The 72,089-nt window shown below is 34.8% G+C and overlaps 2 protein-coding genes and 1 long non-coding RNA gene across 3 annotated transcripts; 1 reads left to right on the top strand and 2 right to left on the bottom strand.

Annotated features, from left to right (window-relative positions):
* Window positions 1–27,268: 27,268 nt before the first annotated feature.
* Window positions 27,269–30,469, bottom strand: LOC137404205 (uncharacterized). The gene is made up of 7 exons (XM_068090365.1): window positions 30,410–30,469; window positions 30,036–30,209; window positions 29,401–29,788; window positions 28,869–29,130; window positions 28,423–28,619; window positions 27,951–28,040; window positions 27,269–27,833 (listed from the first exon to the last, which is right to left on the bottom strand). The coding sequence occupies exons 2-7, from the start codon at window positions 30,120–30,122 to the stop codon at window positions 27,532–27,534; spliced, it is 1,326 nt and encodes a 441-aa protein (XP_067946466.1). The 5' UTR covers window positions 30,123–30,209; window positions 30,410–30,469; the 3' UTR covers window positions 27,269–27,531.
* Window positions 30,470–30,475: 6 nt separating this feature from the next.
* Window positions 30,476–31,180, bottom strand: LOC137404204 (uncharacterized). The gene is made up of 3 exons (XR_010979657.1): window positions 31,035–31,180; window positions 30,676–30,715; window positions 30,476–30,567 (listed from the first exon to the last, which is right to left on the bottom strand). It is a non-coding gene; the product is annotated as an uncharacterized lncRNA (long non-coding RNA).
* A 4,030-nt stretch (window positions 31,181–35,210) lies between these two features.
* LOC137404258 (uncharacterized) lies at window positions 35,211–40,883 on the top strand. The gene is made up of 7 exons (XM_068090435.1): window positions 35,211–35,492; window positions 35,863–35,953; window positions 36,695–36,814; window positions 38,680–38,785; window positions 39,113–39,201; window positions 39,896–40,138; window positions 40,444–40,883. Exons 3-7 carry the CDS (start codon window positions 36,710–36,712, stop codon window positions 40,465–40,467), a joined length of 567 nt encoding a protein of 188 aa, XP_067946536.1. The 5' UTR covers window positions 35,211–35,492; window positions 35,863–35,953; window positions 36,695–36,709; the 3' UTR covers window positions 40,468–40,883.
* The last annotated feature ends 31,206 nt before the right edge of the window (window positions 40,884–72,089 follow it).

The following is a 72,089-nucleotide window of genomic DNA, read 5'->3' as shown; positions in this document are numbered from 1 at the left end:
AAAATTAACATTATCGCATTGTTTTCGAGTTTAAGAAATTTTTTGGAGTAACTTACTAACTCTTGACAACGATTACATGATTTGATCAGGGAAGCTGTGACAAGTTGTGTTAGGTTCTGTTGTAGATATCTATTACCATCTGTTGTAGATATCTATTACCATTGTGAGTGATGTTATCTTTCTACCCATTAAATCACTAGTTTTACCATTTACAATAAAAATATGCACTCAACTGATTTTACACTTGTTGTTGGAAATGTTAAACACTTTATAACTCTGTGGGTAACACGCAACACTCATAGAATTGTAACAAATTTTTAACATTTGACTTGATTTCAAGCTAATTATATAGACTGAATTGATATAAATTAACAATTTTTTTCCATAAATACTTTAGTAAACTTTCAAGCTTTCTGTTAACAAAGGAGCTGACAACAATAATTGTATCGCTTCGTTAATCTACATTTACAATCAGTAATGTGAATCATATCAATACCATTTGCTGTTTGTACCTAAAGGGGAATAAAATATAATGAAGGTGAAATGACTAACTAATGCCACTAAACTATTACTAGTCTATACTCCAAATCTACAGTACTACTTTGGGCATTCTAGCATAAGCTTAGATGTCAACAGTATTGTGAACCATTTCCATGACTCTAGCTAGTATCAACTCTATTTTCTAGCTACGTATTGTTGCACATATTACATACTTTATAAAGAACCAGTTTAGCAATGCCTGAGGTCTAGCTACATACCAGTGCACAAGGTGTATACTGTCTTCTTGTTGGAGTATCCCCATCCTGCAGTGTTCTTAGCTCTAAGTTGACACTCTGTAGAGGTATATGGTTGATATCCACATATGGGTATTTGGTTAGTGTCTCCAACATCTATCCAGCTACCACTGTACACTTATACTGTCAGGACATAATAATAATTTTATACTATAATAATTATCCTATACTAATGGAGAGCTATCAAATCAATTGCAAAAAGAGTATGAGGGCAATCCTAGTTTACGTGATGTTTTTAACCTAAATTTCCACAGCACGCTCTAGATGCATAAGATGTTTGCATTATATCTTTTGGTAGTTTTGGACAAAATCCGACTTTCTAGACCAACAAAGAACTGAATACTGTTTATTACTAGAGAGATCTTTTAGTATTGTACTTAAAATGATATTGTAACGACAATTTTTACATCTCGAACCAAAGATGTGAAGATCTGAAGTAACAGAAAATATTCTGCTAGCAAGGTTGCCAGTAATGAAAAAGTGGTAGTGATATTTTATAACAAATTACATATGATATTGCAGATTTTACACCTCCAAACAAGCACAATAATGGCTTTAGTAACGTCAAATACCTTGGTAGCAGCCAGTTAAAAATGTGAAGACTAATCTTTCTAGTTGAGTCTAATCTCTGCTTTGCATTAAGAGTGATAGATTTCAATGTCAGCTTATTGATGACCTTATTCATAGGTTAAAGCTATAGGAAATTCTTCACACACAGTTCGAGGAATAGTTTAAATAACATCCTGATAGTTTGAATAGTTTGTTTTTAAGAACATATTAGCATTGCTATAATAATAGTGGTTGTGTACTCTGAGAAAGAGCTAAACAAATGTAATATCTTTAGTTGCTGTAGCTAGGAAAAGCTGCCATTCATGAGGACAGTATGTTTTAAAAAGATTTTTGTGAACAGGATTTCACAATAACTTTGCAAAAAAAACCTACTTTTTGTAAACATGATTTTAAAAACAATGTATTCACGTTTTGCCTTAGCAGTTCAAAATAAAAAAAACACTTTGTTATTCTATGATACCTGAAATTCTTCTTATTAAATTTTTTATATACATTTTGAGACAACAAAGTATACCTGTGATGAACGTTGTAAATGATCCGTTAATGATCCAAATGAAAGAACTCAGTACAATGTTGACAGATTTATTGAATAATCCAATAGACAACATTTTTACCTGATACTGAGTAATGGTGCCTCCAGGAAACTCTGGTGATGTTCTGGAAAAATTTACGCTGTAGGGACTTTATGCTGTTAGTGTTGGCTGATTAGATTTAAACTGAGGATCTGCATACAAAAGTAGAAAACTTTGAGTCCAGGATATCATTTTTATACTGCATCAACAAAAAACCTAAGGAAGAACTGAAACGAATTTCATAACATTTTAATAACTAATTCAATTACTAAATTAGGTCTTCTTCAACCAAAAAAATGTTATGTACATAGATATCTCAGTTTAAACTGACCAGTAGATAATAAGCTTACTAAGAGGTCCTGATGTTCCACTTTTGTTTCTAAATTCAGATGAACCAGCAGAGTTGAAGGCTCTAACGCTGAACTCAAACCTTTCATTTCCATCCAAATAGAACACTGCAGTTCTATAACTCTGTTTAGCTGATAAGGAACCTCCATTTATTTTGTATCGGTAATCCAAGACGTTGTAACAGTTGGTTTTACTGGCAGCCTAAATAGCAGCATAGAAAATGAAACAAACTATTTGAAAAATTTACCCAGCAACAACATCACTGGTTTATAACAAAGCTGTCCAAAAACATACCAATCTCTGTTGAACTTAAGGTACATTGGTCTGCCAAAAAATGCCACGTTTGATAGAGATTTGTACTCTATTAACCCTTTGCATAAGTTGATAACTTAGCAATGCTAAAATACTCTGAGATGGTTCAATAGGTGGAAACCTATTTTTGGTATACCATAATAAATACCAGATTACAATTTATGGGTTTGATATTTTACAGTCAACTATTGATCTACCTTTGGTGTGTTTGCGAGAAAACTAAAATATGAGAAACTCATATTTTAAACTACAGTACATAAAACCATAGTTATAAGCAATACCAAAAAATATAAAATGTACAACCAAAGCTTCTACATTTGCCATGATTTTCAAATGGTTATTAAATAGATTCGATGAATATTATCTCTTACTTCCCATGATGCAGTATATTTCCATCTCTGCTGAATTGTGATGAATAGGAATGAAATTGTCCCAGGAGTTTCAGGTGCTAAAACCTAGAAAATGACTTCAAATTATATGATAGATCTAACTTTGATTAAAACACATTTGTTTGTATTAGTAAAAGCAAGCCCGCTAAAGAGCACAATTCAAAATAAGATTTAAAATAAAGTTGTTTCTAAGGTTTGTACTATATATTTTTTTTATCTCAAGTTTTTAAAATTGCAATAATTTGACCAGTTGATGTTTCCTTTATGCTATAACTAGCTGTGCTATCCGCATTGACCGAGTATTGAAAAACAGCTTATAAATAATGAAATTTAATGAGAGTTGCCTGCCACTTGCTATTAGCCTGGCACATTGCCAATTGACAATATGAGTAAGCATACTAATAAGAGCTACCAGTTCTCATGACTAGACACCATAACTTTGTGACGCATTGGAAAACGGTATCGCATTTGCTCCAATATAGCGACATATAATGAATTCATTAAGTTTGTGTGACTGACGACTAGTAAGGCGCCAGTCTGGTGAACCAGAGGGTTTCAGTTCAAATCTTCCGCGACGCAGATTTTTTTAATTCCAAATTTCTAATACCTATTGCTGGATTGACACAACAACATTGAGAAATATATATAAATCAATTTTTAACTCAAAACGCAAAACAATTTAAATAGTGAAATATGTTTAAAGATAATTTTGGGTTTTAGGCTTATTCGATGACCAGATAATAGTAGGTGTGAATACATTAGCATAAATAGAACAATAAATGATTTTAAACTATTTTGCCAAATTTTATTGTAAGATATTATAAGTTATGAGTTATGTGATTATATTTTGATGACATCAAATAAAATAACCATAATCATAGGACAACCATAAACAAAATATTAGTCTCATAGCAAGCAGTCTCCAGTCATGTGATTTGAACGTATTGTTGTACGTTTGGTTTAAAAGTAATGACAACTAGGTTATCTCTGAGAATATTCTCAGTCTCCTGGTACTATAAAGTCATATATTCCTAGTTCTATCACTTTAACTAACCTATGCAGGCTGTATGAACAGAAATAGGGAGGGAATCTCCAGGACATTTGTCTCCTTGTACATAACATGAGATGGTGAATGTGTATAAATTTCCAGGTTGTAGTCCATTGAATGTCACGATCAGCGTCTGTGGGTCTTCAGTATGAGTGACAGTTTGACTGTCACCGGAATCACTTACTTCTACAGTATATCTGAAATTTTACGAAAAAACAGTTACTGGCATAACAGAATTTTTTACTAGGCTTACTAAAGAGACCTAAGCAAAAGCTAGAGTATCCTTAGTATGCCGACTTGACCTACATGTACATGTCATTAATTAAATATTATATTTACTGAATTCATATGAAAAAAAAACCATGGACCATTGGACCATGTTACTAGTCTACTTTTTTCTTTAAAGTGATCAAAGTTTGATCAAGTTTGTTGATCAAACTGTTTAAACTTTAAGTATTAAAAACTTCCAATAAAATTATAGCCATGTTTTCAGGCTATTAAAGCATCTGTAATAACTATACCGATGCTATCATTTAGTAGCAAACAGTCTCAACATTTATGGATACCTACAGGATAAATCAATAAAATGTTTGGAGAATTTGAAAAAAAAGTTGGAAATTACTTATGAGTTTCACACACTAGTTACATATTGCTAGATAAGATGAAAACTCACTGATCAGGCGGTAAACTTCCAGTGATGATTTGATTCCATGGTAAGAAAGAAATTACAATTGAGGTAGATGTTGTCTCATCTGCTTTCAAATTGTCCAGCTGTGGAAGTTCTGCAATAATATAATTATGACTTATCTGGTTACTAATAAAAAGTTACCATAAATTGAGAAACTAAAACCATGTTTACTAATGTACAATTAAAACAGGAGAACCAGAGAAAAATGCTCATTGTTAGCGGAATAGTTTTAGTGGGCTAGTATATTAAACAAGTATAACTCTTTGTACACATACACTAAGATATAAAGTACACTAGGATACACAGACACGCACACATGCACACACGCACACATGCATACAGGCACACACGCACACATGCACATGCATACTATGATATAAATTATTTGAAAAGCAGCTATGAATATAGCAATAATGAAAGTCAGCAGAGAGTTATATAGTTTCGCACTCTGCTTAAAAATATATCTCTACAACTAAATCTAATTATTTTGCTTGTAAATTTAGTACATCGATAGTACAAGTCATAGACAGCAATTCGAGTCATCACTCAACTTAAAGATACTTCTATAAAAGATCATTGAGCTATCAAACCACTCAATTCCCTCATTGTTATCAGGAACTGCTGAAAAATCTCATAGTATCAGTTTTTAATTCAGTCTTCAGTCTCCATCACATGGGCTTCTACGTCAGCTCGGACTAGAATTCCAAGCCACAAATCTTTTTAAAAAGATGAACCAGGCATGCGCTAAACCGAAGACACTCTATGGTGCCTGCTTTTCATTATAACTGTAGTACCCTGGAAGCTACTCTTGTGTTATGAGAGATTGGGAGGAGCACACACAAAGCACAGAAAGTCTGCATATCAAAGTCAACACAACTATTCTGCTGTTTTGAAAAGTTGATGATTAGCTGAAGTGAGAGAGTTTTGGCTGGTAAGTTGAATATCCTGAGTTTGGAACCGGAATTGTGGAATCTTTTTTTTTGAACCTCCAACATTCACTCTTTGCTGATTGGTTTATTGTTAAAAACCACAAATTGCTTACTAATCCACTTCCCTAGAATTAGAAAGCCATTATTCATACAACAATTACAAATGCCACATGTAATACAAATTCAGTAATTTACTTATAATTAATTTTTGTACCATCTTCTAATGTAGCTAGACTACTGACTCAACATTTGTTCTGACTGAAAAACAATTTATTCAACGTTTAAATATTGTGAATAAAGTTTTATAGTAGTCTTTTCAGTGGTTCTTTAGCTGTGGCAATTACTGTACATGTTTTTCTATGCGATGTTTGGCTCTGAGCTATCTTCACTCTCAATTGTACCAAATTATCATTTTATAATAAGAAAAGAATGTGCAATCCAGGTTCATTTGAACTTTCAGCATGAGTAGCTGTGTACCTGCACTGATGTGATGACATCATTAGCAAAGACTAGTAAATACTGTTACAATACAAGTTTATTTGATTCCCAGTCCAAACTTTTTTCCAAAATGCCCCCACAACCTTTACATTCAATGTATCCCTTGCAAAATAATTTCTGCCTGGAAGAGTACCTGACCACCTACTCTTAGACTCAGGCTATATGAATTGTAGTATTATCTACATAATCTTTGTGCACTATTACTGGAACCAACAAAACATAACAAGAACAATGAAGCAATACAGTGCTTGTATTTTATAGGGACTACGATTGTTGGAAAAGACCACAGTTTTCTTGATTGACTCATTAAACCCTTCCACTGCCGTAAACGCAAAAATGCATTTTTGTGGGACTGCTGCCATAGACGCTTTTTTGCGACATTCCCAGCATTTGCGTATTCATCTAATCTTATTATTCGTAAACAACATAACCTACGGTCTTTAGGACTTTTATGAAATTGACAATGTTGTCCGAAGATTTGTCTTTTAAATTAGCTTAAAATAATGAAGAAATTTCAAACTTTTGCTTGAGAATTTCCTATGTAAAAACGACAATTTTTCTTGTGAGTTCATAAATTACCACACAAGTCAGAAAACAGGTAATTAGGTATTTTGATGACATTATAATCATTTCGGATTCAGATTTTCGTGATTATACAGGTAATTAAAGCCGCAGCACTGTATTTGACAGTGGTGAATGTAATAGTTTTGTGAGTGTAAGGAACATTATGGAGAATCGTTTTAGCTTCGCATCGCTCGTTGCTTCACAAAGCTTTATCATTGCATTAAGTATAGACACAATGAATTTTTGCATCGCAATGTTGGTTAAAAATTTGGCACAATAAAATATGTAACAAAAATATTCTAGATATATATTGAAATTGGAGAAATTACTGTTTACATATCATGAAGCAATATCGGCAATTTTCGGTAACATGCCCGGCACTTGGCAGATAACCAAATTTGTACATGGTTGGCGGAGAAAGGGTTAAAAATTCAAAGCAATGAATGCCTACTCAGTCTTTTTGGCTACCATCTGTATTGTACCACGGTTGGAACAACGACGCAGTTTTCTAGCTAATGAATTCCAAAAAAACTTGACTTTTCAGTATTTTTACTTTTATTAGAATGACGTAAAAATTATTGGTCGACCATAAAACAGAGTGTGTTTCTATGAACTTATCAAACTTCTAACAAGTTTGTATCCATTGATGTTTGTTTATTCTTTTCTAGACAAGCTCAATGGCCATTACAAAACCAATACACTACCATTTTCTGTTTTTCAGTTGAATATTTGTTCACACATTGTTTAGCTTTGCTATCGGTAGCATAAGTGTATTGTTATCTAGTTTATTTTCTAAAAATATGTTTAGAGATAGTTCCATTAAGCCATGTATTATTGTTAATATAGTGTCTAAAATTATTTTAACAACATGTTGCATGTAATTTACATTTAAGTAAAACTTTTTCTACTCTTTTTAGGAGTTGATTTTCCAGTAAATCAGTTATGAACTAAAAACCTCCGACAAAACATGATGCAAATAATCACAAGTGGTTTAAAATTTACTATATAATATACTAAATAGTAGATAGCTTGAAGCCTTGTATGCAAAAACCTAACAATTTTGTACTAACCATGCCCATAGACTTCTATACTTGTCTCAGCTCTATACGAGTGAGAGCAACACTGAATATACTGAACTGTCTTGTGAGAGGATTGATATGATCTCTGTCACATGATCTTGTGTATTTGTCTCCGACTGAATGAGCAGATATTTCAGCCATCTTTACTGTCTCTGTTAGGAGTGGAGTTGGTGTTTGTTGGATTAGTGAGAAAGTAAACAAACTTTAGTCTACTGGCTAAAAGATAATAAAATATTACAGTTAAAGGTTTGGTATGCAGAATAGTAATTTGTCATAATATGAAGTACCAGTGGATCCTTCGTATTTTTGTTATTACGCCATTAGTGGCTACTATTTGAATATTTTCTAAAAAAAACAGTATACAGTTATTTCTCAAAAAAGCTTTTAGCCAGGCCTTATTTTAACTCGTGCATAGTGCATGGGATCTTGACATAATAATAATCAAGTTTGTCAAGCAAAATTACGTACCGCAAAGTTAAAAGAAGTCTCATGTACCTTGTAACTGTGGCATGACTAGACATGGTGGAAAGTATCAAAGCTCTCCCAGTATCTAGATAAACCTGAATTTACCCACATCAATGTAGCCAAAAGTGTTCTCAGGCGCATAAAGCGCACTTTAGGCCATATGAATTCTTACAGCCCCAGTGATAGTGTGTTAAAGGGGTATTTTGACTCTACTGGGTTCTGATCAGAATGGTTGTCACAATCCTAACGCTTATGTCATTATGGTCATCAAAGTCAGCTGGAGATACAAGAAGCAAGCTAGCTTAGCTTTGTCAAATTCCGAAGCATGTTTGATAACTATGACAAAGGTTTGTGGCACCCCAAAACCATGTTCAAAATACATTGCTGCATGTTACCACTACATAAAAAAACTATTGTTGTGTATCAGTACGTGAATAGCGAAGGCAATATTGTGGATGTAATGATGAAGCTACAATAAAAGATTAAACATAGCTTTGTGCTTGAACAGTTATGATTTTGCCATTGAGAGGATGTGTTGAGATCAATTAAATAGTTCTATGTAATTGACCATTGATCTATATACTGCAATTGCATAAGTTGTATTGTGGAAATATCTTACCTTGAGCAATCACTAATAATAATGTGGAGACAAAATCTATGTACTAAAAATCCAAAATTACTGCATAGACTTAGAATCATGTAAGGCACACATTTTTGTGTGAGTTTGTTGTGCCTCTCTGTTTCCTGTTTCTTGTCAAGTAAATTTTTATTTTCCATCAGTGAATAAAGTCATTAATTAAATCTATGGCATCTTCTAGCAGTTCAGCACCTTCTAGATATGGATCATCATTGAGGCAAATTATGCTAATACTAATATTGCGCCGATACAATAATTCATTTTAGGCATTCTTCAAAGCAACACAAAACTTGTCATTCAAGTGTTTAGAATGTCCTTATATTTACAGACTATTTAGGAAAGTCTGAGTTCCTAGTAGCAACATTTTACAGACGCATTAATGTCAATCATAGGCTATTAAAACTAGCTGCCAGTTTTAAACAGATACACATGTTACCTACTTCTTAACAATTGCAAGGGCATCAGTGGACCAAATAATTACATGTAAAAGGGTTTGTTCCGGAATTTGCCAAAACTTGACATATTTCTCTGGTAATAGTTATTGAAACTGCAGTAATCGTCAAATTACTTTTCTTAAATCGTAGCTTAGCAAAGATCCATTCTTGTTTGCTAACAAACAAAATATGGTATAATAATATTAGAGCTAACTAAGGATACACCAATAACGTGTCATTTGGTAAAGTAAATATGTTTTGTAAATCAACTTCATAAATAAGTTTAATATTTGTATATATTCTGCGTATAGCTGCTACAAAAAGAGTTTGACTATGTAAATGAAATGTTATGTCTTGGATCTGTTATACCATAGTCGTTTTATGAAGCAACATAATTTTTTTATAAAATTTGCTATAATATTAAAGGCTTCAGTGGACACAAAGAAATTTTTTTTCATGCAAATACAAATTGTTTGCGGTTTCAGTATCACCCAAAAGTTAGGCTGATATGTGTTTGCAAAGTTTACATCTCTAGCTTAGTAATTTACTAAAGTTGCCCAGCATCTGGATACATAATTATATTAGTACTGATTGTAATGTGACCAGCACAGTTAGCCACTCATAGCTAGCAGTCTCTTGTTCTGCTGATAGTCATGAATTGATTATAGACAGGAAGTAAACAGCTTTCCTTTGTTTAAAAACACGTTGCTGCAAGTAATTTTACGTCTTTCAGGATAGTGCTTGTTACATATTACTAGCCTTTTCCGAGCATCCGTGCCTTATAACAACCCTGATATTGTCTTACCGTGATGGACCTTTTTATAATTTATATACTCTTTAAATATTTATGTATTATTAATCTTTATCCTCTAAATTTGCTGAATTGTAACTCACCATTTGTTAACCTCAAGGCTAATATCTAAACTGGGCTTGAGATGAATATGAGCTCATAACCCAAATCTTATTGAGCATAAAAAGACAGTCTTTGCTGCAAGCTGTAGGAAACATAATGCATCAGTTCAATGAGATTTTATACAATGCTGTCAAATGTACTTGTAAGAGTGAAAATCTATTCAAATTTAGCATATTGATAAGCAATTCAACAAGATGCAATCAGATTATAAGATCTTTAGATGTTATCTGTACGCAAAATTATCGGGTTTCATAGGGGAGACTGGTGAGGGTTGGGTCAGTGGGAGGGTTGGGCCAGGGGCTGTTTACAATGAATGAACAACCACATGGCTTTGTTTACAAAGTATTTTAATAGGTATGATGTCACTTCCTTTCTTCTATGTTGGCCAAGCTTGAATGACAAAGGTAAGCTGTAGAATCAACGAAACTTTAAAATTTCATACTAAAAGTAAATTTAGCAAGTTGAAAAATGTAACAAAATTTCACCAAAAGTTGTATTATTATGTTGTTAACATTCTTATTTGTGGATGCATGTAACAATATTGTATCTTTTCAGATTAAAAAATTAACCATGCTTTGTTCTGAATTCTCAATATTTCATGTCAAAATTTAAAACTGGAAATGGTGAGAGTTGGGTCATCTGAAATGGGAGAGTTGGGCCATTGGCCCAACCCTCACTTTAGTGGCTCAACTCTCACTTTGCACTTTATAAATTATTTTTCTAAGCAACAAACTTTAGTTTTAGATGATTGCTCTTAATTATTTTTTAGTAAATTATGGGCAGACTGTATAAGAGGAAAACCGATAGGGTTGTGGATAAAGAAGGACTATCCAAAGCAGCAGAACAGGTGAAGGATGGTAAAATGTCTGTTCGAGGTGCAGCGGCACACTTTAATGTATCCAGAACAACATTACAGCTGTATATCAATATGACTGCACAAGAACGCTTGACCAGTTGGGGCTACCAACAATGCTGGAATCTCAATCAAAAAACAAAAGAATCTCAAAAAACTCCTCATGTATTATATACTAAAATAAATAATTATCTTTCAAATTTTGGAAACTTTTCAATACCACAATCAGCTTACAATTCTGTTTGTTGTATAAAATACAATACAGCTTTCGCTGTTTAAAAATAATACATAAATTTATGTTAGGCTGCTGAGCATATAAGTGAAATATTGAAAAATTAATTTACAAGCATCTTCCTCAAATGTTGAAAAAATTAGGTTTTCATTGCTTTATCACTGCGGTAAAATAAAAGCTTTGAAGAACAGGTGTACATACCAGAGAAAATAGATCTATTGAATGTTGGTCCGCGTAATTCAAATGAGCTCATAGTTGAATTTAGTAAATTGCTGAAAATAAACTTTGAATTTTTTAATGAGAAACAAAGATTTAAATACTTTATAAACTTAACAACTCATAATTAATCAATGCTGATGCTCTCAAATGCTACTTATTTGTTTCACATGTACAATGCTTACACTAGAGTAATTTGTTTTTCTTTAATTGCTGGCAAAAACAAAAGTTATCAGTTCATAATTATGAATAAAATCATCTAATCCTGTCTATAATACAATCAATTCATACATGTGTTTATTGTTGAGTTACCATATCTTGTACAACCATTTAAATTATTGTGAGGACAACATAACAGAAATATAATTTGTCGATTACTTCATAAACAAAAAGCATGTAACACAATTGTGTGTAAGTTTTTGTGTACTTCTTGGTTTTTCAGTTTCTGGCTTGAGTGACATTTTTATTTTTCTTTTGTGAATGAAGTAATTAACCAAATCAGTGGGTTCCTCTGGCGGTTCAACAGGTTATGGGCTCAGGAGAAGATTACTGCAGTCTGGAATCCTACAGAATTATGCAATTGTGCTTCGCAAATTAGCTTTACACACAAAATACTCAAAAGTCACAAGTAAAAAAGGTGAAGATCTTAAAAAGAAAACATATAGAGAAAATCCGACAAAAATATGATAACAGATAATTTTATAATTCCTATGTTACTCAAAATATTGCCTGACTTGTATAAATCATATGTAGTACTCTGCATGCAGCTAAACAGAATAACAACGCCCTCAGAGTTAAAATCTGCTTTTAACATTTGTGGACTGCTTCAAGCGCAGTTTTGGCAGCACATATCACTCATAGACAACACACAACTCAACCCAACTACCATCATAAACACTGTAGAACAACATACGAAATGCTACAACAGCTCAGCTAAAAGGAGAAAAAAGATATACAAGCAAATCGAAATATGTTTACTTGTCCAAATTGTTTCGTTTGTCTTGATTACACATAAAACCAGAAAGGTTGACACTTGTAATGATTTGTAATGCCAACTATTAGTACATACAGGAGAATTCAAACAGATTGTAAAGTCTACCAATCATTGTTATAACAAACAGTTCACATTTTAAGTTGGCCAATCATGTCATAGAAGTTGTTGATCGGCCCTGCAGCAATCAGCTCATCACTGCTAGGAGTGAAACAGAATTCATTTTTCTCGATAGTTTAGCTAAGTTTCACCAGTTATTCTACAGAGTGTGTTACTGTGTCTAGTTTTCCAATAAATTTATTTTTAGCCACAATCGAAATTGGTGCCACAGCCATATTTTCTAAAACTAGGAGCACAATCCATTTGGGAAACACAGTAATCAATATGACTTAAAAAAAGGACAGCTGTATTTTTTAGAAGATGCCTATAATAGCCATGTACTATCAAAATGATAGAGGCACGACATCAAGCCCTTAGCGCTTGAATAATGATGATGTACAGAAACTCTTCTCAGCTTGCACAAAACATGACTATCCAGAGATCGACAAGTTGGCGTTAAATATGTGCAATGTATGCTAAAAGCAAAGCTACGTAGCAACCCAAATCTGTCGACAATCCACTTCTCTACGCTATCAACCCTCTAGAATGAGTACACACTAACTTCAATGCCCCAAAGATTTTATAGATGAAAACTACAGCATGTTATTGATCTACTTTCTTTGTTGTAGGGACAAAACTCACACAGTGCTGGAGTGATTCTTAACAAACTTAGCTGGCACCAATATGGACAAAAACAAAATCCACAACGACAACAGAGATAATGTACACAAGCAGACAAATTCAAAACATTATTGGCAGCATTCAAATAAAATACACATTCACAGAATTACACACAGCCTATCAAAATTGTAAGGCCGGTGCTCATGTCACAGTACGCTTTTTATAATGCACTGCAGATTAGCCGACTTGAAGCTTCGTAAATTTCTTTGGATTTCTGTGACTCAGCCTGGTGAGCATTTTCATCTATGTAGCTATCGTAATTAATCACTGCTGACACTTTTAAAGGCTACTTATTATTCTCAAATGTACAATGCTTACACTAGAATAACTTTTTGTTTTGATTTCTTGCAAAAACAAGTGTTGTCAGTTCATATTGTTGAATACAATCAACTAATCATGTGTATATTGCCTTCGATTCATACATGAGTTTATTGTTGAGTTATCGTATCTTGTACAACCATTTAAATTATTGGGAAAACAACTTTTAAGAAATATAATTTGTGGATTACTCCATAGACAAAAATCATAAAACACTATCGTGGGTAATTTTTTTGTGTACTCCTCATTTTTCTGTTTTTGGCTTGAGTGACTTTTTTATTTTTCTTTTGTAAATAAAGTAATTAACCAAATCAGCGACTTAATCTGGCAGTAAAACAGGTTATGAGCTCAGGGGTAGATTACTGCAGTCTGGAATCCTACAGAATTATAAAATCGTGCTTCACAAATTTGCTTTACACTTAGAATACTCAAAAGTCACAAGTGAAAAATATGATGAAGATTCTGAAAAAAATACCACCTATGAAAAAACCTCAACAAAAAATAACATGTATTTTCATAAATACCGTGGTACCCAAATAATCACCTGACTCATACAAACTATTTTTTTGACAAGTCGTCCGGCCATGCCATATAATTTGTTGATGGGCACTGCAGCAATCAGCTTATCACTGCTAGGATTGAAGCAGAATTCGTGTTTCTCGATAGTTTAGGTAAGTCTCACCAGTTATTCTGCTGAATGCGTTTCTAGCATCCTGTTTTCAAATAAATTTATTTTTAGCCACAATCGAAATTGGTACCACAGTCATATTTTCCAAAACTAGGAGCACAATCCAATTGGGAGAAACAGTATTCAATACGATTAAAAATGGAAAGCTGTAGTTTTAGATGATGCCTATGATAACGCATTTACTATCAAGACAATAGAGGCATGGCATCAAGCCCATAGAACATGAACAATGATGATGTACAGAAACTCTTCTCAGCTTGCACAAAACATGACTATCCAGAGACCTACAAGTTGGTGTTAAATATGTGCATTGTATGCTTAAAACAAAGATACGTAGCAACCCAAATCTGTCAATAATCCACTTCTCTATGCTATCAACCCTCTAGAATGAGTACACACTAACTTCAACACACCAAAGATTTTATAGATGAAAACTACAGCATGTTATTGATCTACTTTCTTTGTTGTAGGGACAAAGCTCACGCAGTGCCGGCGTGATTCTTAACAAACTTAGCTGGCACCAATATGGACAAAAAACAAAATCCACAACGACAACAGAGATGATGTACACAAGCAGACAAACTCAAAACATTCTTGCCAGCATTCAAATAAAATACACATTCACAGCATTACACACAGCCTATCAAAATTGTAAGGCCGGTGCTCATGGCACAGTACGCTTTTTATAATGCACTGCAGATTAGCCGACTTGAAGCTTCGTAAATTTCTTTGGATTTCTGTGACTCAGCCTGGTGAGCATTTTCATCTATGTAGCTGTCAGCACCACACAAAATCTACTGCTCTGAAATTGTTCATGAACATCAAACCAAATATGAGCAAGGTTTGTGTTTTTGGCTTACTATGTATATATTATGATAAATCAAATGTGTAAAATGTAATGCTTGAGGATTTACCAGATTTTTATCTGGCTCAAACACCAAAAATCACAGCTAATATGTTCTTAATCTAAACCACACTAATGTGATTACATGTTGCAATAATATTACAACATATTATGTTAGTAGACAAGTCAGCAAACTTACAAATTACCACATAGGAAAATCAAAACTTCATCTCACCTAAAGGACGTTATCCTTTTTACTGACATAAAACTGCTTACATAACTTTTTTAATAGAGCTTACTATTATGTTAATCGTAAATAATGATGACATAACCAGTAAACACACTGACCAATGGAAAGCAACCAATAGAAAAAAAGCCTTTGGACTCCGCAACTCTGCCGAAGAAATGGTTTGAGACCAAGCGATAGAGACAAGATCCAGTATAAATATGTTACGTTGAACAAGATTTTTAAAACAATTGCACAGCATTGACTATGAAGAGTCCTTTGCACCCATAAACCGATGTTACTGTTTCTTTCTCGTTATAAAAGGCTACAATAAGAACTTCATTTTGCAGCAGAATTTTCAGAAAATGAGAATATTTTAATGCAGTTATCAATAAAGAAATATAATAGGACAACCAAATTGCTACAAAAAATTAATTATATGATGAAAAATTAACGCGCCAACCAAAATATTGCTATATGGACTGACACAAAGCAGCCGTCTGTCATACAAAATTTTATTCAAATTTCTCGAACCAGACAAATTTAAGGCTAACATCGAAGAGGTATGCATGAGTAGATGATTATGTGATTGCAGTGTTTTAGGTTGGTGGCATTGTCTATGGGTGTTAAACCAGATAAACATATTTTTGTATTCGGCACATGAAAAAAGGTAAATTAAATGTAGGCCAAAGAAGACAACTCAATTATTTTTTTAGGAAGTCACTTCAACGATTAAAGGATAGAAAATACCCAATCAACCAACAAAGAAATGTTGAACAAATACTCTAACAGTATTGGATGATTGAATAAAAAACAACATTACCTGGGTTTGTCTGCATAAAACTTTTGCAAATTGCCACTGAGGAAAATAATAATCAAGTTTGTCAAGCAAAATTACATACCGCAAAGTTAAAAGAAGTCTCATGTACCTTGTAACTGTGGCATGACTAGACATGGTGGAAAGTATCAATGATCTCCCAGTATCTAGATAAACCTGAATTTACCCACATCAATGTAGCCAAAAGTGTTCTCAGGCGCATAAAGCACACTTTAGGCCATATGCATTCTTACAGCCCCAGTGATAGTGTGTTAAAGGGGTATTTTGTCTCTACTGGGTTCTGATCAGAATGGTTGTCACAATCCTAACGCTTATGTCATTATGGTCATCAAAATCAGCTGGAGATACAAGAAGCAAGGTAGCTTAGCTTTGTCAAATTCCGAAGCATGTGTGATAACTATGACAAAGTTTGTGGCACACCAAACCCATGTTCAAAATACATTGCTGGACGTTACCACTACATAATAACTACTGTTGTGTATCAGATCGTGAATAGCGAAGGCAATATTGTGGATGTAATGATAAAGCCACGATAAAAGATTAAGCATAGCTTTGTGTTTGAACAGTTATGATTTTGCCATTGAGAGGATGTGTTGAGATCAATTAAATAGTTCTATGTAATTGACCATTGATCTATATACTGCAATTGCATAAGTTGTATTGTGGAATTATCTTACCTTGAGCAATCACTAATAATAATGTGGAGACAAAATCTATGTACTAAAATTCCAAAATTACTGCATAGACTTAGAATCATGTAAGGCACACATTTTTGTGTGAGTTTGTTGTGCCTCTCTGTTTCCTGTTTCTTGTCAAGTAAATTTTTATTTTCCATCTGTGAGTAAAGTCATTAATTAAATCTATGGCATCTTCTAGCAGTTCAGCACCTTCTAGATATGGATCATCATTGAGGCAAATTATGCTAATATTAATATTGCGCCGATACAATAATTCATCTTAGGCATTCTTCAAAGCAACACACAACTTATCATTCAAGTGTTTAGAATGTCCTTATATTTACTGACTATTTAGGAAAGTCTGAGTTCCTAGTAGCAACATTTTACAGACGCATTAATGTCAATCATAGGCTATTAAAACTAGCTGCCAGTTTTAAACAGTTACACATGTTACCTACTTCTTAAAAATTACAAGCGCATCAGTGGACCAAATAATTACATGTGAAAGGGTTTGTTCCGGAACTTGTCAAAACTTGACATATTTCTCTAGTAATAGTTATTGAAACTGCAGTAATCGTCAAATTACTTTTCTTAAATCGTAGCTTAGCAAAGATCCATTCTTGTTTGCTAACAAACAAAATGTGGTATAATAATATTAGAGCTAACTAAGGGTACACCAATATCGTGTCATTTGGTAAAGTAAATATGTTTTGTAAATCAACTTCATAAATAAGTTTAATATTTGTATATATTCTGTGTATAGCTGCAACAAACAGAGTTTGACTATGTAAATGAAATGTTATGTCTTGGATCTGTTATACCATAGTCGTTTTATGAAGCAACATAATCTTTTTTATAAAATTTGCTATAATATTTAAGGCTTCAGTGAACACAAAGGAAAAATATTTCATGCAAATACAAAGTGTGTGCGGTTTCAGTATCAACCAAAGGTTAGGCTGATATGCGCTGGCAAAAATTAGATCTCTACCTTAGTAAATTACTAAAGTTAGCCAGCATTTAGATACATATACTAGTACCGCTTGTAATGTGAACACCATAGGTAGTAGCTGATAGCTAGCAGTCTGTTGTCTCGCTGATAGGCACACTGTAAAAACTGTCAGACTTAGTGCGTGTGAAAAGTGAGTGATTCAGTGCAGTGACTGCTTGAATAATGCATAATATTAGGCATTGGATGAATATTTTTCTGCAGTCCGAAAAACAATGCACTTTGTTAAAATATCCCCTTCTTTAAAACGCACTGTGATGAACTAAATATTGAATTAAATTCTCAGGCAATGCAATGAAATCGCATTCAGTGTGTATTTTGCCATTACCTATCAGTATATTACAATGCGCTTAATGCTTAAACATTGCACTTTGTATATAAAGCTAATGCGTATGATGCGTTTGTGATCCGCTTAACAGCGCCGAGTGAATTAAATTAAGATAAACACAATGAGTGCATAGAGAGCATTGATAATTATGCATTAACTGTTTATAATTTTTATGCGGTGAGGGTGTAGGCTTCAGGCATTTATGCACTGCTTGTGTTAACTAAATAAAAACTTGATAAGCGATTAAAATTTTGAACAGTAATGCGTCAGCTGCATTAAACTTGCAACACAGCCATTGCATTATTAGCAAAAATTTATGCACTGGTTGAATTGTTTACAAAAAAAACTCACTACATGCTTAATAGTTGACAAATAAATAAGATACAGTAAACAGTCAGCGCATTAAATTTCCACATTTATGCAATGGTTGTGTGATTTTGTACTTGAACTCAATAGGCGTGTATAGTTGAGAATATTAATGCATTGACTAGTTTAAGTATATATATCAAGGTAGTCAGCGTCGTTTGTTTTGAAAGCCTATGAGCTGAATGTATTATTTACACTAAACCTCAACAGATTACCAGATGTTCAAATTCTGACCTGTCAATGTAATAGCTCATCTTAATTTACAATGCGATCAATTCATTAGGTCTGCACTAGCTCAGGCCCTAATCACTTTATCTGAATTGGAGTTGTCCCAATTTGAAATGGTCACGTGACCATTTCGAGTGGGGACAATTCTATTGCGGAATCCTACCTTTTTTCAATTGCTGTTTGCTGGTAATATCTGATGAGCATAGGTCTACATCTAAAGGATTACCAAACTTTGTTTTCATAATTACCGGTTTTCAACATGTCAAAGGAAGACCTTGACAAGCAGACACCAAGTGGTTAAACTTTTAATATGGCCATCCTCTGATCTACAGGTCTGTGTTATTATAGTAAGTGATTATATCTCGTGTGTATAATCTCAATGGCTTTAAGAGTTGGTCATTTTGCGAGATGGTCAAGGGCAGGCAACATTTCCAGCTGAATTACATCCAACATGGAGTAGTTTGAGACATGGAAAACAACACCAATATTTGAGGTGAACTCTGCATATGTGATTCCGTTTGCGACAAACCAAACCCTTGAAATTTTTTCCGCAAAAGAAAATTAACTATTTCCCAAAAAAAAAACCAAGGTATATTCAACTTTACAAAATAAGACTTGACAATTTCTACAGAAAAGTGATACGGTTGATAGGGATGTGGAGAGCGGTAGACATAATTGGAATATTCCAATTGAATTGGAAGTTAATAAAACGGGTTAGTAATTCCTCCAACTATTATTAGTTTTTTAAGGCGACAAAGTTTTTCATTTCCCTAACTCATAAAGCGAACCGATTGGTTGAATAATAAAACCGATCATGTAATGTTTTGGGGGAGTTGCCCCCTCTCGCCTTTCGAGTTTAACTTCCTCCATCGGGAGTTGTTAACCCTTTGGCAGGTGAGCTCTGTTATCACCACCTACTAGTATTACTACCATTACCCTGTGTATACTTCTTCACTATGAAAATCAATTTGGTATTTTCACCATAGCTCCACCATTCTTGAAAAACTTTTATTTAATTCAAAGATGTGAGCTGTGAGCGAACTACTATAAATAAATGCCCCGACTCACACGCCCCTCACAAGTGTTTTATGTCTGCTACGTTAAACAGTTGGTAATTATAAATTGTCACTGCTATTATTATTTTAGAGCCGCAAATTTTCTGCAACCTAAATATAGTATGCAACTATTGATAATTGAACAAAAATATTGTTCTCCTGCTTTGGCGGAATTGTCCTCTCTCGCTTTTGATACTAGTTTAGCGACAGCATGTTTAATATCATTGGCCACTGCAAACAAAGTTGGCCAACTCCCAAGCAGCTTAGCTTGCCCATCACCATCTGTTAGTATATTATTATTACCATTAACACCCTGCGTATACCCAAACTATTCCCACTTCGCAGAGAATAGTGCATTTTACCCTAACTTCAACTTTCTCGCAAAAAATTATCTTCTTCTATTCAATAATGTGAATTGCAAGAAAATTACATACTCATAGTTTTCAATAGACCGCAAAACAGTAAACCAGCTGGTAATAAGTGTTATAGCATTTTAGAGTTGGAAATTTCACACCACTAACATAGAGTGCAGCTATTGATAACTGGTGGAATTGTCCTCTCTCGCTATTGCTACTAATTTAGCTAGTGTGGATCGTTCATTTTAACTTAATTTCACAATTAAAATCTCATTTTTCATTTTATCGACAATGGCTCGGAAAATATGCAATTGTGATAATCGACAAGTCGGCAGTGCAGTGCAGACCAGGACCATTGTGACTTCACCAGCCCATGTATCTTTTTTTCTTTGAAGCATCGTAAACCCGCTTCAATTCTTTTGAAACAATGTGAACAACAGGCATACTGCTCTGCATTAAGATGTCCTAAGATTTTTGAGCCTATCTACTAGTAGAACTAATGTGAAAGTGCAATTATCTCTCGATTAGTGGCGATCATTAGTGGACCTACGTATTCTGCAAAAAGGATGGCTTGCTCCAAAGGTTTGCCATCTACAGAACTAAGTTTTATAGTTGTGCTCACCTGAGAGTGAAATTTTTTTGGCGTATGAGGAGTTCTTCTTGTAGTCTATTTCTGACATCAACTTGACACAACCGAGAACGCGTCTACTGTCTGAAAATACAAATAATATGTTGATTTAATTGACTTATTTAGCCTATGCTACACTTTCACCACACAAGTCTTATTAACCATCAAACTGCCGGATACATTCTATAAAGTGGGTTAATTCAAAGTGCAGAGTAGATGTAGATATTATATTATAAATACTGCCCTGCTACCGCTACCGACATGCCAAGATAACTTCTGGTATATCTCTATTTCCTTGTTATGATTACCATGCTGATCCGAACACACGGGGTTGGGAATCCAAGCGGTGACCTGTCATATCATGAACAAAATTTCCATAACTGGCGTCAATTGATATATTTACGGGCAACGAAAATGCGGCCTCCTTGCACAGAATTGGAGGTTCAATATTATCTACCCTTGTAAAAAGGGGTAAGATACAAGAATATCTAATAAAAATTAAGTTTTTTTTAAAGTTTTTAATCACAACTAGGATATTGCAATGGGAGTGGTCTGCCTAACCAAAGATATTGTTATTTTTAATTTTAAAATATGTCATGAAAATTCATACCGGTATGCCATTTATTGCATTTATCACTAGCAAAGTAAATGTATAAGAATTACCAACAATAATGACCCATGCTCATGATTGGATTGAAGAACATTGACTGCTGTGGAAATGTTTTTTTTTAATTTAAAAATATATATTTGATGTGAGTAAAGATAGCTCAGAGTTTTCATGCAACTCTCATTGAATCGTGAGCGTCATTGAGTACTATGATATTACAATAACGATTGATAAGCCTCAAAGTCAAATCCTAATATAAAGCTAAAATAAAGCTATGTCTTCCCAAACCACAGTTAGAAGCTCAAGTCGTTTCAGTTACATAAAAATATCAATGTAGGCCTAAAGATAATAAATCTATGTTCTTGAGTTAAAAAAAATAGGATTATCTAAGCGCTTACTGTCGGCATCACAGGTTTTCTGTTGGTATCCTTGATCCTCCACTTAGCTTATCTGCCACACATTTCCTGGCGAAATCTGAAAAAATATCACGTCTCATACAATGTGGCTTTAACTAGTATACATATAGTACAGGGTTAATCTCATCGGAACTTCAAGTGAACACTGTGTTTTTTCATGTTCTTCAGAAAGATAGAAAATTTTTAGTCATTATTCGTTTGGAAACAGCAAATAATTCTAAACGGTTGTCGCAGAGCATCTTAGAGAGGGTTATTATATTTGTGCAGTTTGGCGTTGGATTGGATGTTGACAGCTTTTTGCCACTAAGGCTAAATTTATTGCATAGCTTTCTCAACAAAATATTTAAATTATAAAAATCATAAAATTATAATAATAAAGCGGTGCTGTTCACAAACTAAGAGACGCAATGGTATATAGCTTTATCCTTAGTGAAATCAACCTGCATAGAAATTTGTATAATACTGAAAGTATCAAGGAGTTGTCAGCACAACCACATTACTTTCTAGCTTGTAAGATCCAAATGGAGCCAAAACTGACGGTGGCAAGTCAGTCTGGTGAAAACACATTACATATTGCAGCCTTATATCTCTGATGTTGGCATGCGATATTTTTTCTGATACTGTCAGCACCGCAACATTCCCATATTCTCAATGGCAATCAGCTGTCGGCTTACCTACCCAAACTGCAACACTGTTGGTAATGCAAGTCATTTGGAATTAATTAGCCTGGACAAAAATATCGAGTGGTAAATTTAGGAGGTACTCCTAACTGCTTGCTCCAAAAATAGCTAGGTAACTCTGTTTAGAGGGATATAATATGGTTTATAATATAAATAATTAATAACAGAATTGCTATCCCATGAAGAATAACCGGTTAACTGCAACGGGCGTGTAGGCTAACACAAAAGGTTTGTCAAAGTTTTTTGGATCCATCATACCTCCTAGCCTACACTGTGTTGCTTATTCAATAGTACAGACACCTATAATCTTACTGGCCCTGACTATTGGTGTAAAACAAGCTAATACGTTTGTTAAGAAGGGACAAGTCATACCGTTACAAATAGACCCTTTCGCTCTTCGGCTCCATTGACTCTTTAGGGTTCTTGTAAAACTCTGTAGGCTTACGATGTCATAGACAGGTGTTATTTGCCCATTGATCATAAATTTGCTCTCTGATGGTTCACTGAAAAAGTTATAAAACCTGTATTTTTGATGTCTCAAGATTATTTAGCCTTTATTACAGCCGCAGGGGAAAGCAGTTCAGATTAGATTTTTAAAATTACTTAATATTTGGATTTTGGAGTATTACTTTTTAGAAAAATGTTATTTGAATTTCGGTTATATACAGCAGTTGCAGAGATTATTGAAGGCCATTAAATAAAAAGAAAAAATAAGGTGTTTTGGTATAATAAAATAAATTTTAGTGAGACACGATTAGCCAAAAGTGGAGGGTTTTAATGGTCGCCAAGTCTGATTTTTAATTTTCTCTTTGGAATGACGATGTTTAAAGAACACTCCTTCTGACATCAAACTGGCTTTTACCGATGAAAATTTTAATGCTTCTTTGACAATCAACCACTTTCAAAGTGAGTTATTCGCGTCGTCGGGTATTCGAGAACTTCTGAGATTTAACTTTATTTGACGCCAAGGTTGGCTTTATGAACGAAGCTTTCTTAATGGATTTTATATAATGAAATGGTTTGGTGCCGTTTTGCTGAATAACAGTGGTCTGAGGAGATTTCAACTCATAGATCCCACCAAGGCTTATATTAACCAACTCATAATCCTTTTATGGCCAAGCTAGGGTAACAATAGATATAATAACAGTTGAGGGAAATCATAAACTCACAAATGGCTGGGAAACTGTGGGAAACGCACATTGAATGAATGACCTTACAGTGTCAGTAAAGATATTGTCAACAAAATAGGAATGAGCGCCAACCATAGGTGCCAAGTAACCGTGATTTGAAAAAGTGAGGTTTTTAGCTTTTTTGGATTTAAACGACTGAGGTTCATACCCTACACCCTGTAAAACTTTGAATGTGTGTCTAAGGACTTCTCTCATGCCCTCTTTCTGATAGTGTATGACACTCTGTTAATATTATTGAATAAAAAAATAGCTAATCGCGTGTGGAGAGGAAAATTTACCCAAAATATCAGAAATATCCTTCTCAAAAAGGGAGACTTGGCAGCTATGGCGCCAACCAAAGTCCAAAACTGAGTAACCAAAGTTGGGATAGATTATAATCATTAAAACTGCTCCCAACACTTTTCCCGTAATATAAAAAAGCTGCTATGTGGATTACCAATTGGCATAATTTAGAATTAGATGCATGATTAGGACTATTAATTAGTGGTTTAATCCCGCCTCATAATGAGCCTCATATTCTCTTCGATGCAAGATTGTAGAGCAGCTTCCTTGATGAGTCTACGGAGATTCGTTGAGGAAACGAGCAAAGTGATGGGTGCGACAAATTTCATTTTTCGCTTTTCATTCCTCACCATCCACTTTGAGGAAAATTCTAAAGTAATATTTTGTCGAAACAATTATTAATAGCAAAAAGCTGTTTACATAATGCCCCACTTGATTATTGGGAAATATTTTTGTATTTTTCACGGTAGCCTTCATAAAAGCACTGAGACTGGAGTAGGTCTATTAGACTTTGAGCTTTCGGAGAGCCATTTGTGGTTATCAGTAAAATGTGTCTACCAATTGGTAAATTGACTATAATTACATGCGTAATCAGACCTATTAAAAATAAAATTCAAGTAAAGCATAAATAGGCTACTTAGTTTTTGTGTAACCTGTAAAATTTAAACCTTTGCTCGAACTTCAAGGTGCTGGGTTAGCCTCTCAAACAAAACGGTGCAGCATTGGCATGCACAACTGATGTCACAACTTTCAAAGTTATTTTATTCAATTAAAAATCCTATTCATAAGTCTTCATTCAAAGGATTATTTTAATTGTCCTAAGCTAAGGTAGAGCTCTATACCTCCATCTCTTCTATTATACTAGCCATATTGAGTGGCAACAAAATTTAGAGTGAGTAATAGGATTATCATTATGGCTAACCTGGCACCACATTTAAAGTGAGTTATTTATGAGTTATTCGCGTTGTCGGGTATTCGAGAACTTCTGAGACATAACTTTATTTGAAGCCAAGGTTGGAGTTATTGACGAAGCTTTCTTAAAGGCGAGAGACATGGAAAGTATTTCGGCACGGTTTTGCTGAATAAATGGTCCACAAAACACTTAGCCTGTATTAACCAACTAATAATTTGTTTATGGCCTAGCTAGGTTAACAATAGATATAATAATAACAGTTGAGAGAAATTATAAACTCTCCAATGGCTGTAGTTTAAGTGACATAAACTGTTGGCAGTTGGCTGTAGTGGCATTCCATTGGGTGGGTGGTTGATAATGGAATGCCACTACCACCAAGTGCCAACAGTTTATGTCACTTAAAGTTAAACTACAATGACTTAGCCTGGGTAGGCTCTTCTGTTGAAGAGCCTACCCAGGCTAACAATGACTGGGAAACATATTGAATAGGATTTTGAGTTAGCTAAAAAGCCGCTAGTCTGTAAGGCATTGCTTTGCTGGAAAAGATATTTTCAACCAAATAGTAGTTGATGAATGTCATCCAAAAACGACTTAAATTTAAATAATCAAGATTGGAATACATCAGTGATAAATATAATTATAACCAGTGTTAGAAACAGATTTACTTTTTTGGGGAAACACTGCGAGGCGGAGGGGTACACGTCCAACACTGTGGGAAAATCCACTTCGACACGCGTACAAAAAAGCTCAAATTACAATTTTTACAAGAATTTTTCAGCAAAATAATGAACTGTACATGTATATCAATAAAAATAGATAGAAAACATCACTGTATGATCCAGATCTCTTTGTCGTAAAATGTTTTGTGAAAGATCTAATAGCAACAAAAAGGAACAACACAAATAACTGATTACAAATCAGGGCCAGGGAATGCACCTATGCCGAGTTTATCTCCTTTGAAAATATCTCGGGGTATTGATGTTGCTGTGTATTGCTGTGTATTGCCTCATGCCTAACCCTGCTGATTAAACTATTAACCACTCAGTCATGACCCTTTCTAAAGGTATATATAAAAGACCATAAAATTATGTTAAACCAAAACAGTTCAATCTTGGTCATAGAATTTCCTTCACTCACAGCAGCCGCTGCTGACATTTTCCATTGCGGACATTTTCTACATAGCTTTGACACAATCGCAATATAGCTAGACCATCGGCTATTTCTTAGATACCTTTTAGGCCATGGGTCATAATACAAAAAGTATCATTCAAATATGGACAAGAAGTCGCCCATGAAAATAGGAATCTAAAGCAGGCTGTGCTGTGAATCAACCATCAGGTCGTAATCGACTACTCTATATGATGGGTTGTTATTAGCACAGCAGTACGGATGATGGAAAAGTCACACAGCTAGGGTGTTAGTAGGATAGGCTATAGTATGAAGCAAACTTGATTTGTTGACAGTGAATACAATAAGTTGCACAGAAGGGGTGGGTGGGGGGGGGAGAAAAATAAAAATGACTCATTTCGAATCGCTTGGTTGTGAAGTGAGAGTGTGTGATTTCACAATGGGCCAGAATGTTCACTAAGTCGGCATAAATACTTGTGACATGGGTATCCCACAGAAAGGGGTCTTACCCATTATCTACGAAATGACCATGCAAATTTTAGCCACACCACAGCCCAATTTAAAGAACCTTTCTTAAAATCTTCAATCCTCTGCTAATATAAAACAACTGCGGCCCGCTACAGCAGAGTAAGTGTACCGAATTTGATTCAGGATGTTTAGAAAAAAAGAGCGCCAAAAGTTTTGTGAACTCAATAGCAAGCTGAAAAGTAAAGGGCAAAATGTATTTTAGAGGGCATTAGGCAACATTGGCTAAGACCTAAGGGAGAAATATGCCTTGCCCTTGCCTTGCCTACTAAACAAAGAGGGTTCCTTTGTTCTCCCACAATGGGAATTTTGGAACTTATTGTGTTCATTGTTAGAAATTCAAATACCCTGTCCTGTTATGAGGTGCACACACTACATTCAGCCTACTTGCACTGCCCAATCATGTACCCTAGATAGTTACTTTTAAAGATGCCTCAAGATTGTTAAAACAGGGTCTGAAAATATGTAGTGTTTGAGCTGGTCTTTTGTTAGATCTTTTGTGGTCAGTATTTTTCGCTTCAACATGTTTCCTCAAGCATGGTGAGAGCGTCTTTCTTTGACAATAAGTATCAGAATGGGGTAGGCATACAAGTTTTCCGTACGTTGAACTGAACCTTTCAACATAGAAACATGAAAATCTCTGGGAAGTAAAGTGAATGACAAGGTCAATATAATATATTTCAAGCTGAACCAAAACCTAGACAATACTCTCATGCCCACTAGGTAAAATAAAAATATAAAGCTACGACATCTGGCTTTAAAACAGTAGGCCTCCCTACCAGAATCGACGGAAATTAATTACAAAAGATTTTTATAACACTAATCAAAATGTATAAAAACTTAAAAGCATTCAACAAGACAATTTACCACAGCTCAAAGTATTATCCGTCTCTACAGGAAAAGGGGCGCTCAAAACCGGATCATACGGTATCAACAAATTCAGGATCAGAAAAATACCTTGGCTGAATATAACAAGCGGGTTGAAATGGCGGCAGTTTATATACATATAATGGATGGTGGTGGGGTAGACTAGATACCAGCCGCCAAACAAAATTTCCGGTACATTGCAATTTGTGAGCGAAGAGCCGAGCTTCAAACCATTCTGCTTTATATTCTTCTAGTAGAAAGGCTGTAATATAGTCATTGTTAGCCACTATTTGCAGAATTACTCCATAGGTATCGCTAGCTAGACGAAAGGCGTCCCCAATGCTATATCTAAAACCTACAAAGCAAGACAGTGTAGAATAATCTTTGTGTTTTGAAGATTTGTTTATAAATAAGTGATTGAATAACAATAACAGTTCAATAGAGCTTACTTACAGCGTATCCCATTACTTACCAGATATTGTGATGGTGTTGCAGCATTGTGTGCAATCTCCCAAACTCTCCTGGATGTGCTCAGGTGGTTCAGGACTGTCTTCAGCGGTGCCTATCAAGAAAAAATTATCTTACTCAAAGCCTGTTCGATAAGTTAGAGCAGAAATTAGCCATAGCATTTAACAACAGCTATCTGTCTCAGGTGACAAAAACCAAGTGGATGATTCCTCAGAACACGTTACTGTAAAGCAGCGATTTCAAAACTCGATGCATGAGAACTATCAGGAAAGCCTATGACTACTGCACATGGTGACCGAAAAGCCAGTACTCCGATAGAGGAGTACTCTGATAACAAAATGACTCCAAAGTCTTCAGACAATACCTCAAAAGAGTACCCCAATTTCTAGAAATGTTCAGTAAACTAACATATTTCCATGCACGCACCAACTCCGTTACTCGAACACTATTGAGATATCAGCCACTGCAATACTTACGTGCGCCCTTGGTTTTGGCATTGTTGTGATGCAATACGCCATGCACATTGGCATCTGCCCAATCATGGCAAAACTCGAGTTGGTGTCTGTTACTTAGACTTAGCGGCACATTCTTAAAGTTTCTCATGCGTAATGATTTGAAGAACGCATGTTTAGCCTCCATCCTTAAGCACCAGGTTCCTCTTGGAAGACCAAATCTGGTAAACAGTTACATAAAGTTACATGAAGTTTAAAGTTTTTATGTGACAACTGATAATTACATAGTAAAATAATGCTTGAGATTGAGACATACTTTTAAAAAAAACATCACTGTAAAGTGGGATGCTGAACCAACCGACATACCGCAGCCAGCGGACCGCTTGCCATTAAATTGGAATGACATGAATCATGCTATATATATTTATACTGGCCTGATAAAATTATAGAGTTTTTGCCTGAGAACTCACTTCACTATGTAGTAGGGGATGTGTACCAAGTAATGCATCTTGGGAGTAATGGTGTGAGCTCCATATACGGTCACCCAGGTTTCTAGGTATAATTTTATTAGCGTTGCGGCGGTTGTAATCTGGTCTTTGTTGAACGAATATGCCAACAGAACGGAGGTAATTTCAACCATCATCAACAGCAGTCTGTATTCTGGAATCTCTTCAATATTGTGGCCAGCCAGTATTAAAGGTAGAAGAAAGCCCAAACAGATAGTTTGAGTTGCTGAAAAAAGAGTTATAGATTAGATCTACAAAAAGCATAAGTTGCGTGAAAAGGAAAAATATATCAAAATTTGAAAAACTATTTTACCTTATTTCTTACACGAAGCAACAAACATAATAGGACTTTAAAAAAATGCTAAAATATTGTAGTGGTTTAGATTGGGAAAGTCGCTCCACAAATCACCAGTTTAGAATTTAGATCATTAGCATTCCTCATTGACTGTCGAAATCAAACAAAAACGTATTCAACTGCAGTAGGCTGAATACGAACCAGATTGACCAATTTTTCCGGTGTCTAGTCCATTGAAGCAAGATCTTTCCAAGCTACTGGGTGCATTTTTCTTGTCGTCTCCTCTGTATGGAAAGTTTTTGATGTGTTCATTCAATGACGATATAGAAATTATTCGGTTTTCCAGTAGCCTAGATACGAACCCCTTTATGGCATAAGGAAGAGTTCCTTCGCACACAATATGCATAATGTCAACAGGAATGCATTGGCAAACATCAAATCCATCGATCTTATCTAATATGGATAGCGAGTTGATTCCGTATCGCTTTGAGTATTCTACACGCTGCCGAGCAGGCATCTCTGGACCGAGAAGGAGACAGTGGCGACGGTGACTCTCTATGTCTCTCAGTCTAAACTCCGTGTGGTTAAACTGTAGCATGTTTAAAAGCAATAGAAAGCAATACAAAGTTTCGCATCACACTGACGAAAAGAACTAGAAATTCAGAAACTTAGCAACCACACACTAGTAGCGACGTGCGACAGCATTAACATAATCCCTGATTCAGCGCACGGAATAGCTTCTATTCAAGATAAAAGTCTTATGATAAGTGCATAACTAAAAAAGTTAACACAACAAGCACACTTCTGCAATAAACTGTATACCATAACACACAAACCTGTTGGATAATCTCTTGTGAGCTACCATAACACGTCCGACATTTCATGGCTGCCCCTCCCACTCCTTCTTTAAACCCTGCTACCATATTGGCTGCTGGAGTGTCGCCAATAAAAAAAAGCAAAGATCCTTTATAGATGTCCTTTCCGTCCCGATTCACAACTTCAATACCATCCTGAATAAAAGACATAGAATCTTTACTGTTTTATCCTTTTCAAACAATGGAATAAAATACATTTTCGATCATAGACTTTTCATAAAGAAACTCTTTCACTAGCCAGAAAAGAGGTCAAATAACTTGAAGTTTAGATTCATTGCCAGGCTCTAGCTCCGGTTTTCAAAGCTAACCTATTACTATAAGAATATTATGATTACCTTCTTGAGTACATTAATTTCCTCGGCAAACTTTAGAAGGATAGCTTGGACTCCATATTCCTTAACGTCTGCAGAGTATGCCACAGCAAACAGGTGTATGAATTTCAATTGGGATCTGTGCTGAGGCGGGACATTCAGTAACGTCCAATAGAAAAGAGCTAACCATGAAAAACACAACAGTGTGAGATATGCTGTTTAAAAAAAAACAAATATTGTAAAACCACGAAATTCTGTTCCTGAAAACATGCAGCAAAATTCCACTTTACCTATCTTGTGCTTTTTTCTTTTGGAGCCAATTGGATTCACCTAGGAAAATATGACGATTATCAAAAGAATATGACCTCAAACCAACGCATGTGATAAGGATCAACAAAAATGAAAACTATTGAGTATTTGAAAAGCCATGTACGACGGTCAGTGATGGGACCTGAACATCTGCATGTTGACACAACCGAAACATAAATGGTAAATTTATTTATAGGCCTACGCAGAATTATGCCCAATTCTTCTGTGTTAGATGAGCACTTAAATTTGAGAAGGCAGTAGTCGCCAATAAGTTTTGTGTAGCATAGTTGAAGGGCTTTATGATCCTTAAATCAACACACTTTTATTTGAGCTGACATACCACTTCAATATCATCATAATAGGCTGCTACCATTATCTTTTGCCCGTCAGCAAAAAAGTCAGAATTCTGTGCATAATCAGCATCTATGCAGTCTTTGATTGCCCCATCTGGAGAGAATATTGGAAACTGTACTACATTCCGGATTTCTGGACTATCTAACATTATCTGCAAACAGATGAATGAATACATGAGAACATAGACTAAAGCTTTTTTGCATAATTTTGAAAGCAAAATGTTGGTTGTACTTTTAGCATTTAGTTAGGTTCCATGAGGTGATGATAGTTGGTCGACAATGTTGTGTTTCTAGTCAAAGATGACTCAATTTCCTCATGGAACCCTATTGTGTGATGTTTATATTTGTCTGATAAATTAGAGCAACTCTTCAGGGTGACAAGTGCTTTATTGTTCATTGCTATATTGTTGATGGGAACAGCTAAGGCGCTCTTTGTTTACATAATCATTAGCAAATTAGGTTTACAAATGGTCTGAAATAAAGATATGTTCAGTACAATGGGAACATGGCCAAGCCAATTAGCAAAATAAGTCACTATAAATAAACTCACTAACTGTAGACCAACTATCAACCTAGGGAACCTAACTTGTTACACTAACTTAGCTGTGTCACTGAAAAAAATTTAAAGAGCTAATCCTGAAAAAATTACTTGTCCATAGCCAGTTCACTAACGGTAATTAGCAGGAATCAATTCTTATTGAAATCGCAGAACTATGACAAGCGCAGCACATTTGACAACCTTTTTCATATATTTTCTCTCAGAAGTTATCTTGCATGTTTGCAGTTATTAAGCGCACAAGTATTTACCTAGAGAGTTGATAGTACGGATACATAGTAAAATGGTCTTCTAGCGGTGTTGTTGTAGCGAATTGGAGTCGATTCCTACAAGCCACAACACGACATTTAGGTTAGGATACAATTAATTGGTTGGTGTACACTTTAAGGAAAATTCAAACGAAAGAGGCTTATTTCCAAACAGGCTTTTATCATATCTTTATTTCTCTAAACACCCCAATGGTTCCAAGGCAAGTGATCTAATGTGAATATTGTCAATTGACTGCAATTCAGGGGCGTATTTGACAGGGCACGAGTTACGAGTTTTCGTGAGTGAAAATTTCACTAGTGGGTCAAATAACCAAAACTCATTAGTGAGATCATGTATTATTGCATAACATAACAGTACCTCTTTGTATTGCCTTAACATGATTAAATCTAGTAAAGATCACAAAGGAGATTATGAGATAACATGTTGCTGTCATTGAGCCAATCGACATTAGTTAGTTTTGTTTAAATCTCTAGCGCCATCATAATACACTGACATATAGATATATAGTATATAGGTATTGGGAGCTAAAATAATATAAAATCGTCAAAAGTTAAAAGCGAGTACATATACAACTACAAATCTGTTTTGTATGGTTAAAAACTTGATATAAAATCTAGTTTTTGACCATACGAAATACATTTGTAGTTTTATACGTACTCGCTTTTAACTTTTGACTGTTTTATATTATATATTATGTTCGAATTTTGGTTATTTGTGGACTCAGTAGAATCTTGCAAAACGCTCTGAAATGCTGTAAATGTTCACCATTTTAGAAAAAAATTTTCCGGGTGTGACCCCCGGACCCCCCACTGGAAGGGCGCTCGGGCGCCCCTCCCGGACCCTCTCCGCCAGCGCGCTCCCTCAGCCGCTGCGCGGCCTCAATCATTCAGGATAACTAGTGGGTCAAATATATTTTTTAATATGCCCCAGGACTGCATTGACTTTTTATATTACATATTTGCTATCACTCCGTGACAGGGGCTATATTCAGCAATTTTCAACACACTAGTTTGAAAAGATTGATCAAGAATGAGCCCTTATTCTCACTATTTTGCCATAATTAATATATATTATGGCATAAATATCATGCTAATTTTTAAATTCACTGCATAGATAACCCTTTATTACTATGATTATGATTCACAGTCACAGCATTGTTCTTTTGTTTACATTACAATTATCACACTAGAGATTTCAACACGAAAACTCGTAACTCATGGATGCTAATATACGTCCATGGACTCTGTGACACTAAAGCATTAACCCTCTCACCCCTGATGCCAACTATTTCGGGAGAAGTTGTTCACACTTGGGCCTGAAGCCAACACTTTCGGGACACTTTCTGAGTAACTTTATTGATACTCCTTTTGTGTTTATCGTTTTTTTATAGCTTTATTTCGAAAGATAACAGTCTGAGGATTGTTTTGATACCAGAAATGTGGTTGGATAAAAGCATTTTACTAGGCAAATCCTGTGATAGATTTCAAACTTCAACTCTGGAGGTCGCCATATTGAATGCGTTTGCCGAAAGACAACGGCTAAATCTTACAATCTAACGTAATAATTAGTTCAGGTGAAGAATTTAGCAGTGACAGTGATCTACAACAACACTATGACCGTTTATTAGTAGCACAAAGTGGGTTTCAATTGCACAACATCAAAATTACTAAATAGTTATAACTTTTAAATTTTTCGAATAAAAAAATTTTATTTGACAAATCTTTTCACAATTTTAGTTGATAAAAACGATACATTATATTAGTTTTGTACTCCAGTTGTTTGCATCTCGTGTTTATTATCATAACTGCAATAAATGTTGTCCTTATAGAATGTAAATATGATATATAGACCTTATATACCAATTGATTGAACAATGGAACGGAAACTACATTATGCCATAATATTGCGTATAGGCTCATAATTTCAGTTCTATTGGTTAGAACTCCAAATTTTTTTTTGCAACTTGATGATAACACCTTTTCTTGTTATCCTAATATGTTACTGAAGTGTTATCAACCAAAAAGCTGACTTGTAGTAGCAGCCAAACTTAGACTTTTCGAGTTCCAAAAAATGTATTGATTTGAATCTTATCAATAACATCCTATATAGATTAACCTAATGTGTATATGTTAGTATCAAAATGTAGCTAAGAATGTTACCAACAAGTTACAAAAAACTATTTTCATTTATCTTGAACGCAGCTTTATTTATGCTCAATCTAACACACCTCACTTTATTAAATATTGAGTGTGAAAAATTAATTAGGCCAGGGGGGCACTCAACTGGAAAATAATTAGGGCTGAAAGGGTTAACTAAAATGAAACACTGAGTGATCGTAATCTTTTAAAAACTCCCAAGAGTTAACGCAAGAAGAATTATAGGCCTATATTATACTCTTTAGTTTAAAAATATTAAGGATTTGATCAGCATCTTTTCCGAATTTGCTTTGTATTCTTAGATTATAGGCAGCAAACAGCTAGATAATTTTTTTGATTCAGTGTGTCAACTAAAATTTGACTTTTTTTAGTACAAACACATTAAGAACTCACAATTAGGTTGAACTTCTCTTTAAAGTATCGCATTCTAGTGTGTTGAGTGGCTAGACGCGTGAATCCATGACAGGGGAATAAACCGCCAACATCTATTCCATGTTCTTTTTGCACTGTATCCGTTAACAATCGTTTCTGTTCATTCAACAGCTCAGTGACAGTGGAACCAATCTTTTCAATGTGTACATTGGGAATATTACTTGTTGCAAGACTTAGCATAAATTTGGCACAGTTCTTCTCCAGTGAAGGAGGTCTAACAGTTTGCTCATCTGAAACAATTAACAAGAATAAGATTGCGTTTTATTGTTGACTGGCATGTCCATTTTGCCATCTTTGCCATTTTGCCAACTTACATCATATCCGTTATCCATCAAGGGTTATTTCGTGTATGTAGAAATTTTCTAAGCATTTGACCCTCTCAGGGAGGGAGAGAGATACCTAATGCTTGTTAAATACCTGTCGGAGTTGTCTACTCTGTCATTTATTTTCATGCATTCACTATGAATGTTAATATGGGCTATTGAGTGATATTTTCATATTTATTATGAGAAGTGTAATAAGTGATCCAGAAAATGTAAGCCCTTCCGTTGATATTTATGCAACTGAAACTGAAATGATTGAGCTTCTAATTGTTGTTTGGGGAGGCATAGCTTCATTTCAGCTTTATATTAGGAATGAAGGGTTAGCTTTATTTTTTTACTATCATAGTAAACGCTATGAGCCAGTGTAATCTAGCGTTGATTTGCATAACCACCATTGCAAGAGTCCAAAGCTGGGTAAACTTTAAATTTGTTTCAAGATGATTGGAAAATATTCTGTCTGATGGACTAGAACTGAGCAACTCTCTCTGGTTTTCATGCTAGCTAATCTATACACATATGATATTTTTATACTCCCTTTTTAGTTTTGTAATCATACTATTTTTTTGCGCATCTATAGTTTATCAGGATCTACATTCTTTGCTTGTAGAAGGTTTTCAAAAGACAGTTATCTTGCAGCGTAAGAAACAAAAGAAGCTACTATGCGAAAAAACAAAAACTCGATCAAGAACCTGCTGCTTCGGTCACCGGGTTCGTATTTTACTTGTTAATTCTCCTCTTTATTGTTGACGTCATAAAAATAATTTAAAATTTACCGTTTGAGATGAATAGTCAATCAGAATCGCAATTTATATTGACGTCTTAGGTTTTGATGATAAGCATTATAATATTGTATGTTTATGTATGTTATAAGCATTATAATATGTTTTTTATGTATGTTATGCTTTTGATCTTTGTTTGAAGTGAATCATTGTAATCTATTATCCGCACATCCCCCTCCCTTTGCAAGGACAAATAGACATCTCAATGTTTCATAAGATTTCTACTCATATAACTCATAAAAATGCGACAAACACTTTGTCTTCTGTAGCCATAATTTTCATCTTTTAATTTCTTACAGGGATATAGTGGTGAGGGCAGAGGCACTAGTGGTTTCTCCGAGCAAGGAAAAGAGGAATTTGCGGGTTCAAAATCTTGACACAATTCCACAGGTAAGGTAGCATAGTTTACTCAATAAGAGTATCAGGGGCTAGCGGTAGATAAAAATTTGTGATCCTCATTGTCTGCGTTGGAGTTACCCCCACTATAAAATAAGATCGAAGTAGCCGCTTATAGTGGGTGCAACTCCAACGCAGACAATGAGGATCACAAATTTGATCTAGGCTAGTGGTACTAATTTATAACCAACATCTTGTGTTGCTTTCAGTAGATCTCTTAGGTGTGTGCAGCTTGCTTTATTGTGTTTTTAAAATATATGAGGGAGTCTTGATTATGCAACAGCCTTTCGAGCGCCTTTTGTTTCATCCGCTAAATGTTTCAAGTAATTTTTGTTGTGGTATTACCATTCTTGTTATACATCATTGTTGCTAATGATCGGGCTCCACTTTGTCGCCGCCAAAATCGCTTCTAAATTAAAGATTTGCTTATATTTCTAATGGCAGCATTCACTGACAGTCGCGTTTCGAATAATATTATAATGAGGCATGGAGTGTCAGTGTCACGGCTTTTAGGGTTCCACTTCTTTGAAAAGGTGGACATTTTTCTAACAATCTATTATGTAACCAGTTATATACTCCCTGATGGCACGGCTAAACTTGATTATTGTTGAAATTTTTATGGTAACTTTTCACCCTTTATAGCAAGTTGAATAAAATTTGTAGTTTTCGTTGATGATGCCCTAACTTTAACCACAGTAAACTATAAGAACTCTATAATCAGTCTTCATATTGCAGAGTGCGGTAAAGGAGATGCTTCGTCCATCATTGTCTATTAGGAAAGAGGCTTTTAAGAACATGAAAGATGGTTGGAGTGGCATGGTTGTTGAGTGGCCAATTTATGGACAGGAGGCTTTTGTAAGTATTACTCTCCAAAATAACATGAACTTTCAAAATTTTGCCCATTCTCCCAGTATCCTATTTTGAGCCCAGGTCTCACGTAGTGTTTTAGTGGATTGATATTAAAAAGCTACAAGCGAAGTCTTTGCAATACAACCTGCACCGAATACCAATTTGCATGAGCTGAAGATGGCTACCTACTTCCAAAGCACAATTTTAAATAAACTTGACTAGACTCGTCACTCTTTATAGTTTCTCAAAGAATAATGTCTTAGTCTTGGGATTAACTGAAACTTTAAATGTTATATATTATTGGAGACCGAGTTGAACTGAAATTCATTGCAAGGGGAAAATTCCAGTTAGTTTCTCTCTATGGAGGGAATTTATAATATGTGCACAGTAATTTATAGTTTAAACGATGGATGACTTGCCGGATTATGGTCAATTTCGGCAGTTGCCTGTCCTATCTGGCCACTGGATTAAACGATTGCCAAGTTTTTATTTAGCACTATTCTGGCGCAGCATTGAACGTAATCCTACCACTGAGCAGACTTACTGCCTATCTATTAGGAGTTTTCTTCTCCATAATCAGAGGATAACTTTATGGTCTTCTAAAAAATCTTCAGCACTCTACTCCCAAATATGTCTTTGGCATAGACTTTGAACTATGTTTTCACTGAAAATGTATGGCATACCTTCTCTAAGTCAGAATTCCTAGCCTGTTTTCTTAGTAATAAGCAATTTCTGAAAATTTATGAGCAAAAAGTTATGAAGTCTAGATTTGTTGGCTATTTTTTAAAAATAAATATGTTTGGGCCCAAAATCAAAGGAATAAATTTCAAGAAAGAGTAAGGTATTGTTTTACTATTATGTATTCCACTCCAACTTGCCCATGTGCATAAACCATTATTGTTAGTATGTGTTTTCTATAAAATTGTAGTTTGGGCTTGTAACATATTCCTGCTGGTAGGACAGTGTTTAATCTAAGGTGGAATAGGGAGAGGGTTAGCCGGAAAACACGACAGCCTTGCCGTGTTTTCCGGCAAAGAGATAATCCTGCACCTCTAGCATTATACAGGCAAATTATGGCAAATCACAGTCAGGGATGTGATTCATAAGCTAAAAAGTTTATTTTAAGCTATTTTGTATTAGCTCCGAACGCTGGCTTACTGTACGCTATTCATTGCCTTCACCATTTAAGTATACCTTAGGTGGTATTTTTATCTATCCACTTCAGTATATAAACACATTTATTTCATAATTTTATGATTGAAATGCTGCCTCGGGCTTTTGCTCAAAGTACTTTGTCAACGACTTCCGTCAGCAAGCTAAAATGAATTTTGGAAATCACATGCCTGCTAGTTATCCATCGTTTAAACTACACATATAAGACAACTCACATTTCTAGCTTCGATTTCATTCATCTGACCCTATGCGTTTAGGTTTTTACATTGTAATTATTACTATCTAAGTAGGCTTCAGCATAATTGAATTTCTAAAAAAATTTCGGCGTTGTGGTCAGGTCAGATATGTGTTTCTGACTGGACATCTATCTGACCACAGCTTTTAAAAATTCACCACCAAAGTTTTTTGATTATATAAATAATATTGTCAACTCGTATTAAGTTTGTTAAAGGTCTATATCGTTGAGGGCTTAGAATTACTTCATGTAAGAGCAGTAAAGTGGTTCATTGAGGGTCATAACTAGTTTTTATTTACGGGCAAGTCGACTGAATGTCGATATTTCTTGAATTCTATAGATTTGCTACAGGAAGAATATTGAAGATAAATGTTTGTACTTTATTTCTCGCTTGCTAAAATGTCTTCTTCTTTCAAATTAGCGTCGATATTTTGAAGTTGCTTATTTTTTTATTGCTTGTTAGCTTATACCTGAGCTTGAGCTCCTTCTGAATCGGGACTTGGATTTGGACGCGTTGGGAAAGCGAGCAGAGGATTTGTTCATGGCTGCATGTCCAAAAGAGACTAATCGTAAGTGTATTTATTATCTTCAAATTTACGTACTTTCTTTGCAGAACAATATGTTACTTTATGCGCTAGCAACGGCTCAATTATCAAAATAATATCAACCGCCAAAATGATATAAGTCGGAGTCGGGTGCCCATGATTTTAGTCAGTATTACTGGCTTTTTACCTCACGATAATAGTAATCTACGGAGTTTGTCTCACCCTATTTTCCATTCCAATGCTTTACATGTGCAGCAGCTTAAACAAGAACTAGTCTCTATTGTTGGAGGTCTTACCTGGTAGTGTGTAGTCAAAAAAAGTTTAAATATAACAAAAATACTTTGTTTGCAGCGAATGATTATGGATTTGAGAAACTGGTGATCGTGATTGGAAAGCGCCTTGGAGACAAAAAGATGCTGGCCGAAACACCCGAACACAAAGTGAGTGGATTTCTTAGTTCGGTAACTTATTAACGTCATACATTAGGCTGACTATTGGTTCGCAACTCCAACTTAGCGTGTTAGAGGTTATTAGGATGTTTATACAGGAATGTTGTTAACGTCATAAATTAGGCTGACTATTGGTTCACAACTCCAACTCAGCGTGTTAGAGGTTATTAGGATGTTTCTATAGGAATGTTGTTAACGTCATACATTAGCCCGTCTATTGGTTCGCAACTCCAACTTAGCGTGTTAGAGGTTATTAGGATGTTTCTATAGGAATGTTGTTAACGTCATACATTAGCCCGTCTATGGGTTCGCAACTCCAACTTAGCGTGTTAGAGGTTATTAGGATGTTTCTATAGGAATGTTGTTAACGTCATACATTAGCCCGTCTATTGGTTCGCAACTCCAACTTAGCGTGTTAGAGGTTATTAGGATGTTTCTATAGGAATGTTGTTAACGTCATACATTAGCCCGTCTATGGGTTCGCAACTCCAACTCAGCGTGTTAGAGGTTATTAGGATGTTTCTATAGGAATGTTGTTGACGTCATACATTAGCCCGGCTATGGGTTCGCAACTCCAACTCAGCGTGTTAGAGGTTATTAGGATGTTTCTATAGGCATGTTGTTGACGTCATAAATTGGCTGGACTGGTTTCGGCTCCAATCTGACTTACTTTTTACTGTTTTAGGTAAGCCATTCTCTTCCCCACCTCAAATTTGGGAAACTCTGTGTGGATGGGGAAAAGTTAAGCGTTAGTGAGGACCCTCTCGTCCTGCTAAAACTTCTGGCAGTATTTTACATTGGGGACATCGAGTTTGGCGACGCCAAGAAGTTTGGCCAGCTGCTGGAGTTTACCTTCTTGGGCTCCAGCACCGTTAGAAAGGGAAGCAAGTATTTGTCTGTCGACAAATTTATGGAAAAAATGAAGCGGGTGAGTACCTAATGACTCAGCTATGCTAGTTTTATATCTGTCGAAAAACTAAGTAGGATTCGAATGAATTTCTATGGTAGCAATTTATCATATAATTCATGAGAAGAGAACTCCAAAATGTAACTTTTGGCGCAAAAAACGATTTCAACCAGTTGTAAAATCATTGAAACTAAAATTTCCGAGAACACTCATATCCTAAACTCATTGGTCGAGCTTTTTGCCGTCTTCCTAGTCTTATTTTTAACGTTTATTTTTCATGTTGGAATTATCATAAATCATAGAAACATTTTTTTTCTCTTTTGCAGGAAAGCCGAGCCGACGATGAGTAGGCGAAGAAAAGCAAGTGCCGGCAAAGCCTGGAACGCTATAAGTCTAAAACATAACAACAAAATTCATAGAACACAATTCACACGAAATAGTAACCTTTCCAATCCAGTATGCCAAAGTGACACCACTTTTAGAGCGAATTATTTACGTGATTTGGGGTTTGGGCTTACTCAATGGATTTTATGGAATCGTGCTCTCTTTTATATTATTGTAGATAGTTTTTTTTAATTATTATTCTAAATCGATCTTGATCAAACAGATGCTGTGTGTTTTTCGAGTTATTTAGTGCTTTTATTAAATGGTGTGTGTGTTTTTCGAGTTATTTAGTGCTTTTATTAAATGCTGTGTGTGTTTTTCGAGTTATTTAGTGCTTTTATTAAATGTTAATAATAAATTATATATACTCGCTGTTTAAAAATATCCTTGGCTGAAAAAAACGCAGAGCTGTTTGTAAAGTGATTAAACTTGTAAACACTTGCTGCGTTCAAATTTGACCCTAAAATATAATGCGCCAAGCGTGTAAAACCAGGTTGCAATGCTAAATGCACTCAGCGTGTGAAAATCGTCTTCGTATAGAAAACTCAGTCAATGTTTAAAAACTGCAATTTTTAAACGCTAAGTGCGTACATATTTTGGTTTTATGATTAATGCACAGTGTGAATAGAAATTGCCTTGAAAAATGACCATCAGCAGTGCGTTAATTTTTAGTTGCACATCGCATAAAACGATGAATAGAAGTGTGTTTTTATTGAATGAATAGCGCATGGACATTGCATAATTTTCGAGTGTGTAGTTTTTCAGGTGCATTGAAAAATGACCATCTGAGGTGATTGAATACTGCATAGATTTTTTTTACAGTGCATAAATTGACTATAGACAGGATGTAAACGCTCTTCCTTTGTTTAAAAACATGTTGCTGCAAGTAATTTTACTTCTTTCAGGATAGAGCGTGTTACATATTATTAACCCTTTCTGAGCATCTATACTCTATAACAACCCTGATATTGTCTTACCGTGATGGACCTTTTTATAATTTATACACTATTTAAATATTTATGTATTATTAATCTTTATTCTCTAAATTTACTGAATTGTAACTCACTGTTTGTTAACCTCAAGGCTAATATCTAAACTGTGCTTGTGATGAATATGGGATCATAACCCAAATCTTATTGAGCATAAAAAGACAGTCTTTGCTGCAAGCTGTAGGAAACATAATGCATCAGTTCAATGAGGTTTTCTACATTGCTGTCAAATGTACTTGTAAGAGTGAAAATCTATTCAAATTTAGCATATTGATAAGCAATTCAACAAGATGCAATCAGATTATAAGATTTTTAGATGTTATCTGTAAGCAAAATTATCGGGTTTCACAATTTACAGTTTTAGAATTTTCGGAGACCAATTGTAGCAGCTTATTTCTGGTAATGTTCAAAGAACTAGTTATGCTACAAAATAGCTCTTTATTTTCAGCACTCTGAGTTTGAGATATAACCTCAGTCGCAACAGGGTTAAATGTTTGCTTAGTGGTATTAATCATTTTTATCAAGTTTTATGTGCCTAATGCTATATATCTTATATATGTACATGTAAAACATATCACTTGTTTTTGTTTTTTGACATTTTTTTAAACGCAAGAAAAAAATTTTGGACCAATCACGGAAATGGTAAAGAAGTTTTTCCTCTAAATAAAATACATAAATGTAAAAAGGTGTTGTGTGGTTATATATGTCATACACAGTATATTACTAGTAGTATGATAGCAATACAAATCTATTAAATGAAGGATTATTGTCAATAAGAGTTGAACTTATTTAAAACAAAAGACATGATAAAACTATAACTGAAGTTAGTTTTTTGTTTAATTAAACCGTTCAGCATTGTTGAGAGTTTTGCATTCACTCATTTAATCGCCCGCCAGTATTTATTGTTCTTAATTTGAAATTAATAATGAAAACTGCTAAAACTTGTTAAAAATCATATCCACAACTGACCAGGCAAAACAGAGGATTCAATGACATTTCCAGTTAGGAAATCTTTAAAAGCTCATCAAAGCAGTAACTGACATGCGAAAGTACAAAAGAAGACTTTGTTTCTCTCACACTCCTTTAAAACTCATTGTGTTTGTAATAATAAGTAAAAGGAAAAAGAGTATTTTAATGATATAAAGTAGTCACCACCAGATGTTAGGCTTGTATGATAACATAGTTTAATTAGGTCCTCTAACAGGTCTGTAACCTTGGGGATTTTAAAAATGAGTTATTGGTATAAAGGATATGAGGTTAGCCACTATAATATGACAGATGCAATTGTTCAGGTAAATCTACCTAAACCAAGGTTTTATCTTTAGAATACCAGATTAATTGTGTTTGTTTAAACTGCATCCTATAGGAAGCAGCGTTACAAGTCTACCTGATTTTTTAAACAAAAATTAACACGTACTAGAAATTCTACAGTCATACAGCCCACGACCGAAGTAATAATGGAAAAAAGAAAGGGTACTGTTGGTTGTTGAACAAGTAGTTCTCAGCAGGAATTGACAGAGTATTAAGTAAATGAGACTTAGACCTGTAGACTGTAAAGCTGTAGACCTAAACTACTGTACGTAATTTAACTAACAACAGCAATAATGAAATATGTTTATTATATCTCTGAAATGCAATATTAAAAGTAAAATATATTGTAATATACAGTTTGAAAGTTGGTTGTGTTGAATGCAGAACTGTTTTTACAGCAATATGTAACAGAAATAAATATTAATAAAATAAATATTTAACTATCTCAAACTTATGTTTTACAATAATAAAATAAATATTAATCCAAGCTGTAGTCCTAACCTACTGTATGTAATTTAACTAACAACAACAATGCCAACAATAAAGAAATATGTTTATTATATCTCTGAAATGCAATATTAAAAGTTAAACGGCAAGCTGATGTGTAATATACAGTTTGAAAGTTGGTTGTGTTTTGAATGTAGAATGGTTTTGACAGCAATATGTAACAGAAAGCAAGCGTTGACATTTACGCGTCTGGAAGTTTTATGCAAACTGGAGTGAAATAAAGAAATATTCTTGTCATAAAAGGGCGTTGTAGTAATGCCCTACCTTGTAAATAAGATGTAAAGAAATCTGGCTGATGCTCTAGATAATTTGAAAAACCTTTGGTAATTGGACAAAAACGTAGGCTGATAAACTGTGTACCACATTTTTGTACCGGTAAATCGGTCTACACCTCAAACAATCGCAAACAGTACACAAAACTTTTTGGCAACTAAACAATGCCATAGACTGGTGAAATGAGCACGTTTTTCTCGTGTTGAATTGCGCGCTGCTAAATAGTTCTACTATCTGTCGCACGGCTTTATTGGCGTTTCATAGATCGGTTGAAACTATTAATAAACCAAGATGTTTAAGTGTTTTGTGGATATTTTTGGCAGAATTGATCTGTCTATTTATGTATAATTCGATCAGATGGACTAGTTTTAGGAATTTGCGGTTACCTTTCAAAGGCTTGGTAACATATTTAAATAGGTTTATATGCGCTTTGCATCATTATTATACTTAAGCAACTTTACTGAAAATTAGTTAAATTGGTTGATAGGATTTCATAACAAAGGTTTGGTGACGACCGTTAACAGATAATTTTTCGGGAGTTGTGTGCACATGTGCATTTATCATAAATCTCCCAATCAATCGCTTCGCTCTTGTTTGGTCGTGGGATGAAGCTTAACTAGGGGTTTGAATGAGATACAGTGCTTATGAAATTTGAGTCATTATCAACCAAGGAGAGTAAGGAAGAAGAACTTGTTAATATAAAGAAACAGAAAATCTTCACTCAAATAAGCTGATGACAAGCAAAAGGCAAATGACGTCTGACTGACTTCCCATATTCGCTTCAAGAATTTATTATTAGTTTTGCTAGTTAGTATTTACTTTAGGCTAAGAATGCTTAGTAGTCATTCATAGTCATACTAGGGGGTTATTATTTGTAACTAAGAGACATGAGAAAGAGAACAAAACAACCTGGTCAAAAGAAAATATTTTAATAGGACTGGTCATATTTACAAAAAGTATGGAGCTCAGCATGTTTCATTAGCTGCATAATATTTGAGAAAGGAGGAAGTTTGCTCACTTATGCAATAGCATTACAGCTCGCTGTGTTCTCCCTATAGAGTGCAACCAGAGTAAAAAGCTTATTTTTAGCATGTTGAAGATGGTTGAGTTTGCCTTGTTGGCTCTGCTAATTGTTCCTACTAAAGGTATGGTAGAAATGATTAGCAGAGCCAATCATTTCTACCATAACTTAAACATGCTGGGCAAGTTTAAAGGTATGGTAAGAATGATTAGCTCATGGAGGGACAACATGGAATGGAGGGACAACTAGCAACTAGCAAAACTAGTTAGGTCCTGTTCTGTCCACGTTTATATACTGTTCCCTCTATTACTACGTCCTTGATTTTTCATGACTTCTCGTAACTTCTCGTAACCTCTCATAACTATCTGTAACTACCATGACCTCAGATATTAGCGTAGCCCGAGGCCCACCAATTGAAATTTGAGTCACTATCAACTGAGGGAAGTTAAGAAGAAGAACTTACTTATTAATATCAAGAAACAGAAAACTTTCACTCAAATAAGCTGATGATAGGCGAATGGAAAGTCACGCCTGACTGACTTCACATATTCGCTTTAAGAATATTATTATTAGTTTTGCTAGTTAGTATTTACATTAAGCTAAGAATACTTAGTAGTCATTCGTAATCATAATAAGTGGTTATTGTTTGTGACTAAGAGACAGGAGAAAGAGAACAAAGCAGCCTGGTCAAAAGCAAATATTTTAACAGAACTGTGTATATTTACAATAAGTATGGAGCTCAGCGTGTTTAATTTTCTGAGTAATATTTGAGAAAGGAGGAAGTTTGCTTACTAATGCAATAGCATTACAGCTTGCTGTGTTCTCTCTATTGAGTGCAACCAGAGTAAAAAGCTTATCTTTAGCATGTTGAAGATAGTTGAGTTTGCCTTGTTGGCTCTGCTATTTGTTCCTACCAAAGGTATGGTCTATCTGTTGAATATTTAATGACTCTAATCATTGCTTCATCTATTTCTGCAGCTTTTGTTAATATGAATTTTTATTCCGTTGAATAAACATATTTTTTACATTTCTCTTTTTAAAATGATTTCATGAATAACTATAACATTTTACTTCTCAAGTGATATTTATTTTTATTGATATCAGGAGTGGTCAATTTGTCCAAAGGAAAACCAACCAGCCAGAGCAGTGAATTTTCGGAAACAGCTCAGGGTGGATTTTTTCCAGCCAGCAATGCAGTCAATGGAGATCTAAACGACTTTTCACTTACAGCACCAGGCCAACAAGTGAACTGGTGGACAGTAAACCTTGGCTCTAAATACAGCATTGGAAGTATAATAGTGCACAACAGACCTGACCCAGAAGGTAAGTATAAAATTAAAGAATTTCCAAGTATTGCAATTTTCTGATTTTTCAATGGAGATACGTGCTCAAAACAACCTGCTTGCTCAGGCAAACCAAGGCTTAATCATAAATAACTAAAAGTGAATTAATTCTCTTGTATATTTTATTTACGGTATAATCGAATAGATTCAGTGCGCCTTACCAGTGAAATTTGAATTGAACAGGCTTTTTGTGGTCATCATTAATGAATTGATGCGATTCTCAATTATTATTGAGCGAAACGATTTGAGCCAAAATATATCAATACTTTCTCCTGTTATATCTACCTAATTAACTATTACGTGTGAACAGATAATCCATCACAATCCTTGATATCCTTAGTAAACCAATCTGTTATTTGGCATGCACCTAAGCGAATATGGCAGTGCAGTACATCGTTGTTAGCTGTGAACATTTCTACAACAAGTATATATCAGTGCATATAATATGTGCTACGCATTAATATAGTAGGCCTATTGTTCTATGGTTTCTCTTTGCACTGCCAATAAGCTTATTATTATTATTAAGGTTATGCCATTTAAACTGCCATGCAGACAAATATAACTTTGTTAGATATACATGAGCCTATAATTTAAAACGGTATGTCAATGCTTTTATTTTATCACCTATATTGATTGCGTTGTTTTTATGAATGTCTCTCACCTGAAATCTTTCTCATCAAAAAACATTTATAGTGACTCATCTTAGTGGCTAGACAAAAACATTGATTCCGGGTTACAGATCTACCAAAAGCTGTCACAACAAGTTCAGAATATTGAATTATCATTTTGCCACAAAAACAAACCAGTTAGTTTTTTTCATTACTTTATGTCACATTTAAAAGGAACACAAAAATAATAGTAAACAGTAAATAATAGACCTAAACGTATTTCTGCTAAATAATTCAAAAATTTGTACTTTAACTGTTTCCGACGACTATATTTTAATATAAAGAATGTGTGCCTGTGTTTTGGTTTAACTGCAAAACGATAGCGTTTATCGTTTTCGGTGGTTTCACTGAACTACAAAAGTATTAAATATTCCTTTTGTTTGTCGAATGCATTGCTTTTTGTGCAGAACCTTTTGTTGTGTCTAAAAATTGAATTAAAGTTTTTGACAGAAACTGTAGAAGTACAACAAAAATACTGAGTTTATGTGACCAAAAGATTTTTCCATGACTTAATTCCACCTGAACAGCGACAAAATTTGTTTGCTAAATATCATCCTAGAGCAATCAATCTAAATATCAATAATAATTGATCTTTGTTATACCAGTAGTCAGAAGACTGAGCTAATGACTGTAGCTAAGGTAGCGATTGGGGTGTATTGTTATTTTGATATATGGCTATAATTTAATTTTCGGAAACATTGGTAGAAAAATGGTTTTGTCTATCTAAGAGGATTGCATTGAATCGATTCATTAATGATAGCCAAAATAATGAACTATTAGTCCCTTGCTCACCAAATACTAGATGGGCAAAAAGTAGCAGTACAAATTCCATTGTAATTGTAAACTATTTTTCATATCCATATACTTTCAGGATATGATTTTTATCCATCCCGGGTTTGGGCATCGAATGGTAAAAAATTGTACATAACATAGGGTTAGAGAAATCATAGCAATTATTTAATGCAAACATGCCTGGGGATATATGTCAGAATTCTATATAGGTGCTTTAAAAATTAGTAACAAAATGGTATATTTACCCTTTGAACCCAAGCGGTCAGTTTTCCCACCTTGTGTAGGGTGTGTCAGAATACCTAACACGGTCTTTACATGGCTTTGTTTACAAAAGCTTTTCTTAAATAACAGTGTAAATCAACAAAATTAATTATTGCACAGGATGTAAAACGAGAATATTCACTTATTTTTGTAACATTTTCCAAATAGCTTCACCTACTTCTTTTGTTTTAATAAAAAAATTTATTAGAACGATATCACACAAAAAATTGTTACAACTCATTTGTTGGTAGGTCATAAATGATTTTGATTCCAATAATAAAAATTTATGATACTAATTACATGGTCGGTAAATGAATATGCTGTTAGTAGTAATGTTTTTTATGAGTTTCGTAAAATTTTGTGACTTTTTGTAGTTTTAGTCCAAATAATGGTGAAGCACTGTTTTTTCTGTTTGATGACAGTTGATATCAGTTGCCCGTTTTGTTTACTAGTGTTTTTTCTAATATCGTTGTATTATGAGCATGTTTAGATACATTTAATAAAAGTTTTAACATTGTGGATCATTGGAAAGATTGCCTAGGGTTACTGACACGCATTGACAAGAACGGCCAGGTTTCAAAGGGTTAACCTTAGTAACTATTGTTACCTACAGTAACTTTAAGAGATTTAGTGAATTTAATGGTTATGATCTGCACCAAATGTAACGTTACAATGTGTGTGGGCAGTGTATGTATTGAAGAAAGTTTATATCTTCAATACAATTGTATGTATAACAAAAACTTTGAGTTCAGTTCAAGTAAGATTAGCTAACAAAACACATACGCGCGTGCGTTTTTGTGTCAGGAACGTGTTTGCACACGCACGCATGCACTCACACACGCACGCACGCACACGCACACACACGAACACACATGCATGCACACGCACACATACACGCACGCACACACACACACACACACACATGCACACACGCACGCACACACGCACATGCACGCACACGCACGCACGCTTAAAGCTGAGGAGCTTTAGTATGTATTTTTAACTATTAAACTAAATTTCAGCTTTTTAACATGAAAATTTATCAACAATCAGTTGCTGTCTTCAATTTAACAATAACTTTTAGCGAGCCTGTTTAAAACACTTTTCGACGTAAGTCGGCAAGGAAACCTGAAGGATGCTGCTTGCGTAATGAAGTGGATTTTTGTTAGCAGGTTAAGAAAAGTTAAAAAGCACAGATTTTTTATTTCGATACAGTTACTACTTGTTTTTTATGGTGCTACTTTCTAAGTTTTAACCGCAAAACTTTGAAAGTAAATAAAGATTTGGACATCAACAACGGTGACAAAATAATTAATTGTTATTCATGTACTCAAGTCATTATTAGTTCCATTGTGTAGGCACTTTTCTACTGATAACTTGTTATTATGAGTTTGTAAAAATCAAATAATGTCAGGGTGGGCACTCAAATACAATAGATATTGAATTAAAGAGTGGTGCTCTATTTATCAACCCTGTTCTTATAGTTATAGTGGCAGTCAATTAGAGGTGGCCATCAAAAAGAGATCGGGTTCAAACAAAGGTGGTGTTCGAATAGAGGTTTTACGATATCTACATATATTATCTCTATATATGTAAACAAATATTGTACGTGTATTCACATGTATAATCTATATAAAATGTATAGTGTATGTTATATGCTTTAGGTATTTAATATAGACTTTTCAAAGCTAAAAGAACTCCATTCAATTTAATTCTTGTAAAAATATTACCAAACACCGCAATTCAAGTATCAATTTTTAGCTACCCTGGCTTCAATGAATCGATTCCGTTCAATGCCCTCAAATAGACAAACTCAGTTTTTAATTGATTTTTACTGAAAGATAGACTTCTGGAAATCCATCAAAATAACAATAAATCACAATCACCATCTAACAATACATACCACTTCAGCCCTTGATTGTTTGTGTGGAAAATATTAGCAAGTTCTGTGAAGAACTCTTTGTTCAATCGGACAGTATAAAATCATGCCAACAGTTCTTTATTGTAAAAGCTAGCATTTCTGTCCCAGAGCTTTAAACCAAAGTTTTGAAAAACAGCAGAAACATTTGCCGACGAATCAACAAATTTGCCTAACAACAGCCACATTTTACTTTTTTTGTAGTTTAGGAAAACCGCCTGCTAAAAAAAGGTCCTATCTCATTACATGTACAGTTGGACCAAAAAGCAGACCGTTGTTCTTCAATATAAAATTAGGTCATCAGAAATATCTTTGTCTAAATTTCAATAAGTTCACAACCAAAAATATTTTTAGGTCGATGCTAAAAAAAACTTTCTACTAAACCTTAACTAAAAATAAGAACATTTGAAACCTACAGTTTTTTTCTATGATTTCAAAGTGAAAGGGTTTGATCTTCTGCAAAATAATAACCCGATGTCTTAACTTTATTGCAACACAGTTTTAGGTGGATTAGTCGTTCTGTGATCAGCAAACAACGTTTTTTATATATACTAAAACATGTCATTATAAGGACTTTCCATAAGAATAAATTATATACATGAGCCATTATAAAAGTTTTTGGTAATAAACAAATTAAGGTGAACACTCATAAAATACAATCAATAAATATTAATAACAAATAATAATAAAATAAATTGTTTGACAAAGCTAATACAAATTGAATATACCTTTAAGAAAGACCATCATGTACATTCCTGAAAGTTACATTTATTTTTATCATAAAAACACCATAAATAAGCTTACTGTGAGTGCGCGGGAAACCCATATAGCTACACAGTAATTGCGCATGGTACATAGTAGTAAAAGACCAATAAATTATATGCAATTATATTGAGGTCTGGTGAGAATTTGTGCAGCTGGCAACACTGGACTGCACAGACATCTCCGCTTTAACGCACATCAATTAACAAATCGGTTTACTTAAGATATTAATGTAAGGAATATATTTTCTGGTAATGCAGTAATAATCATAAAAGTAGTAATAATAAAATGAAACATTGGTACATTTAAATTTGAGTAATTTCGCTTTTTGAAATTAGAGTCAATTGGTTCATAGTAGCAGTAAAGAGTTGACTCAATTCAAATTTTACAGGCAGGATGGAGTGAATCAATTAATTTCAACAGCGATTAAAATATACCGGATAATCGATTCATTTGTGAGTTAAGGCTTAAGGCTTGTTGAAGCAAACATGTTAACTTGAGTTCCCATTGCTGCTATTTAATGTCAATGCATGTGTGTACGTTTGCGAGTGTGTGTGGGTGCATGCGTGTCCGCGTGGGTTCACATGTGTGCATGTGCATGTGCATGTGCATGTGCATGTGCATGTGCATGTGCATGTGCATGCATGTGCACGTGTGTGTTTGTGTCAACTATCACTCCATGTGCTGCAATTAAGAACTGTGCAGCTGCTACTACTAACTAGTCATTATGCAAAAATCGATGTGAACAACAGACCATTTAATTAATATATGTGACCTTGCTAGTTTTACAAGCTGGTCTCTTACAGGTCAAAGGTTAGCAAAACTGAGCATTCTAACCTCTAACAACACTCAACCATCAGACCCTTCACTATCATCAGATGACTGGATAAGAGTCTCTTACCAGGGTCCTGCTTATCCTGCGGTTAAAACTCACAATTTTAATCCACCAATCGAAGGACAGCATGTTGCTATACTGAACATTCATGAGGAGGGTCTGGCTCTTGTAGAAGTAGAGATAAGAGGTGAGTGTGAAGCTTCATAACAACTAAATAAACCGTGTGTTGCAGTTCTTTAAAATGCACTGATAAAGACTGTTTAACAAGACAGAAGAGGAAGTAAGTAGAAGTGATGGTTACGGGTAAGTATTGATAAGCTTATAAAGTAAATAAATGGATATTTTGCAAGACGTGACCAAACATGTCATGATTATAGTGGGCCAATTTTCTTAAAAATAATTAATACAATATTTTTTTCAATTATTTAATGATTTCACCGCTTTTCTCAAGCAAAGCTTTTTGGCAATAATATTAAATATTAGTAATAACAGAGAACCCTAATAAAACCAATGGTTGCTGAACCATCTGTGTTCTTTGGCCATTGCAATTTTACAGTAAGTGAAAGATTTCAGATAATTGATTATATTAACTTCATTTGTGAGATGAACCTTGAAGCTTACCCCAGTGAGCATGTTAAGTCGAGTGCCCATTTTTGATTTTAGCCATTTCAGATAGTTTCACAAAGACTAAGAAGACCAGTTATAAACGCACATGCTTGCACAAGCGTGTTAATCACTAAAAATCACTTTGTAATAGTAGTATAGACTGCAGTGTTGACTAACGGTGCAAATCGGTTGCTATAATGAAAAGTTGTAAACTATTTACAGAGCTTTGATGAAATCTATAAGATCTTAAAATTTTTGCTTATTGGTATTGAAGGCTTGAAATTACATCCTAAAATTCCCCTATTAGTCCCCCATAGTTCTCAATTCCTGGAGAAGACGCTGGTGAACAGCACAACATTGAATTACTATAGTGCTAACCAACTCAAAAATTTGATCATCTCAACTGTTTATAAATTAGCTGTTTTAGATGAATTCGGTAGAAAATTACTATGAAATGAAAAAATGATGTTATCTTGTAGTGATAACAAGTCTCTTTTTAGTTTGAGTTTGGTTATATCTAATGGCCTATGTGATTCATTTAGTATAAACTTCAATGAATAACCACCAGCTTGGAACAGTCCTATTATCAACTTCCAGTTGTTAGCATATAGCATCATCTATCAATATCTCCCTTGCAAGTTATTACATTAGAATTGTTATTGTTTGAGTACAGACACACTCATATAGTTGATTGACCGATCATCCACAGGTAATAATAAAATTGCCAGTTTTGAGGCCATGTTAATTCAAAATTAAATATGGGTTTCATCCAGGTTCTACTAGATCTTTGTTTATGGTGACAATCAGAAAGCTGATTGTATGCCAGTGGTACAGCCACAGGCCTGATTTAGACAGTTTAAAAGTGAACGTAATCAAATTGCAGGCATGATGTGCATAAGCACTCAATATTTGAAGCGAGTGTGCAGTCACACCTGACATTTGTAGCAAAAATGCAGGCAGAGCTGTGCTACTCGAGTACAAATTCGAGTACAAGTACTACTCGAGTACCGATTTCAAGTACTCTACTCTACTCGAAGGGGCCATAATATAGGATAAATATACTCTACTTGTAATCCCTTGGGAAGAAAGTACTCGGAATCTACTTGCAAACTTAAATACTCTACTTTACTTTACTCTACATCAAATATACTCTACTATCCTTTACTCTACAACAAATATAATCTACTTTACTTTACTCTACATCAAATATACTCTACTCTTACTTGCACCATGGAGTTGTCAACTCCCTGTAGACACATAATATTTCTCTTTACATTACAAATGCAACAGGATGCAGGGCCTAGTATAAATAAAAAAAACTAAAACCCGTGGATAGTTGGACATTATACTTTTATATTATTATATTATTTTATCATATTATTTTATCATATTATTATCATACCCTAATCATTATCATATTATATATATAGGCTTACCTGTACTGGTTAATTTGGCTGTTTTACTTGTTTGTTCGTTTTACTTTAATTTAATAAAATGTACTCGATATTTGATTAATGTACTCTATACTTGTACTTGAAATTCAGAAGGAAAACTCTACTTGAACTTGAAATTTGAGAGATAACTTTACTTGTACTCGGAACCAAGTTGTGATACTCTACTTGTACTCGGAATCAAGTTGTGATACTCTACTTGTACTCGGAAGGCAGAAACATGTGTATACGTGTACTTGTACTCGATTTTGTTTTGAGTACTTGCTTACTCTACTTGAACTGAAAAAAAGTACTTGAACACAGCTCTGAATGCAGGTGCATGCAAAGTATCAGTTGGTAAGGATGTAAACGCAACTGCCATATTAAAAGCATTCTCTGCAAACTGTTCTACTGATATGAGAACATTTTCTTTCCTAGTGGCCATATCCAAAGTTTTCTGATTATTTAGCCATTATCATTATGCTCTGGAATTTGACATGTTGAGTAGCTAGCATAGTTACAATGTAGGGTTGCAAATCTGAAGCCATTTTGTCTAGCTAGCTTCCCACAAGGCTCCGAAACTAGTATTCACTATAGGCAGAGCTACTTCACATACTGTATGAGAAGGGTGCCCTCATAATCCCACATTTGGTTTACAGGTGCTTTATATAGAGAATTTTCTATGACTAGCTTCTCAACCGTTGTATAGCGCATAGAATAGGCCATCATTCTCAATTGAAAGCATCTGATGCTCAATGGCAGATAAACCTTTAATTGTGATGACAGATGATAGCCAGGCCCAAGAGCCAAGGAAAGCCGCCACGACTGACCAACTACCATGGCAAAGGAGACCGCTTGATCTTTCTGAGCTATTAAAAACTCAAAAAGGCCCCGCTGGACTGAGACAAAGGAAACTGAGCCAGCTCTCAACCCGGCCGAAACTAAGGCTGGCCAGCCAATGGTTGGTAATTACAGGCAGGCTAAGATCATCTAGCTGGCATATGAAATACTGACCTGCCGAACCAGCAGATACATGGCCAGCTTGTTATTAAGCGGGCAGACCAAAAACCGCCAAATGTCTATCTATTCAGCACTAAATAGATAGGCCTGCCATCAAATTTTTTTTTATAGAAAAGAGGCAGAGGCTAGCAATGCAAATGATATACATGTATGAAAAGCTTCGCAAGCAGAGGTACATAAAGCACAGAAGTTTTTTGTTATATGCAGTTACTTGTTGCACAAATATATAATGCACTTTTGTAAAGGTTTATAAAAACATGTATATTGTCTTTCAATTACTAAACAGTTTGGTTCATTGTACAGCAGTAAAGGATTGCATTAGATTCTTCATGCTGGTACCAGCCAAGCAATTTTTCCTTAGGAAGTCGCTACAAAAATGACAGACATCTGGATAAAGCATTTGACGCTGCTTTAGCTGTAGTAAGGGAAGAGACTAAGGACGTATGACGACTAGGAGACAAGATACGCTGTGATCTATTTTGAGTCTACCTGTCTTAAAAGTGGCAACCTGCTTCCGAATCTCTATTGAGACCCTATTGTAGGGAAAATTATAGAAATAGCTAGCTTACATGTAAGAAGCAAGGAAAGATATACAGATTGTCTTTTTGCCTGATGCACTAGGGAGGTTGATGATGGTACCTCAAGCTGGGCTCACCATTTCAATTCATATCGGTATGCCAGCTCGAGAGATATGGAATATTTCATAAGTCACATCCAAACGGTAAACGAGGTTGACGGCTAAACATAGGCAGCCAGGCTTCTACAGATCTATAGGATTCCCAAGTAAAAGGTGCAAAACTGTGAACAAGCCAACTAAGTAGAAGTGTTCTTTGATGCGCTAAAGGCTTCATTTCGACCTCTATTTAAAAAAAAGCTTAGTCTAAACTGAGTACCTTGAAAGGAGCTTACATAACAACCTCAAAAGTGTGCTGTTTAGGTAGAGTAGACAGTCAAAGTAGCATACGGGGTCCCGCCAGACCCTCGTCAGGCCATGTTTCGCATCACACTAAAAAATTCTGGCACGCTATAACACTTACTGTCCATGCCAACCTGCAGGTTGATCGATGCGGTGTGGTCCAAACTGGCTCTGAGCTTCTACAAAATTTGGTCTAGGTAACATCCGGGGATTGCCATCTAGCTCAACAAAAGGTACATATATCACCTGAGTAAGCAGCACTGGCTCAGGTCTAAATCGTAAGCCAGCTTGCACTTCAGGTCTGGTGCAGCAGGTAAAGCAAGTTTGGCATCTGCAGGAAAAGCGACACAGTTTCCATAAAAAATAAGAACACACATCGGACCCAATGGGAACACACAATGAACATAAGATAAATCAACATTGGCCACCTTACAAATGTTCAGAAAAATAATCATTGCTGCCCAAGGCGAAAGCCGCTCCGGTGAAGGCAATCTGATCACAGGCTGTAAAACGACACCAGTATATGACCTACTTTTTCTTTGGAACTCTCGAGGATTAGTTCATCTAATTTCTGTTCAAAAATGGGTGCACTGCAAAATTTCCAAGCATTTGACAGGCTACTTCAAGGTGTGAGAAAAGCGCTCGAAAAAAGCGACATACAGTCATATGACTGATGGAACATGACGGCCATTCTAAGAAGTCATATGATTGCCAATATAGCTTCAGGATGTTGAGAGACATGGAGATGGCCGCCTGGTCTAAGATGGCTGTTCTATGTTTTGTCACTACCTAAAAATACTGCCCATTAGGGCAGACAAATAGTTGCTCTGAAATCCTCCCTTTTCTGTGCAAAAGTCTCAAAGGCAGGGGTGCCAACACCCCTGAAGAATCTGTTTCGGGCAGCAAAAAGGAGTGGTACGAGGCCTGGAATACCTGAATGGTTAAAAAGGTTGCTAACGCCCAACAAAGCTGCATTTAGAATGGGAGATGGGAAAATGAGTTTAATTTTAACAGGAGAGCACTCTAATCTACTGAAAAGGAGACCCAGCCTAAACACCAATTTCTCCACCAGCTTAAACCGGAAGATGTCTGGCCAGAATGTCAGATGCAAAAACTACACATAGAAAAGATCAATGAGCTGCTGGAGGCATCTGGAACTCCCCAGTGATGTTGGTCAAGAAAGACGGAAAGTTGCCATTTTGTACTGAATATCGCCAGCTGAACTCGATCAAAAAATTGGCTGCCCACCCACTTTCACAGATTACTGAAAGCTTTGATGCAATCACTGCCAGCAAACTCATTATTATGCTGGATGTGGTCAGTAGCTACTATTGGTAAGTGCCTTTAAATGCTCCTACTCAGGAGAGGTCTGAGTTTGCCAACCATTTCTGCTTATAGAAGTAGAACGTCCAGCCATTTAGGCTGACTTTTCTGCCAGCCACTTTCCAGAAGCTGAAAGAACCTACTCTGAAAACCTTGATTGGCAAGCGTTGTTACTTTATATAGACAAGGTCATAGTCATTGCATTAGATTTCTACACATGCAACTGTTAGGTGAGATGTTGCAGTGGCTTACGATAGTTGAGCTTAAACTCAAGCCAGACAAGTGCCAACTCTTCTTGTCACAGGTTCACTACTTAGGCTATTTGAAAAGCAAATAAAGGATGACTACAGGCTCTGGGTAAACTAGAGTGCTCTGGGAGTGGTCCACTCCCATGGGTTTTAGGAAACTGCAGAGTTTTTTGGAATGGTAGAATAATATGGTTGCTACCCCTCAAGCTTTGTAACCAATAGTTGATAAGAAAATGAGTGAAGTTCACATGGAGAGAAGAGCAGGGTGCCTTTGGGGCTATAAATTAATGCATCCTTTCTGCACTCACTTTGGGATACTTCAATTCATGTAAGACGTCTATTCTAGATACAGGTGAGAACGGATGGCGGGTAAGGGCAGTACTTCTTCAGTTCTGGAATAATAGTAAAAGGTGATGGTCTATTTCCGAAAACATTGTAGCTTGCTGAGAAGAACTATTCCATCAAGTAAAAGAAATTGAAGGCCGTAGTTATGACCTCGGCACGCTTTGACCGTACTTATATGTTTCAACTTTAACTTATCAGGCTTCACTCAGCTGGTTGTGCAAAAAAAAGGAACCATTGAACCAAGTGGCAAGGTAAATTAAAGATCCTGGCAGAGTTCCAACTAATTCTAAAACTAGGCCAAGTTACTTTATTGAAATGCTGATCAGCCGAGCCAGCAGACCTATGAAGACTGCCAACAGTGTGAGCTCTTGAGCTCAGTTTTAGCCCAGGGTCGGTCAAGACCACTTTGGGACTTTGTCACACAGCTTGACTAAATACCCAAAATGACATTGGCAATGAGTGATCGAAAAGGAAAGCCACAAGCTTGATAACTGCCATCACTATGTACTGAGCACTCTCACAGGGAAAAAAGTGGTCCATCAAAAAACTGCAGCCAAGGGTGAGAAGCTCCGATAATTGCACAAAGCTGGCCAATTTTCTGAATACAGCAGAACAGAGTGCTTGAAGTTTTGATTATCAACTAATGACCCGTTCAAATGGTACACACTCTGTTTGCCAGCTGTCAGAGAAACAACAGCATAACAAGCAGATTCTTTGTCTTGTTCTGAAAAGACCAGAAAAATTAGTCATCGCCTCACAAACTGGCGCCGGCCAGACTTCTCAGCAGGCCAACATTGACTGTGAAAAGACTGATTAACAGTTGAAGCAAGTACCAAACTAACAAATTGCCAAAAATGGTGATGAGAATGAAGCGTCCAGTTCATTTCGGGGACCATACTTGGTCCTAAAAGCCTGACTTATACCAACATTTTTGGTAGAGCAAGAGGAACCAATCTCTACTCAAAGGCAAATCCATTTGAGGTTTTACTATTCTTGTTTAGAGGATTTCAGGCCAGTTCCAGTCATGATGTAGGTTTGCACAGGCCTCATTATCAAGGAGGCCAGACAAGCAAAAGAAGCCATAACTTTAACCCAAAAAATGCTAGAACTGCCCACTCGAAAACAAAAAGCTCTGCAGCCATGGAAGCTGAGACGCTACGCCAAGGGTTCTCCAGAATAGCCCAAAAAATAGACACGAGTGTAGACAATATTTGCATTCTTGCATCTTTGCATTAGGACAGCCCCAAGCATCAAGGCCAACAAGAATCGACTCAAATAATTAGCACAACTCAAGAATCTGATTGGTACAATTGGTAAGCGTGTCTTAAAAGAATGCTTACTATTCTCATACAATCCAATACAATTTTGGTGTAGTAATACCGAGAGGAAAGAAAACAAACAGTTGAGCCGATCACAGCCTTTTAACCTTGTTGCTTTTGAATTTGATCAAAGAGAGTGTAAAATTTTTCTAAAATGAATACTCAACTGACAAAAACTTTTAAAGACAGGTCAAGAGCAGCTAGACGGCCTCCTGGACTCTAACAATGAGCCTATAGTTGTGTATCAAAGCACGTCACGGCAGACAGGATCAGGCAGTATGGTCCCTCACCAAGGAAAAGACAAGAGATGTGAAGTGATGTATCCAAGCTGACTCTGTGAGCACAGTGCTTCTGGATACAGAGTGCTCATGTTGAGTCACACCTTGTTGGAACTCAAACTTCTACCTCAAGCCAACTTAAGTCAGTTACTATCCTGTCCTATGAAGGAATAGAGCAAAAAGATGCAGCTAGATAGTCCGGCTCATGTGAGCCTTTGCCATTCGACATTCATAAGAGCTGTGACTAGTTTGAAGAGGTGAAAAAGACTGATTGTTCTGCTCGAGCTTGTCTATTTCCAATAAATATAGAGAGAAAGCTGGAGGAACAAGTCTCTACCTTACTACGCACTGTCACCAAGTCAACTGCAGCTTACACGAGTGTCGGAGCAACCAGCAAAGAAGGCCATCATTAAGGTGAAAAGGCTTATATTACAAGAAACCTGAGACCGAGTAACTGCCGCTTTAAAGGACAAGCAAGACACTTGTAAACTCTGTGGCTTTGTATTTTGTCATCTTCGTGTGCTCGTGCAAGTACAGCATGTGTCACAAACTCAGGTCATGTAGCACTAAGAGAACATTGAAAGCACAGCTTTGATAAACTGCATAGATAAAGTAAGGTGTCTGTCATTCATGAAGGCACAATAGTGATTAAAAAAGACTATTTAATGCTGTGTACCGCCTCTCTGACTACAGCTTGTTGAATCCACAAGGAGCAGAAACTGAGGCCTCTCAGAGAATGCAAGTATGAGCCTCAAAAAAGCAGAAATAATTGCCTGTCTGATTTATCGAGCAGCCAAATGGTGACTCATCCCTTTAGAGACGTTTTGTTACAGGCTCGACTTGAGTGTTTCACCTGCTCAATAAACTGCTAGATCAACTATTTGAGTTTAACATTTTCCAGTTTTCAACAATAAACCAGATGCATAAGTTATTGAATGCAAGTCTCTATGCATTTTGCTGCAAGAAGGCTGCTTTCAGTCCAAACAATGAAGCATCTTAATACAACAAGGTCTTCATTTTTACGTCGAAAGGTAACAAAGGTTGAAATTGAAGTCATGATTCGGTTGACAAAATAAAACCTGTTTTGATGCTGAATAGTTTAAAACCAATCATACTTCATGTTTAGGAATTGATGTAGAGCAGAAGTATTCTGAGCTAGAGACCGTGTAAATTCTCTCAGACAATTCACTACCAATGAAAATTTACGAGGCGTTTGTGAAATTCCACATAGGCAAAACTCGGCAATAGCAGCATTTTTATTTGGATCAGGCTGAATACTGTTTTTGTTGATAAGATGACCATTTAACTTTGCACCATTTTCCCTGAATGCACACTTTTTCTAGTTGAGTGTCGCACCAGTTTTTTCCTAAAGGCTAACAATCCTTTTCCAATTTTATTTTATGCTTTGGCTGAGGTGAACCATACGTTTAAGTTTTATTTATGCATACATATGTATATATATAATACACAAATTATTTTAATAAAATGGATTCTGTCATTTCGTCATTTTATTTGGTCATTTCATATGCATATGCTCAGTGCCTTCTGTCAAGTTGCTAATAGTACTTGGTTTTAAAACACAGACTAGTTCCTGACAACTAGCATCTCAAAATGATTTGTGCGGCTTGCAGGTACTTCATGCAGATAAACGTATGACATTAAAAGTTTTCACACAAATGGCTCTCAGCAAATCTCATTTTTTTCTGCCCGTCAGACAAAGTGATTTATCAGCACAAAGTCTATGTAGTTTTGCATAGCATTGTCTACTTATAAATGGAGAAATTCAGCGTTGAATGTGTTAAGCTATTATATTTTCTGGCCAGACTATCCAATTTTATTTAGGTACATGTGTAAGAATACATGTGTTGTTTTATTGTTTGCATCAACTAGGCTTAACTTAATTTTAAATTTTCACAACCACTGAAAGCTTTTAATAGCGTTTCTTGCTCTCCGGAAACCAGTTTATCACACTTTGTCCTGATTATCCAATTACACAAGTTGCTCACATGAGTTGTCGGCAAACCAGTTTCTCACACATCTTCACGATTGTTTAACTATGCATGTTGTTCATCCAAGTCTTCTGCAAGCTTGTTTTCCCACACCTCATCATGATTGACCAATTATGCAAGTTGCTCATCCATGTTTTCTGCAAACCAGTTCCTAAAGCTTTTTCACGATTGTCTATTTAAGCAAATTGCTCATCCATTTTTTGCAAGCCGGTTCCCCACACCTCTTCTTGATTGACCAATTTTGCAAGTTGCTTATCAATGCTTTCTGCCAGCCGTTTTCCCACACTCACTCATGGTTGTCGAACTGTGCAAGTCGTTCTTCCCTTTTTTACTATCACTGCTGTAGAATTATTTTTACAGTTTTTACAAACTATAGTATTATTGCCATGTCAGAAGCAATACATCTCCACCTGGGCTGTCGGTCAACCTCGGTCACTAAGTTTTCTGCCAGCTGTGCTAAAGAGACCTTATAACAAAATGCTGTTCACCTTGCTTGCAACTCATATTGCTCAGCTGTGGCTTAAACTGTTGAGTCTGCTGACAGTCAAATATAATATTTAGCAATTGATGCTGCCTTTCAAACTGTTGTCACGAGAACCTTACATCTGTTATGTGGCTTCCCTATAGCAGCAATAAAACCACTTTTTTGCTTCCACTTTTTGAGACCCCTGAACCAACATGTCTGAAAATACTTTTAAAGTTGGGGTTATATCTACAACAGTTCTCTCTACACAAGAACATAAAACTGATTTTTCTTAATCTTTCAGACTACATCTACTCGAAAGGGAGAGAGTGCTCTCAACATCCGTCACTCGCTACCAATCCAGCATCTAATGCAGTTGATAGTGATTTTACTAAATATTCGTCTACTCAAGAGAGTAGGAATGGCTGGTGGATGGTTGATTTAAGAAGACAAATCTTATTTAGAGAATTCAAGGTTCATGTCAGAAATGGAAAATGCGCAAATGATCCTTGTGGTATGTATTTTGCTTTAGTAGGATTTTTTTAATATACAGTTTTAAGGTTATTTGAAAAAAATTATATTACCATGAACTTTTATTTAAGCCCATAAAACCATATCTGCCCATTTGAAGACATGATGTCCAATGCACACTGCTGCAATCCAGTTAAACAGTCCATTATTTTATTATTGTATTTTAGTTGTCATCAGAAAAACATAGTTAAGAGAACCAAATTGTTGAAAAAAATGACTAAATTATTTTTACATCGGTAATTTGTCTATCAGCTAATTCTAATTCTAATTCTCTCTTTCAAAAGCATTTTTTCTTAACTCTAAGTATTAATAAATTAAAACCTAACAAACCCACTGTTTTTATATAACTAATTGGCTAATTTTTAAATGTGCCTTTGCAATTCTACGATGAATTATATTTATATTCACTATATTTAGTTCATGAGTCTAACAAGGATGATTTATCATATAGCTTAACTTAAAAGTAACCTATACATACCAATTGTTTGAAACAATATTTAGTCACTGCCCTATCAAAACTTGCAGGACGCATTGCAGCTCTCCATAAAATTACTAACACTATTGTTAATGTTAAGAAAAAGCTACATAACAATGAACTAATGCTACCGATGGTAAATCTAATTCATATATGAATGGGTTTGAACTTGAAACTTAAAACTGGAAGTTCAGAAAGTTTCGGCTTTGCAATGTACAGTGAGCTTGTCTACAAAAAATGGCAAACAGATAAATATAATCTTGTTGGAAGTTTGTTAGATTATAAAAAATACACTGTTTTATGGTTAATTCACCATTTTTTTCATCCTTTTAAAAGTAAAGATACAAATAGTATGACCTGGAAACAAATTTGGTTTTACAGAAATCAGTTTTATTGTTAGGTGATGTACACCGTATTCTTTTGGCTATTAGACCCTACTTTTTTCAGATGTTTTAAATTATGCGGCTTTTTTGGAGGCTGTGGCTATGATGTGGTATTTTTTCACTGCTAAGGGGCACTAACCGAAATCTCCATTTAGCCTGCCTTTAGCGATGAAAGAAAAAATGAAACAGTGCCTAGCGGTACTGTTTCGTTAGGCACTGGGTTAAAAATCAGCGGTTAATACGGAACAGTGCCAAAACGGCACTGTTCCGTTTTAACCAACCAATTTGCTGCCGTGTTAAAAAGCACTGTTATGAGTTATGTGCCTATACAAAAGGTATGTCCCATGTATTGTTTTATTATTAGTTTTTTCAAATACAGCAGATGCGTCTTATACAAAGGTGCGGTTAGTAGTTCGGAAAATATGGAACATTAATTGAATTTGTAAAACACAGTACAATGAAGCCTTAGGACTGCAAGTGAAATAGTTCAGTTTTTTTGATAAGTCTATAAGTTCTGCTCAATAAAAGTGTTGAAATAAGACCTGGCTTCGACTTTTTCAAATGTATATCAATTTCGTATCAAGTTAAACATTTCACAAGTAGACACCAATGATGTGATATCAAAGGTCGGTCATATCCACCAGTTTTGTCTATTTTACAACTCACTACTCCACACAACAAACTTTTAACTAGAGTGTTTTATCATATTGTAGCCAATAGACTAAAGTTTGTCTACTTTCTCACTAATCCAACAAACACTGACTCCGCCCCCAATATAGAACATAACAATGGCTGGAATACCTGCTCATTCAGTGGAGAGTCATTAGGAGATGAGTACACAAGATCATGTGATAGAAACCGGCTCAATCCACTCACTAGACAGTTTAGTATTTTCAGTACAGCTACAACTATCATAGAGCTGAGACAAGTAGAAATATACGGATATGGTGAGTGCACAACCGTTAGGTTTTCATATACTGCTAAATAAACCTCATTAGTTTGACAGTGATAACTTTTGAAAAACTAATTTATTATATTATGCATTATATTTTGCCGGAGAGTTTTAGTGTAAAACACTGGATATTTCTGTCTTTCGAAAGCTTTTTTCTTAGCTTTAAGTAATATTAAGGTTACACTTAAAAACAAACTGTTTAGAAAAAATTATTTGGCGGCTTTTTACCTAGTTGGCCAATGTTTAAATGCTATTTGGCATTTCAATGCTAAATTATATTTATATTCACCATATTTAGTTCATGAGTCTAACAAGGATGATTTATCATACAGCTTAATCTAAAGTAACTTGTACATACCAATTATTTGAAACAATCTTTAAATACTGCCCTACCAAAACTGACAAGGCTCATTGCAGCTGTCTATAAAAATACTAACACTATTATTATTGTTCAGACAAAAACTACATAACAATGAACTAAGGCTACCAATGGTAAAGCTAAATCATGTATGAATAGGTTTTAACGTGAAACTGAAAAATGAGAGTTTTAAAAGTTTCGGCTTTGCAATGTACAGTGAGCTTGTCTACAACAAAGTAGCAAACAGATAAATCCTGTTGGAAGTTTGCTAGTTCCATAAAAATGTTTTATGTTTCATGAATCATTTTTCTTTCATTAGTTTAAAAGTAAATATACCAAAAAACTGTTTATTCTTGTTTTTTGGTCAAAAACTGAATCATTGTTTAATTTATGGTATGGTATAGAAAGTAGCTACAATTACTGAGTAGGCTTTCACTATTCTTACTTTTTGGTTATGAAAAGTTACTTAGTTAAAGAAATTTGTGATTCTTCTGCACAATTGTGGTCCGAAAATTACAAGGACTATGTCTATTAATGTTTTCCTTATGTTTTGTGGGTTACTGGTTAAGTAGACAGTACTACCCTATATGGCCATAGTTTTAAAAGAAAGTGGCCAGACACACTTCCCAAGCAAAGATTCATTTGGAGTCTTGGCAGGTGCACATCTCATGCAATAGTTGTGGGTGTGTTTTGAGAAGAAAGCTGAGACTGAGAATCAAATAAGCAATATTTACTAGTATTGGTTAATGATATCACCTCCACAGTTTAGGTACAAAGCTGCTAATGCCGAAGGTTCAAATTTATTGTCGTATGATGAAATAACCACTTGGAACAGAGGGTAAAAATAGCCAGAGCAGGCAACAAAACAGAAAAAAAACTACAGTAAATAAACAAGCTAAAGAACAACTAGCAAAATTAATGATGAAACATATATTCACAAGATTTACTCATTAAAAAAGTTTTTTGTCAAAGAAAAATGACTGGTTTGGGAGCCTGAAAAAATGTCCAGTGTAGTTTCGCAACATTATACTATGTGATAAAAACTATTTTATAAATTAAGATTTCGTCCTACATTAAAATAATCATTTTTAAAATCTGATTTGGCTTTTTTTCCAAGGTCTGTATTAAGTTTGATATACGGCTCTATATACGTATGTCGATTCTTTAAATTTTAGTATTTTATGTATTTTTTTTGTTTTCAAACTCATGTCTAAATAAGTTCTGAGTGCTGAGTGATGTACCACATAATTCTTTTTATCCGCTAGATTGGGTATAAGCTTTTTAGTTTCACCCATAAGAATTTTATATTGTTCAGCTAGTGACATCACATAATTAGAATACTCTGCTTGGATGATCGTTTCGGGAGCCGCTAAAAAGTCATTGTGTTCATCGAGTAATTATTTAGGATACTCCAAATCTATTTCGGCGACATAACCTTCTTTATCGCCAATTTCTTTTACCGACCCGTTTAACTCCATGAGTAGGAAGCTTTTTAGCCATTGCCTATCCGTACAAGTTGTTCATATCTGCATACATTATAGAGCTCTTTAACTGCATTGGGTCGTAGTCTTTAAGATAGAGATTATTGGCTTTGGCATATCTCAGAGATCCACATGTTTATATTCCTCCTCTGATACCCAACTCAAAAAGTTGTACATGTTTACATCATTCGATTGCTCTAGTCGAATACCAAGCCTTTTTAACAAAGCATCTCAGCTTAGAAAAGTAGATGTAATGTAATGGCAAGGGTCAAGTTTATAATTGTCCAATGCTACCTTTCGAAAGCTTTCAAACACATCCATAAGCAACAATACATCAGTTTTCACATACAAGTCGTGATACTCACCCAAATCTTTAATATTTAATTGTTGCCATACTTTTTGAGTGTGTATATAATCGTATTGTTTAACATCGGCGTATTTATAGAGAGAAGATTTAAAAGCTTTTTCAGGAGGGAGAGATGTGTCTTTAAATCTATCAAAAGAGTTCATATATCATATGAATAAACACCTTTTTTAGATAAAAGCTCATTATCATCGGGATAAGCCGCACTCAAATGGGGCAAGTCTTTGAGATTAGCTACCAATCTTTCAAAACTAGTGTTTAAAAGTTGTAGCAATTCGTTAAATTTAAATCTACTTGCAATGGTAATTGACATATACTTTTCATCCGTGTTGGCTATGACATCTCCATCCGATTTTCCATTATAAACTTTGGTTATGAGATGAGAATCATAGCCTCAAAATTGTGAAATACATCTAAAATTTCAATCAAAACTCAGATTACATTACAAAGTTTCAGATCAAATTTGGAGTGAGCCAGTCATTGGTACAGACCAGACACATCATCATGGTCTCTAACCTTATCATCGGATAAAGATGTTCTTTATATCCAAGCATGAGTAGCTTTTTGAAATTCTTGTTCTTGTTGTGGAGTTATTATAATAAGGGTTTTTGGTATGGATTTTACTAGGTGATCAATTTCATTTAGTTCTTTGTAAAATTGTTTCATACAGTCTTTTCTTCTGTAAAGTTGAAATCTCCAAAATTTACCTTGTGAGTTTACCAAATGAATTGCAAACCCGCAAGGTATACGAGCATTATCTTGTATAATACACTCGAAGTCTGAATATACTACATGAGGAACTTTTTCCATGTTTTAAAATTTGAAAATTTTATTACGGAACATATTGGTGGCATTTTAGTTTTGCATTTACTGTCGTGTTGGTCTAAACATTTTATAATGTGATCTTGTAATGTTTTTTCACAAGCAAAGTGGTTTAAACATCTCAAACAGCAATATTGTTTCGCTTTGTCATTATTTTGTTCATAAAACAAAGCTGATATACTTTTATTCCACATATAATGCTCTCTATACTATAAAAGATTTACAACTGGTAATTCTACTTTATCAAGCTTGCTATCAATATGCAAAACATTTAATTCATCTCTTTTAATTTACTCGAAAACATTTATAACTAAACCATTTTTGTCTGCAATTCTTTGTATTTTATTAATTTCAACGGGATATTCAAACTCTGAGAGATTTAAACTAGTTTCATAAGGTTTATATTTACTCACACCAGTGTGATGGTCTTTTATATGATCGTGATGCAAACAGAGCAACACAGACTAAAAAAGCATTTGTTATCATCATTTTGTACATTAATTACTGCCTTTTTACTAGCCAGTGTTTTCGGTGTCGGAACATATAAAGCACCTTTGAAAGTTGATAATTATAAAGTTTCACATGGACCTTCAAAATCTGTAAGATAGTCCAACCAGAGCCATTATTCGTATACATGTCTACTCTGTGCTTAATTGAGTCTAATTGACAATTTATAAGCATATCAATATCCATAGATTTTGGTAATATTACTTCGGGGCCTCAATTTATACCCCAAAAGTTACTAACCACTATATGAACATTTTATCGAATAAATTTGATTTCCATACTCATTCTAAACTTTTTGCCTATACCTATCAACACTATAATAGTCATGATCAGTTGTGGGCGCATCGATTGTATTAATACATCAATGTCGCTCGTACGGAAAGATCTCACATCTAGTATTAATTTTGTACCGACATCTCATAATGTTTCATTAACCACTACTTGCTGCAGGCCTTGATCAAAACTATCAGTTGCTTGTAGAATAGCGTTCATCACCTCTTGTTTTACGTTTTATGAGATTTGATATTAAAATCGCTAGCTATCAATTTTAACTTGCAGACTGTTTTTCTTTCTAATGTCGGAGGTAGCGGTTCAGAAGTATTGTCAACAATATTTGTAGTTCAGCTTTTTTAATCTACTGTATCCGCGGATGCCCAAAGTTTCAACCCTTTCTACTAAATTTCACTTTAGTACCTTCACAATGGATGCTGCCATTTATATATAAAAGATTTATTTAACACCCTAAAATCAATTTGGTAATATCTGTTTTAAATTGGTTTTACAGAGTCTATTCAGTATATAAATCAATATTGTTCTATTACTACATCATAGATATGCTGCGAGGTGTACAATTATAACATATAAGGTGATAAATTATAAAACTGTATCCGACATCCTCTACATCAAAATATTCTTCGTCAATAAAAAATTTTGTGGTATCAAACATATTATTTTCAAGGGTATTTAGCTTTATAGTTAACTCTTTGATTAAACCCATAGTGTTATCAAGTTTTGTTTTGTATACAACTACCATTATTTTTTGTCTGCTAACCTTACTTGCAGGAGTCTATAGTTTTGTGTGAGATCAATATTTTTTTCAACAGTTGATGGTGGCTTTTAGGTGTTGAAGTAGCTCATAGCTGTGTATAAAGGTATTGATGATCTTGAACTATGTTGCTTTTTTCAGTTTCTGTTACTATTATTTCATCTTCTGGTGTACCTCGCAGCATATCTTCATTCTGATTGAGTCGATCCTTTATAGTACGCAACTTTATATATTGGTTATTAGGTTTGGCAGCAATTAAAAATTATATTAAAGTTGAAAACTTAAAATTAAAATCGTATGTCACTATTTCGCTTGTTTGACTTCAGCAGTAAATTATCTCTCTTGGCCTCCAGTGATGTTTTTTGAAGCAAGACTTTATCTTTAGTTGGTTGTGGAGCTTTCAGAGTCAATAAATTGTTATTTATCTATAGGAAAAATTAAGTGTCTGTAGACTTAATTCGGTTGTCATAAAAAGAGGCCAGCCTGTTATCTAATCTGTGTTTACGTACTTGACAGTTAAAATAGGACGTTTCATTTTTTATGTTTCATGAAGGTTATTGAATCAGCATTGCTTTTATTTTACCTGTCAAGGACTAGCCCCAGACTACATATAAAGCGGGTGAATAACGTTTAAACAGTATCACTTATCAGCGTACGCATTGCTATGGTTATCGGAGCAATGTGATACCCTATGTTTTGGCTTAATGATAAGATTGAACTCAACTAGTTGCTTACATATAATATAATGCCCAGCTTTGTTCGACCATTTATCATTTATGGTAACTTATTTATTTTTAGCCCACAATACAGAGTGATAAGTAAGTCCACTGTTATCAGATTATTGTTGCAAGCCGTTGTATACAAATCTCTTGCTATGCATAACGTTATCGGCTATATATTTTAGCATAAAAACTTTTATTTCTTCGTTATCCTCATTAAAAATTGTGACGATATACGAGTTGTATTTAGTTGACTCGGAGTTGACTGATACAATTGTACAAAGAGTTGTTAAATTTAATGCAGCTACACGTAGTTTGATTATTGACTCGGTGGTTGCTTTAATTTCTGTGCCATTTACATTCTTGCTTTCCATGCTTATTTATTACAGGTTTCGCTTAATATAAAAATTGGCTAGAGTAGTATGCTATATGGGGGTGGTTTATAATGCTATAGATTTCCATCCCGTATATCCCATATTTTAAATTATTTTTTTTCAAACTAGGGATAAAGTTGGGGTCATTGAGTACAAAGGTCAAGTGCAGAAGGGCCCAAAACCCTCATATAGCATACTACTCACTTAGATTATATTGCGAAGATATATTTTTAAGATGGCTCTATAATTAAATTTGTTTTTGAGATATTTTCAGATACTTACATTCTAATGTATGTGTATGAAAATTATAGCTGCTTAGTATACTAGCCTACTAAAGCTCTTCTTGTAGCTATCAACTTTTTTTCTTATTATCCTTTTATAGTTCTACATTGGTAGGCATTCTTATAATGGCTCAATTTATGGTGGCTGATCTTTTCATTTCTTCCTTGAAAAGCTAAGTACTTTTGCAGTACTTCCACAGCTGGACACCAACATAGATTTGAAAGAAGATGAGACAACATCTAACTCAATTACAATTTCCTTCTTACCATGGAATCAACTCATGACTGGAGGTTTACCACCTGATAAGTGAGTTTTCAACTTATCTATAAATATATAATTAGAGGGTACAAAGTCATAATTATTTGCTTTAACAGTTTCTTTTTGATTTTTCAACAGTTCCAATGATCTATTTCTTGGGTATCAACAAATGGTAAGACACTTTACTAAATGATGACACCAGAAGGTAAAATTATTAGAGATGTAGCATGAAAAATCTGCACTAATGTAATTGTTAACAACAAAGATTTGGAGTTTTATGCTTAGACAGTTTGGCTGACACTTTAACAAAAAGAATTTTGCTAACCACATTGAGCGGAATATGGTGCAGTCTCAAATTTCATATGTATACAGATAGTGAGCATTTTAAGGACAGCAAAAAAAGCTTTTAAGCAGTTATTCAGTATATATAATATTTAATCATGTATATGTAGGTCAAGTGATCACACTAAAGAGACTCTCAAAACTCATTAGTGTCAGCAATTATTCTCTGTAAAATTTCAGATATACTATAGAAGTGGGTGATTCTGGTGATAGTGAAACTGTTTCTCATACTAAAGATTCACAGAGGCTGAGTGTGACATTCACTGGACTTCAACCAGGAAAGTTATACACATTCACTATCACGTGTTTTGTGCAAGAAGTCAAATGTCCTGGAGATTCTCCATCTATTGTTCTTTATACAGACTGCATAGGTTAGTTACAAAAGTACAAGTAGTAATATATGACTTCATGATATCAGTAAACTTTGTGGTCATTACTAGAAGTAGCCTAGTTGGAATTTAATACAGCCAAAAGTACAAGAATAAACTTAAATCGTAAAACTGCATCTGATCTCCTGAGACTGCTAGCTGAAAGCTCAACATTGTACAAGTAGTAAAAAAGTTCATGCAGAAAAAATTCATTTTTGTATAAAATATACAACATTTACCATTCTAACTTTGAAATGAAATTATTTGTTTATTTCTGGGTGTGTCTGTCCAGTGCATAAGTTAAATATTAAATAGCTGGACGCATAGCTAAATCAGGTTGTTGAAAAACATTATTTGTTATGCTGCACATTCGCTCAGGATTTACAACTGCTTATCCAGTGGCAGGTAGTTTAGTTGCCATTAGCTATGTTTCTTTATACAATGTTTCTTTACTCAGTTTTTTCCCGAATGGGTTTGAGTACCGTAAAACCTCCATTTGAATGTCATACCGCTCTATTTTCCTACCCTTTCCCTTATATTGGCAGTCAAATAGAAATAGCGTTAAAATAGACGCTGGCATTGCATTTTTCCAATAGCTTGTTAGAATTTTTAAAAGCTAAATTGAACCCTTTTAAAGGCAAAGCAAATGTTGCTTATATTTTGCAATCTCTCTCTGGTGGAGCAACATTAACCCTTTTGGATGCAATAAATCTGCTAACTTACCTCAAGCTTGTCAAAGATCTCTAAATAAATATGCGCTGAAAATCCCAAAAAATATATTTACTACTTGATATCTATTGCTTGTGACTAAACTGCAATGATATTATAGCTTGTGCTTTGCAATTTGTTGAAGCTTTAAAATTTTCATTTATTCAAGTTTAAAGCACATTTTTTTGTATAAACATTTAAAAAAGCTTCATAAAAACTCATTGCACTCATTGAGATGTTTGCTACAGTTTGCAGCCAAAACTAAATTTTTAAGTGCATTGCAAAATGAGTTACGAGCATTGATTCATTGTAAGCCATTTAAATAACTGTAATTATGTACCAAATAATTTGCTATAAATCTGCAAATTGACACATTATGTAATAATCATCTATCAAATACTACAAATTTATATTCAATAATAAGTGGCGCAAACAAACCATAATTAAAATACATGCAAAAACAAAAAAAGTAACACTTTAAAACAAAAAAAGTTTGCATCATTCGCTCGGTCAGTTGCGTTCATATTGCTGCCATTATTTGGAACCACTTTGTCTCTTTTTGGTCTGGCTGTTCAATACCTTCCACAATGTCTTCTGAACTAAATTATTTTTCTGCACTGCTGAACTAGTTAGTATTACCTTACAAACTATTTATACCATACAATCATTTTAGCAGAGCAAAACTTTTACTCTTTGCAATTTAGAACACACTTTTGCAAAACTGAAGGGAAACTGTGTGTAATTCTGCACCTTGCACATGTGTGTTAAGCAAAATATTCAAACTCTAAATAGTAGTACAGATTCTATTGTATATGCTAAATCATTGTTATCAAAGTATCAAGACTGTGCTAAAAAAGGAACAACTATTAGCTTGATGCATTTATTAATTGTTTTTGCACTGGTCCTTATAAAACTGTCAAGCTTTAAAGTTAAAAAACAGACTTTGATTCGAACAAAAACAACAAATATTTAATTGTTATCA

The sequence above is a fragment of the Watersipora subatra genome, chromosome 9, assembly GCF_963576615.1.
Source record: "Watersipora subatra chromosome 9, tzWatSuba1.1, whole genome shotgun sequence".
In the NCBI taxonomy this organism is placed as follows: Eukaryota; Metazoa; Bryozoa; class Gymnolaemata; order Cheilostomatida; family Watersiporidae; genus Watersipora; species Watersipora subatra.
Note: the sequence above shows the minus strand (reverse complement) of the source record. Positions and strands in the feature narration are given on the sequence as shown.

Excerpts from the sequence above, each read along its gene's own strand:
- LOC137404258 (XM_068090435.1), top strand. The coding sequence starts at position 36,710 with ATGCTTCGTCCATCATTGTCTATTAGGAAAGAGGCTTTTAAGAACATG. Across the intron at positions 36,815-38,679 it reads TTTATGGACAGGAGGCTTTT|CTTATACCTGAGCTTGAGCT; the intron begins GTAAGTATTACT and ends ATTGCTTGTTAG. Across the intron at positions 39,202-39,895 it reads CCGAAACACCCGAACACAAA|GTAAGCCATTCTCTTCCCCA; the intron begins GTGAGTGGATTT and ends TTACTGTTTTAG.
- LOC137404205 (XM_068090365.1), bottom strand. The coding sequence starts at position 30,122 with ATGGTAGCAGGGTTTAAAGAAGGAGTGGGAGGGGCAGCCATGAAATGT. Across the intron at positions 29,131-29,400 it reads CGGAAAAATTGGTCAATCTG|CAACTCAAACTATCTGTTTG; the intron begins GTTCGTATTCAG and ends CTCTTTTTTCAG. Across the intron at positions 27,834-27,950 it reads CAACACCATCACAATATCTG|GTTTTAGATATAGCATTGGG; the intron begins GTAAGTAATGGG and ends CTTGCTTTGTAG.